The sequence below is a fragment of the Ascaphus truei genome, chromosome 2, assembly GCF_040206685.1.
Source record: "Ascaphus truei isolate aAscTru1 chromosome 2, aAscTru1.hap1, whole genome shotgun sequence".
NCBI classification, from domain to species: Eukaryota; Metazoa; Chordata; class Amphibia; order Anura; family Ascaphidae; genus Ascaphus; species Ascaphus truei.
Genome location: NC_134484.1, coordinates 470,333,225 through 470,405,313, shown reverse-complemented (window position 1 = coordinate 470,405,313; position 72,089 = coordinate 470,333,225). Strand labels below are relative to the sequence as shown.

At 46.8% G+C, this 72,089-nt stretch overlaps 1 protein-coding gene across 1 annotated transcript; it reads left to right on the top strand.

Annotated features, from left to right (window-relative positions):
* Nucleotides 1-23,237: 23,237 nt before the first annotated feature.
* LOC142488355 (uncharacterized) lies at nucleotides 23,238-70,562 on the top strand. The gene is made up of 4 exons (XM_075588775.1): nucleotides 23,238-23,633; nucleotides 34,367-34,464; nucleotides 54,955-55,071; nucleotides 68,135-70,562. Exons 2-4 carry the CDS (start codon nucleotides 34,446-34,448, stop codon nucleotides 69,484-69,486), a joined length of 1,488 nt encoding a protein of 495 aa, XP_075444890.1. The 5' UTR covers nucleotides 23,238-23,633; nucleotides 34,367-34,445; the 3' UTR covers nucleotides 69,487-70,562.
* Nucleotides 70,563-72,089: the final 1,527 nt, after the last annotated feature.

The window sequence follows — 72,089 nt, the reverse complement described above, 5'->3', positions numbered from 1 at the left end:
TTCTCCTGCACCCCCACCCTTCCCCTCCCCTCGACCCTTCCCCTCCCCTTCTCCTGCACCCCCACCCTTCCCCTGCAGCCCCACCCTTCCCCTCCCCTTCTCCTGCAGCCCCACCCTTCCCCTCCCCTCCTCCTGCACCCCCACCCTTCCCCTCCCCTCCTCCTGCACCCCCACCCTTCCCCTCCCCTCCTCCTGCACCCAAACCACCATTCCCCTCCCCTCCTCCTCCACCCCCACCCTTCCCCTCCCTTCCTCCTGCACCCCCACCCTTCCCCTCCCCTCCTCCTGCACCCCCACCCTTCCCCTCCTTCTGCACCCCCACCCTTCCCCTCCCCTTCTCCTGCACCCCCACCCTTCCCCTCCCTCGACCCTTCCCCTCCCCTTCTCCTGCACCCCCACCCTTCCCCTGCAGCCCCACCCTTCCCCTCCCCTCCTCCTGCACCCCCACCCTTCCCCTCCTCTCCTCCTGCGCCCAAACCACCATTCCCCTCCCCTCCTCCTCCACCCTACCCTTTCCCTCCCCTCTCCCTCCCCTCCTCCTGCACCCCCACCCTTCCCCTCCCCTCCTCCTGCACCCCCACCCTTCCCCTCCTTCTGCACCCCCACCCTTCCCCTCCTCCTGCACCCCACCCTTGCCCTCCCCTCCTCCTGCACCCCCACCCTTCCCCTCCCCTCCTCCTGCACCCCCACCCTTCCCCCCCCCTCCTCCTGCACCCCCACGCTTCCCCTCCCCTCCCCCTGCACCCCAACCCTTCCTCTCTCCTCCTCCTGCACCCCTGCCTCCTCTCTCCTCCTCCTGCACCCCCACCCTTCCCTCCCTCCTCTCTGCACCCCACCTTTCCTCTCTCCTCTTCCTACACCCCCCGTGAGGTACAGCGCACCCCCAGAGGGAACTAACAAAGCGCTGTGTGCTGCAGAGGTGACCTGGCATTGCACCAATATAATCTGGTTATATTCCCTGTCAGTACATTACTGTATATACACCGGCAGAGTGTGTGACCAGGCGAGACTATACACTGACACACTATGTAACCTGACCGGCTAGGCACCCAAGCTATACCGGCAGCACCTTTACTGTACATGTAAGTGTAACCCTGTCCCCTGGATCCCTCTATTCCCCTCCTCTTACCCCGATAGCGTTGCAGAGGGATAAAGGGGTGTCAGACAGGCGCCGGTCGGTGCAGGGAAACAGGCGGCTGGCGAGCCAGTCGCCGGAGCTCTGCCGAGGGTGCCGCCATTTTGTAAATGCGCAGAGAGAGGTTCGCAGTGCAAGCGGCGGCCATTAGAGGAACAGGCTCCGAGAAGGAACTACATGTCCCAGCAGTCCCAGGTTCTGCTAGTCACGGGGACAAGCACAGCCAATCGTGTGGCCGGATTCTCCTGCTCCCCAAGAGATACATTTTGCGCACAGAGGAACATGCCAGTCGGAGCTGGGACGTCAGTAGGGTAGGTGTAGGTGCAGGCCCCAGCTAGGCCCCGACTCCCCTCATTTTGTGGCTGCTGCAGCATCAGTGTGAGAGACACAGGAAGGAAGCGGCTGCATCCTGGCCTCAGGTGGTCTGGGACCAGACCACCCATCTGCTGTCAGACATTCTATATGGTGGTACACTCCACGTGGGACCCACCCACCGTAGAGGCGGAGACTTCGCGTCACTGAATCCGTGGATCCCATCTTGCGGCATCGACGCGCCCGGGTGCTTGTGCACCCAGCAGGTACCTCACCTCATCACATGCACCAACTCTACACTTGAGTGGGGCAGCGCTGTCTCACACTTTGGGGTGGGTTGACTTTTGTGGACACCAAGGTGGTTGGGTACCCATGGGCCCCCCAGTACTTTGGGGACTGTGATTCCAAGGAGGGGAACAGAGGGTTGGAGAGTACGGCCACCCATGGGCAAATTGGTGGGGCTGGTACCGTATATCTATTTTGTGTATGTAGCCCATGTTCCCCCCCCCCCCCTTTTGGGAGATTACACTGCTGCTACATGGAGAGGTGTGGTGCGTACCTGCTGGCTCACAGTAGATCTGAGACTCCCATATGATGGTAGGGGATGTCAGAACAGGCTTTTGGGGTATTAACTGATTCGTCAGCACCTCCATCTCTTGCAGACCCCAGGGATGAAGGGTGAAATCCCTGCAGGAGAAATTCTTTACTCTTCTCCCTGATAGATTTCAGTCTCAGGCAAGAAGCTATGGTAAACAACTTGAACACTTTATTAGCACACTTCAATGGTACAGCAACAGCAGAGCTTAGGGCCTTCACCCTCAGGATGTCCCTGGACCTTCACTCCCAGTCAAGGGCACCAGAATCAGTCCTAGCTCTTCCCTTACTCCCTGGCGGAGTAAGAGGAATAGTCTCCCACCGCTCCCCTAAGAGGGGGCCACAGATTGGCAGAGCCCTGCACAACTGTTATGGGTAGACCAGCCTCTCTCATGGTAGAGGCAACTGATTAACTTTAGGAAGTGCAGCCCCTTAAGGACAGGCAAAGCAAGAACCAGCCCCGTGCCCCTGATTGGACACAAGGCCTGGTTGCACCGCCTTCTCTGTGACTCACTGAGGCTGCATAGAAGTGGGATTTTTGTGGTATTTTGGTGCATCACCCCAACAGCTTCCAACAATGCAATATCACAATAATAATTGAATCCAATGTCCATGGATAAATATATGTAGAAATGAATGAAGACCACCCTGGGTGATAACAGGACTAGTTAGTGCCCCACAAGGCTATCCAACACTCAGTCTCCAGTAACATAAACTCACCCTCTGGGGTAGTAATTCAGAACAGTCCAGCAATGGAGGGTAAAAAACGATGGGCTATGCCCTTTACCTTCCTTATGTGGTATCCAGGCTAGAGGATTATCCGGCGTGCAGGCCTCCAGGGTAGATCCAGAACAGCATCAGTAAAGAGGGGCACAGCTCACAGCGAAAGCAGCAGCAAAACGCTAATAATGAGGGCAACTCCAGACGGGGTAAAAAAATACATACAAGGTGTTGAGAAAGTCCTAAGCGGACAAAACGCGTTGGTGCGTGGTCCTACTGGTGTACTGACCATTAAAGATTTATGTATATTGTTACCCCGTCATGAGTTGCCCTCATTATTAGCGATTTGCTGCTGCTTTCGCTGTGATCTGTGCCCCTCTTTACTGATGCTGTTCTGCATATAAGTGGGGAAAACCCATGATTACCCCTGGCAAGCCTGCTTTTACTAGGGCTTACTGCCAGGAGGAGGGCAGACTGGTAGCCCAAAACCAGCCAGGGCTACATGTACATAGTAAACCTACATAGTAATCCGTTATCTTATACCAAGTGTGTATTTCTTATACAGTATGTCCTGTAACTGGGTTATTCCACATAGTAGAATCCCATAGAGGTTGAGGCGCTACCCAGCATTGATTCATGTACACCCCAGGCTCCCAGCAGCGGAGGCTCAGGCCTCCTGTGAGCCACAGGTATTGCACCCCACACACTGTAGACACATATCTTCCAGGGGGTGTGGGAAAGTGCGCTACATAAGTATCTCAGGAAGCAGGGGGTCCCGGAGCTGACATTACTGTGGTTCAGCTACAGAGACCCCATGCTTTAAACCTGAGGGGAAATACATGTTTTATTCAGGGTACCACTCCGTTAAAAAAGAAACAGTTAATTCCCAATGTAAAATAAACCCCCATTATCTCCGTGTTCCTCTGATACCGGGAGAATTAACCCCTCCAGTGCCAGAGGCTCCCCCTCATTATCAGAGGCTCAGCCTCTCAGGCTCCTGTGTGTAAGGAAGCTCAGAACAGCACTGGGATAATGTGCACAGGTCACACAAGGGAGGGGAAGGAAGGAGGAGGAAAGCACTTACCCAATAACACAGGCTGAAGATCTCTGTGCAGCAGGGGATGGACAATGTGAGGGGGGACACAGGAAAAGGGACTTAGAGGCTTCAGAGCCTATTCCTCAGTGTGTCCCCCCCTCAGTGCCTGAGATGTGCACTTTATCCCCTCCTCACTGTGTGTGTACTTCCTATGGAGGGTGGGGGGAGCCCCTGTGATCTCTCAGTCCTTCCCTGTGGGAGTGACCTGGATCCCCTCCTCAGGATGTGGGACAGGCTGTGCTCAGGATTAGGTTGTATTGTATTGTATGTCTTTATTTATATAGCGCCAAAAGTGTACTCAGTGCTTCACAAAGAATACAGTACAGGGAATTATAATTATACAATAAGTGCAGCAAAATCAGACAATAGGAAAGGAAGAGCTTACAATCTAAGAGGTTACATGGGAAACTTACACAGAGACCGCAGGTGAGGGAGTAAGTGCTGTTACTTGGCTGGGAGTGGGACAGTCCTTCCTATCACACTCTGTGCTGTATGTGTGAGCAGGGACATGTGTGACTGAAGCAGTGTGTATCTTTGTGTTATCATTGCTGTGTCTAGTCTCAGGAGACAGTGAGGTCTGAGGAGGAGTGCAAAAGTGGTGCAATTCTGGGGCAAAACAAATTGCAGGAGATGAATCATACAAAAAATCCTATTGGTAATGTGGTATAATTTTTGCTTTGATACATATGATGCAAATGTATTGCCCCAGAATGGCACCACTTTTGCCCTGATACATATGTCCCACTGTGTGTGTGTCTACAAACTCTGGAAAATATAGGAGATAAAACAATGACAGGATTTCTCTGTGTAGCACTGTTTCCTCAACAAAGTGGGAGATACACAGCTTCTGCTACCTGGGTGTTGTGCGGATGCCTGTTAGTATCAGGAGAGCTGAGTTGGATCTGCGATGGTATGGAGATCAGGACAGGCTTAGGGTCTTTCTGTAGTTATTTGCATTGGTGTTAACACCTCTAGCCGTAGTGGGTTCCGGTCGGGGTCCCCTGGACACCATATCTAGTCCACCCCCCCTCCTCCGTGACACTCGGTATGAAAGTATACTATGTCAGCACAGTTGGTTCCACTAGGGCAGACCAGACTATAGCTCCCTGTCGGGAAAAATGGTCCCTGGTTATGGTAGCCAGTATCCCCTGGACACTATATATCTAATCCCCCTCTCCCTTAGCATTCTGTCTGAGGCGTACTTTCTTTGCTCTTACTGTACAAGCCTGCCCTGATCTCAGCAGCGCCTCCAATTGGAGATCAGGACAGGCTTAGGGTCTTTCTGTGGTTCTTCTCATTGGTGTTCAGCGCCTCCAGCCGTAGTGGGTTCCAGGGTTTCCAGAAATCAGCCCCCACTATTGCATATGTCTCCAACCTGCCCAAGGACTGATACATAGACAGGAGTGTGATAACAAGGGTCTTTATTGCATGGCAGGCATCCACTGCAGGTTTTCCTTATAGCGATGCAGAGTCTCAGAGGTCCCAGACCTCTGGATGGGGATGGCCCCTGATCTTACAGTGCCTCTGTGACTGAATCAGATGTTTCCCCAGCCAAAGACTGGGGGTGAGCATGCTCATCCCACCATGGGAGAGACTCACAGCTCTCTGCTTCCTCTATCCTCCAGAGCAGGAACAGGACTAAACTAAATTTGCCGCTCCCTCCTAGGAGCAACAAGAAGGGGCGGGCTCATGGTCTATACCTATACCAGATAGGCTTACACAGGCCATGAGTCACTACCTTATTTCTGTCACTCATAAGAGGGGCATGAAGGGGGTCAACAAGCCCACAGATGAATCACTTACCCCTTACAGCCTGCAGCTAGCATGACTTACATAACAGGGTGGGGAGAGATAGGCAGAAAAGACATAGCCTGTTACATCTGTATGGGCTCCAAGAAAACAAACATCACTTGCAACTAAACTAAACCTTTCCTGCTTTATGTATTTATTTATAACGTACACACTTATCTGTGTATACATGGGTGGTATTCCAATTTGTAGCAGGATCCCTTGTCAAGATAGAGAGGGTTTGGCCCGGGATTAAAGGGGTTACACCCCATTAGCCAACCCTCTACTCTCACCTGGGAAGCAAGGGGTTAACTGGACTGAGGTCCAGTAATGTGTGTTTTGCCTTGCTTCAGTTTCCAAAGGTTTATTCCCCTGTGTAAATGTATTGTGTTATCCTGGTGTTTGCACTCACACATACACTAGGGTTGATGCGGGAGGGAAGGGGTTAATGTTAAAATACTGATTATAGCCCTTTGTGTAATTTTCCCGCCTTTTCAGGCTCCATTTTGCAGCCGTCCATAGGTCACCATTGAGCCTCCATGCTTTCTAATGGCAGAAGTAGTGGTTTTGGACCTGTTTTCCAGCGACGACCAGCAGGTGGCGTCTGAGAGGAGGAGCGGCGGTTTCCCATTGTAAGTCAATGGGCTCATTGACTTCAATGGAGATTCCTCAATGCCGGCCTCGAGGAACAGGTTGGCAGCCATCCAAACCGCAGACCGCAAAAGCGGATACAATGTCTTTTAAAAGAGTTTAATCACTACGGTCAAGTTCAACAACAATTGGTGTGGGAATCTTGGGTTCTAGGGCCCCTGGGAATAAAGTTCTTTTTGTCCCTAACCCCTAGGAACCGCCACACACGATCCACACCGGGTCCGGGAATGAGGGACCCCCGTAAAGGGTCGAGCAGAGAAGGAGGGTCGCACCATTAAATCTAAAGGCGGCGGGCGCCATGCATTGTCAATGGCGGCGCCGGCCATTGATTCCAATGGGGAAAAGCCGCACGGCGAAAAAACGACTAAGTGTAAAATGTTGAAATGTGTAAGTCCATATCTCCGGTTCTGGAATGACCAGAGGGATGGGATTTGGGTGGCATATAGCCAAGGTTCCGGCTTTAATGCATGCCCCTTCCCAGCCCAACCAGACGGAGTGTGGACGAAGGTAAAGATTTGTGGATTTTCTCATAGACTTCAATGGCGGCGGTTCCTCCATTGAAAGTCTATGCCGGGAAACTCCATTGACTACAACGGCGGAGTTACTCCATTGAAACCCATGGCGGCGGAGCACGTTGTTTTCAATGGGGATTTAGTGAAACGCTGAGATTTCTTTTTAGCGGAGATTTTTATAATAAAATATGAAACGGTTTATGTGATATTTGTATAACTCTGGTTCCGAAGGTCGTAGCGGGCTGAAACTTGGACCCTACAGTGTACCACTTCCGGCATTAAGGTCTGGAAAGTTTGGACCCGCTGGACCTACCAGAACCGGGTATTTTAATATGTGTAGGTATTAAAATGTATATGGGGTTTTGGATCTGCTCTGAAAAATGCAGACTCCATCTGCTATGTTAAATAAGGCAGGAAGGGCATCCTGAAGAATTAACATAGCCCGGTGATCAAAAGCTAACTGTCCTGTTGTTTATGCTAAGGGCAAGAACAAAGGGGCTGAGTGTTTTTAAGTGTCGGTCTTCACACTTACAGGGAAGCCAAAATCTCCTTCAAAGAGATTTTTGCTAGACAGCTCGGCGCCTTGAGTGCAAGAGAATGGTTGAAATGGTATACTCAAATGTCTTCATGTGTCTTCATGATCTTCATGTATTGCTGTGATGTCTTCATCTGAAACTGAATTATGGAAGAAATGGCCCATCCTGTATCCTGATGGCTTTCTTGTCCAAACCTTTAAGTAAGTGTCCATATTTTGTCTGTTATTTGTATATCTCGTGTGTTCACCTTTTTCAAGGAATAAATTATATTTTATCATATCTAAGTCTCGTCCGGTTCAACCCAGTTATATCTTTGGTGGTGTATTATTCATAGATAGAAATGTCCCAGAGAAACTCCAAGATGAGACCGTTGCTGCCAAAATTGTGCACATATAATAATCTACCATATGTCCATGAAAATAATTCAATAAATGCACTCCCGTTCAGTCTCCCAATGTGTGGTACATAAAGTAAATAAAACTAATGATACTGTGTACCTGTGACTCGCCTCCGGCACGGGGCTAGAGTGTGGTAAGGGGGAAGTATGAACTCGGTGCAGCCGTGTCCCCAGCCAGGGAACTATATGCGGTCTTAAGACACCCTGATCCTCCGCCACTGCCCTCACAAAACCGGCGTCACACACAGCAATAAACCCCACAGCGGGGGTAGAGGGAGTACTCACGATCTTGACACGCCGCGTCCCAGCTTCGGAGCTCCAAAGCTGATTCACCAGCTGACGTCAGGCTCCACTGATCCGGAAGTGCTTTGAAGCGTGCTCCAGCCGAGGTATGTACAACAGGAAAAAAGGCTTTTCAGGAGGTTCACTGCAAACCGCGGGGGCACAAAAAATGGAAATCCTCACGCAAAGACTAAAAGGTTGTTTATTGAGTGCATTGGCACGGTAAAATACACTGCTACATGGAAACTCTGACGCGTTTCGTCCGCGAGCAGGGACTTTTTCAAAAAAGTCATGTTCAGTATTAGTGTATAGATCAGAGGAGCTGGACAGCCATTGGTTGATGTTTAACTAATTTCAGGAAGACCCCCTCCCCGTCTCTGCCCCCCTTGATCACTTTCTCCTCCCACCCGTGCAAGGGCTTCCGGAAAGTGCAACCCAGTGCCTGATACAATGTAGGAAAAGACACAGAGCTACAATTCCCAGAAGTCTTTGAGTAAAAGAAATAAAGGAGATGGTCACATCTAAGGTGTTTATCTGTTGCGCTTCTTTTTTAGATGTTCTAATTGATTGGAGAAAATTAGGTTGTTTCCCCTAAAGAGGCTGCAGGAGAACACATTAACTAGCATTTGTTTACTTCAGGACCCATAGATTCATTGCAATTATATTATTTGATTATTTTCTAATACAGTATTATTTCAATATCTGTTTTTTTCCTTATACAAACTGTAGGAGGGAGGTGCAGAAGTACACACAAGGAGACAGATTTGGGGAAATGTAAAACATGGCTTTATTCCAGCCTGTCCCTTTTAGGCCGCGGTCCCAGTGTGCACTGTAGCACGAGCACCTGGCGGGGAGGGGCGGCACGGGCACAGAGTTTCACCGCGATCTGCGGTCTGCGAGAAGATGGAAGAGTTTGCGATGGTGGGGGGCGTGGCTGGGGTTTTCCAGGGTCGTAGCCATGACCTTACGCGGCTGGTTCGCCCTCATTGGCTGAACCACCGGTGGGCGCGTGGCCACCCCTCCATCGCAACTTGTAAATACAATGTTGTTGTATTTACAAAAACTTGTCGTAGAGCGCGGCTGCTAAATGCGCGCCAAGGTAAGTACTGGGCTCGGTCTGATTGGGGGGTGGTGCTTGTATGCACAGCGCACGCCAAGGTGTGCGCTGTAGAACGTACTGGGGCCGCAGCCTAACAAGGCAAAATATTGAAACAGAAACAAAATAAACAAACACCTATCCCTGTGTAAGGGGTAACTCACTTCCCAGTTCCTCTCTACAAGACTGGGAGGAAAAGCCCCTTACCAATCTACCACCCCAGAGTCTCAAAAGGTACCTCAATGCAGGTGGCCTTTCATGTCAGTCTCCAGAGTCTTGATAGTTGTCTGCTTTGAGGGTCCAGCCTCTGGCAGGGTTCGGTGTCCAGGCATAGAGGTACAGTCCCCTTGTGTCTTGCTGTCAGCACATAGACCTCAGCCAATCAGTGCAAGGGCTGTAACGTTCCATCAGAAGAAGGACCAGACCACGCTGCCTCCCCCCTTCCCTTCCCCCTTCCCCTCCCCTTCCCCCCTCCCCTCTCCCCCTCCCCTCTCCCCCTCCCTCTCCCTACTCCTCCTGCACCCCCAGCCTCCTCTCTCATCCTCCTGCACCCACCTTAGTGACTGAGGATGAGTGGCTGGAGCTGGGTACCCGGTTCAGAGAAGCAGTGCGGTCCGATCCCGGCTTAGAGGGCAGGAGACTTTGGGTGTCCGAATCTGCCTCTGAGGGTGGGTCAGATCGGTATCTCTGGTACCGTGAGCTCTTGTACCGGGAGACAGCTCCTGGTGCTCCAGATAGGGTATGGACTGGTAGGAGACAGTTAATGGTACCCAGGGAGTATAGGCAGCAATTGTAGGTAGCCCACTCCATTCCACTAGTGGGACATTAGGGGGTTGCCCACACTAGATCCCGGCTATTGCAGTGTTTCTACTGGCCAGGGGCATCGCAGGCAGTGGCAGTTTTTGTCGCTCCTGTGATACCTACCAGCGGGTTGGCAAGTCAGGTGACCGTGTGAGGTTCCCCCTAAAACCACTACCGGTGATAGGTTAACCTTTCCAGAGGGTAGCTGTAGATATTGTGCGACCGCATCTGGTCCCTAGCTGGATGGGGAAGCGCTACATCCTCACGGTGGTCGACTTTGTAACCCGATACCCTAAGGCTGTGGCACTGTCCTCGATCGAAGCTAAGGTGACAGTAGTTCTGATAGGGATTTTCTCTAGGGTAGGGTTCCTTAGCGAGATTCTAACCGATCAAGGGACACAATTAATGTCTGAATTGCTCCACTGTCTATGGGAGGCGTGTGGGGTGACAACCCTCTGCACAACCCCTTACCATCCCCAGACAAACGGAGAGTGTGAGCGGCTCAATGGTACCCTGAAGTAGATTCTGTGAACCTATGCAGAAGCCGAACAGGGAGACTGGGAGATTCATTTACAGCATTTGCTGTTTGCCTACCGAGAGGTACCGCAAGAGTCCACAGTAGAGTAGGTAGGGATAGGTCCCCAGCTCGAGGCACGCCAGCGGTGCTAGACCAGTACAAGGACCTGTTCACGGATAAGCCGGGCAGGACCCATATCACTGATCACCTAGTCCTCACCGGGGATCAGAGACCTCTGCCTAAGAATGCCTATCGGGTATCAGCAGAGGTGAAGTGTAGCATAGAGGAGGAAGTAGAAGGGATGCTGGCCCTAGGGGTAATTGTACCATTTCATAGTCCTTGGGCTTCACCGGTAGTCCTGGTACCTAAGAAGGACGGGACCACTCGGTTCTGTGTGGACTACCGGCAGCTCGACACACAGATTGTGTCGGATGCCTATCCCATGCCCCGCATGGACGACCTGTTAGACAAGCTCGCGGGGCAAGGAAAAGTCAGCTTTCATCACTCCGAGTGGCTTATATGAATTTCTAGTTATGCCATTCGGGATGAAGAATGTCCCGGCTAACTTCCAAAGCCTGGTCAATAGGTTGCTGGAAGGGATGCAGGGTTTCACCAGGGCATACTTGGATGACATATCTGTATTAAGCAATTCCTGGGCATCCCATTTAGTGCATGTTGTAGTGGTGCTGAAAAGAATAGGAGAAGCAGGGCTGACACTCAAACCATCTAAGTGTCTAGTCGGGATGGCAGAGTTATTATTGTACCTCGGCACAGAGTAGGAGGGGGGCATCTCAAGCCGGAGCCGGCTAAGGTAGAGGCAATTCTCGGGTGACCAGTGCCCTGAACAAAGAAGCAGGTTATGGCTTTCTTAGGCACCGCTGGGAAGTGGGATAGGAAGCTGGTATAGGAAGTTTGTACCCAGTACAGTGACCTGGCCAAACCCCTGACTGACCTGACCCAGAAGAAACTCTCGGTTCTGGTTACCTGGTCTCCCGCTTGTGAGGAGGCATTCCAGGTTCTGAAGTCTGCCCTGGCTAGTGCTCCCATCCTGGCAGCACCTGACTACAGGAAGCGGTTCATGGTGCAGGCCAATGCCTCGGACTATAGTGTTGGTGCTGCACTAAGCCAGGTAGGCGAGGAGGGTGGAGAGCACCCAATTGTCTACCTGAGCCACAAGCTGTTGCCTCGAGAGGCAGCTTATGCCACCATCGAGAAAGAGTGCCTAGCAATCGTGTAGGCACTGAAGAAGCTCCAGCCCTACCTGTATGGTAGAGCTTTTATGGTGATCACTGATCACAATCCCCTCAGCTGGTTACAGAGGGTGTCGGGAGAGAATGGCAAACTGCTGCGCTGGAACCTTGCCCTGCAGGAATTTGATTTTACTATCCAGCACAAGAAGGGCAGTGAGCATGGCAATGCAGATGGACTCTCCTGACATGACATCCCCAGTGACCAGAAAACCTCCAGGATATCCAGGTCTGCGGAGCCACCTGATGGGGTGACTACCCCAGAGCCTTCGTTTTGAGCGGGGAGGTGTGACGGTAGGGGGTAACTAGGCTATATAATAAAGGTTAAGCCCTCTGGTTACCCCTGAAACTGTGAGGTCCCTGGTAGCTACATAAGCACCATAAGTCAGGGACCAGGGATAATACATGTGGAAAATAAAGTGATCCCTGCTTTTTTCTGTTTTCATGTTCCCTTGGCCCTAGAACTTTGAGATTTCTTGGGTGTCAGTTTTAGGGGGGATATTTGGGTGCAAATGCAATTATTTTGTTTGCAGGAGTTCGGGGGCCAAAGTTACCGGTAGTCCTTTAATTCTTACCGGCGAGCAGGCATGATTTGCCGGTACGCGGGGTGAATTACACCGGTGCAAACCTGTGTCCCCCAAACTCCTAGATTTTGAGCCCAAATATCCCAAATCCATTTCCCTTATGTATAAGGTTCCATAATGTGTATACTTTATTAAAGTGTACTTTATAATGTTTTAGACATTTACTATAAGGCTCAATACAGTCAGCCAAGGCATCAGCATAGACGCCGGCATGTCTGTATAGAGTCCGTAGTTCAAAGAGGAGAGGATGTCTAGGTGAGAAGACCATTTGGTGGGCGAGAAAGGGTGAATTGCCAAGTCCGGAGAACAAAGGGCACCCTGCGGGGACATGTTTTGTATCTGCCAGACTGGGTGGAGCCTGCCCAGCGGTTGGCAATAAGTTAGCTGGGGGAGTGTAACGAGTGCTCACCACAAACAGGACGGGACCGCAAGGCTGAGGTGGGGATGTTTTGAATACACCGACCAAGAACGCAACTGCGTCCAGATTGCAGAGTCGGAGTCATGTAACCGGGTCAGGGTAGGAGAGGTTAGAAGGGTCGTAATACTCGCCGCGGTCTGGGGTTGGAGAAGTCGGATGGTCGTGGTACTCGCCGTGGTCTGGGGTTGGAGAAGTTGGGCAGTCATAGTGCGTAGCCGGGGTCCAGGGATACAAAAGGTCGGAGTCCAAATACAAGCCGAGGGCAAGGGTAAGAAAAGGAAGAGGTCCAGGAACAAGCAAGGGTCAGGTACAATGAACAGTAGCAGGCAGGAAACAAGACATGGTAAACAGGTTGCTTGAGGCAAGCACAGATACAAAACTCTGGTTATGCTCAGCCAACTAGGAGGTGGGCTATCTGAGCATATAAGGGAGTGACAGCCAATAGCAGGGCGGCACCAGGCTGTGAGGGATGAATAATCAGACGTATTCTGACCACTGGTAGGTAGGTGCGGAGTGTGGCGCATGTGTGGGGTAATTAGAGATTGAATGAACCCCTTGTGTATCCCTGGTGATGCGGCGCCGGCGCGTAGGTGCGTGGGGAAGCTTCTCCGTGGCAACGTGAGATGCGTCATGGGGGGCCCAAGCGCGATCCTGGCAGGAGTAGCGCAGTGCTTGCGCGTTGCCTGTATGTCGGGTGTATCGCCCGAGGCGTCACGGGACACATCACGGGGGCAGGACCGAAGGCCAATCCTTACAGTACCCCCTCTTCAGGGGCGATCTCCGGGCGTCCCAGGGATGGCTTGGAGGGAAATCTGTGATGAAAGGCCTGAACGAGCCTTGGAGCATGAAGTTGGTCACAGGGGATCCACGAGCGCTCCTCAGGACTGAAGCCCCTCCAATGATTCAGGTATTTGAGTTTTCCTATGGATAATCTGGTGTCCAGGATGGTCTGAACCTCGAATTCCTGCTGGCCCTCAACCAGAAGAGGCTCAGGAGGAGAGTCGCAGCAGGGAACTGAGAATCCTGGATGAAGGACTTGAGTAGGGAGGTATGGAAGACCGAAGTAATCCTCATAGATGCAGGCAACCGCAGCCGGTATGCCACCGGATTGACCTTCTCAATAACGGGAAATGGGCCAATAAACCCGGGTCCCAATTTTGCAGTGGGAACCTTCAAACGAATATTCCTCGTGGACAGCCATACCTTTTGCCCTGGAGTGTACAGTAAGTTGGTGTCTCACGACGATGCCGGTCAGCCTGTTTCTTCTGCAGGGAGACTGCTTTTCTAAGATTTTGTTGAATCCTTCCCTAAGAGGCTTGCAGATGCAGAATCCTATTATTCGCTGCTTGTACCACAGATCTAGGTCCTGCGGTAGGGAGAGTCGAGGGGTGGAAGCCGAAGTTGGTGAAGAATGGTGAATCCTGAGTCGACTCATTACGGAGATTGTTGTGGATGAATTCGGCCCAAAGCAAGAGATCAGTCCAGTTGTCCTGGGTATCCAAAATGAAGCAGCGGATAAACTGTTCCAGTGATTGGTTTGTCCGCTCCGTCTGGCCATTAGTCTGAGGATGATAGCCAGAAGAGAAGTGAAGAGAAATCCCGAGCTGTTTGCAAAAGGCCCGCCAAAATGTAGAAATAAATTGAGATCCACGATCCGCTACAATAACTTGGGGAACCCCATGAAGACAGAAGACCTCCTTAACGAAAATTTTGGATAATTTGAGGGCGTTGGGTAGCCCCTTGAGGGGAATGAAATGGGCCTGCTTGGAAAACCGGTCAAGCACCATCAAAATGGTATTCCTGCCTTTGGATACGGGTAATTCCACAATGAAATCCATGGAAAGATGAGTCCATGGGTGCTCTGGAATCGGGAGAGATAGCAGTAACCCTGATGGCTTGTTACGGGGAGTCTTGTTTTGGGCACATGTCGGACATGCAGTGATAAATTCCTTTATGTCCTTATGTATCCCGGTCCACCAAAAGGTCCGTTCCAGGAGGTCGATAGATCTCCTTGTACCTGGGTGTCCCGAGCTTTTAGATGAGTGGCCCCATTACAGCACCTTTCTGCGATATGCTGGTGCGGTGTAAAGGCATCAATCTGAAACCTCGAGACCCTCCGGAATGTCAGACTGACCTTGTGTGATGTTTTCTAAAGCATCAAAAGTGTTGGTGAAGATTATACAAGATGGGGGAAGTATGGTTTCCTCTTGGTCCTCAGCCTTACCTTCCATGAAAAATTGGCGAGAGAGAGCGTCTGCCTTCACGTTTTTAGACCCTGGTAAATACGAAATAATGAAATTGAGGCTGTTTTCAGCTTCTCGAAAGAATGAATGGCTGCAGGAGGCCACAGTGCTGGGCCGGCTCCTTTCTGTGTCAATGCTATAATGGGTACAAAGAAAAACCTGGTGCCAAAAGTTCATTGGATAATCCTGTACTCCTCAGGGGATCAGCACACTTGCTTGACAGGCCATGTAGGGGAAAAAACACAAACAGACACAGATCATAGTGCAACACTGTAGGGTTAAAACAGGTCTACACTAATACACACACTGCACATATAACATAGAGACTCCTAGTGACTATAAAAATTATTTATTAAATAAAAAGAACTATGCCATAAAATGGTATGGAGAAATGAGAACACCGCTGGTCATCCAGATGGGAAAAATCAGAGCCCTACTTACAAGCAGCAAGGCAAATATAGGCAATGCAACAAAGAGTCCTCCAGGTGCTGCTGATGTCTTTGCAGAGATGTGATTCCTGCTGCACTGTGACTCTCGTGCTGACCCTCCCTCCAGGGGTTAACAGGAACAGTGGCATTGTTGGAGGCCTGCTCCAAGCAGCAAGGCAAATGCAGGCAATGCAACAAAGAGTCCTCCAGGTGCTGCTGATGTCTTTGCAGAGATGTGATTCCTGCTGCACTGTGACTCTCGTGCTGACACTCCCTCCAGGGGTTAACAGGAACAGTGGCAGTGTTGGAGGCCCGCTCGTGAGGCTCACAGCTCTACTCCATGTGAGGCTGCTCTACTCACTTCCTCCTCCGGTTACACAGGCTGTCTCAGAGAGTGCCCGTGCCCTTAAAGGGACAGTACAAGCGTCCTGTATGCCAAGAACTAACGGCTGCAATGGTGTTCAAATGTGACCAAGTGTCCCAAAAAGTCCAATACCAAGCTCAAAGTGACTGTGTCACCTGCCCTACGCGTTTCGTGGATGTTACTCCACTTCCTCAGGGGCTATAAAGACTGACACTGAATGACATATACATATACCCTAACCAATTAAAAATTAATTGCCCAATTAGGCTGTATAGCCTGCATGTCATTAATATCAAATCACTACGTCTCTAACAACATAATACACATATAATACATTAAACAACATTAAAAACATTAAAAACATTCAGATAACAACTGGTAACCGTATATCCCAAAATTAAGGCCAGATATAATATCATAATAGGCATTGATATATACCAAAATGCCAAATTGTGGCCAAAGGATAAGCAAACCTGCTTAAGCCACTTAATATGCTACTGCTGGTACAGAGTCAAATGGATAAGGTGTCATCCATTAAGTAATGGTTGCACTTAACTTAATGTTTGTTTGAGCCATCTCATCTACCTAAAAAGGAGCCCAGTTCAAAATCAATATTGAGCCCATATGGGGATAAAGTCTTAAGTTCATAGATCCAAAAGGCCTCCCTCCTATTGATGTGTTGAATGTTTTTGCCACCTCTCCAATTGGGTGTACACAATTCAATAGGTTGACAGATAAGGCCCTTTGGATTTTTGCCATGATGTACCAAAAAGTGGTGGGACACACTGTGTGATGTTAAACCCTTTTTAATGTTGTAGATATGTTCATATATACGTCTTTGAAACGTACGACCAGTGCGACCCACATATTGCAGGCCACAAGGACACTGCAACATATAAATGACAAACTCCGACTTACATGAAATATGTGACATGATTTTGTAGTTCTTGGCGGTGACATTAGATTTGAATTCTGTGCTACAACAGCTGTACTTATAGGCTATACATTTACTGCATGGTTTAAACCCATTTTAAACCTGATTGATGTGCATTTTTATTTCACCTTGGTTTAAGGGGTAACTATGTGCCAGTTTGTTCCTAAAGTTACCAGCTTTCTTAAAAACAATAGATGGCTGTGGTGTTAGTATCTGTGACAAAGTTGCATCCTGCAACAATATAGGCCAATGTTTGGCAAAAATATTCCTTATTTTGGGGGCCATAGCGTTATATTGTGTTATAAAGGAAATATTATTTTTCCCTTGGCTGTCCCCTTTGTCCTTATATTCCAGGAGTTTTTTCCTGTCCATATCTTGAACTAAAGAGATAGTATTCTCTAGTTCGTCTATGGGATAATTCCGATCCAGAAACTTATTTTTGAGTTCATCCGCCTGCTCTACAAAGGACTCCAACCTGGAGCAGTTGCGCCTAAGTCGGATGAATTGTCCTTTCGGAATGTTCCTAATCCATTGCGGATTGTGATGGCTGTTGGCCACAACATAATTGTTGGCCTGTACAGGCTTAAAAAATGTTTGTGTATGAATGTGGTCATCAACAATACTAATATTTAAATCCAAAAAGTTAATGGTGGTTTTATCATATTGGCATACAGTATCAGTTTCAAATTTCTGTTATTGTCATTAAGGTACAAAATGAATTGATCTAATAGATCCAGTTCCCCATCCCAAATGAAAATAACGTCATCTATGTAGCGCCGCCATAGCACGAGGTTTGCACCAAATGGGCAGTTGTTCCAAATGGCCTCCTTCTCTCATTGCCCCATAAAAAGGTTCGCATAACTTGGGGCAAACCTCGTGCCCATGGCGGTACCACATATCTGCAAATAATACTGTAAATTATAACAAAAATAATTGTGTGTTAATATGAATCTAATCCCATCCATCAAGAAGGCCTTAAGGGCAGAGGATAAGGTGTTGTCTTCCTCGAACTCCCTTCGGATGGCCTCACATCCCAGTTGATGGTCTATTATTGTATACAGGGATGTGACATCACCTGTTACCCATACATAACTAGACCTCCAATCAATCTCACGCAAGATTTGCAAGACTTGTGTAGTGTCCTTTAAATGTGAATCTAACTTAGCTACTAGTGGCTGTAAATAATAATCTATAAATTAAGATAAATTGGACGTGAGTGATTGTATTCCAGAAATAATAGGACGACCGGGGGGGTGTGTAAGATCTTTATGAATTTTAGGAATAAAGTAAAATAGAGGTATACGTGGGTGCAAATTATTCAAAAAGTCAAACTCATCCTGCGTGATGGCTTGATTGGCAAGTCCCGTATCTAAAAGGGTAACTAATTCAGAGTGATAGATGTCCGTTGGGTCACTGGCAAGGGGGAGGTAAGTAGTAGTGTCACCAAGAAGTCTTCCTGATTCTTGGACATAATAATTACTGTCCATCACTACTACTCCCCCACCCTTGTCGGCTGGTTTGATAACAATCAAATCGTTACTGGCCAGTGACTTTACAGCCAGTTTTTCCTCTTGATTGAGGTTGTCATGTTTGATTTTAAAGGTACGACTTGATTGTTCCAGATCTCTAGAAACCATCTCTACGAAGGTGTTCACAAAGTGGCCTTGGACAAATTTGGGATTAAAAGTGGACTGTTTTTTAAATGGAGTAGATTTATATACATTACTCACTACTACAGATTCAATCTGGTTACTGATGGCGTCTTTGGCGAAATATTTTTTTAAGGCCAACTTTCTGGCAAACTTCTGCACATCAATAAACAGATTGAAGCTGTTGGGCCCACATACAGGGGCGAATGTAAGGCCCTTACCCAAGACTCTCTTTTCCATATTGTTTAGGGAATATTTGCTAATGTTAAATATATATTGACACATTTCTCTGCTATCAGATCTTACGTTGCATCTCTTATTCCTACCTCCTCTTCTCCCCCTGAATCGTTTTTTCTTTTCTTGTGGATGTTCACATGAAGCATTGAATCTAAAGGAGGTTTTAAAACTTTTGTGATTTTCACCTCTGGAAATATATGATCCTTCTCCTTCCTCCACTCTAAAAAAGAGAATGCTGGTTTATTACTTTGGGAGGGGAGAGGTTGATATATACTTCCTTCTGCCTTTACTTCAATCTCATCTGTAGAGAGAACCTCAAACTGATTGTGGGTGGGGATAGGTTCCAACTGTGGTGTTATATCAGTGTTCTTCTTGATGGTATGGTTTGGTTTGCGTTGCAGAATGAACTGCTGTGTGTTATGAATGGGTAATGGGGAATTTGGTTTGGGAAGACTGGAAACTGTGGCATGAATACTAGGGCTGTTAACCGGAGCCTTTATATGATTTGACTCCTTTTTTTTGTTATAATTGTTATTGGAACGATAGTTTTTCTTAAAAGGTTTTCCCTTCGGATCCTTAGTATCCTGTTTCCAATTTCTATAACACCCTGTGTCATAATCCACCTTGTCACGTAGAAATTTTGTTTGTTTATTACTTACTAACTCTAGTTCCATTTTGTCAAGTCTTTTTTTGACTACTGGTTCCAGAGCTAGTAATTCATTATTGTCCTTAAATTGTTCCAATTTGACTTGAAGAGCAATAATTTGCTCATCCAATTCTGAAAGGGACTTCTTTTGTTGTTGTACCAACAATTGCATTAATTTAAATGAGCATTCATCTAGGGCTTTATTCCAATCCCTCATGAATACTTCATTTTTGGAGTCTGTAGTAGGAGGCTTGAATATTCTTAGGCCACGTGGTATGCGGTTAAATTCACCGTATTTACTAAGTGCTATGCTATGACTATGTTCCTGTTAACCCCTGGAGGGAGGGTCAGCACGAGAGTCACAGTGCAGCAGGAATCACATCTCTGCAAAGACATCAGCAGCACCTGGAGGACTCTTTGTTGCATTGCCTGTATTTGCCTTGCTGCTTGTAAGTAGGGCTCTGATTTTTCCCATCTGGATGACCAGCGGTGTTCTCATTTGTCCATACCATTTTATGGCATAGTTCTTTTTATTTAATAAATAGTTTTTATAGTCACTAGGAGTCTCTATGTTATATGTGCAGTGTGTGTATTAGTGTAGACCTGTTTTAACCCTACAGTGTTGCACTATGATCTGTGTCTGTTTGTGTTTTTTCCCCTACATGGCCTGTCAAGCAAGTGTGCTGATCCCCTGAGGAGTACAGGATTATCCAATGAACTTTTGGCGCCAGGTTTTTCTTTGTTTTCACTTTTTCTGTTAGTACTGACAGTATTACTAGGCAGCCTTTATATATATATATATATATATATTGTACTTGTCACACTGGTGTTTTAGTCTTTAGCGCTTGTTCACATTTTTTCTTTTTCACATAATGCTATAATGGGTGTTACTACTGAAAAGTTCTGTATGAACCTCCGATAGTAGTTGGCGAAGCCTAGGAACCGTTGTATGGCTTTTAGGGGTGTGGGAAGAGGCCAATCTATAACCGCTTTCACTTTGGCTGGGTCCATGGCCAGGCCTGTGTCAGAGATGATGTAGCCTAGAAAGGACGACGTGGTCTGGTGAAACTGACACCTCCAATTTTGCGAATAGGGGATTCTCCTGCAGATGTTGGAGTACCTGTTTGACATGGCCAGGATGCTCGTGTGCGGTCTTGAAGAAGATAAGTATATAATCTAAATAGACAATGACGTATTGATCAAGAAGATCCCTAAACACCTTGTTGACAAAGTCCTGGAATACCGTGGGGGCGTTACAAAGTCCAAACGGCATGACTAGGTATTCGTAATGTCCGTCCCGGGTGTTAAACGCTGTTTTCCACTCATCACCCTGTTGAATTCTTACTAAGTTGTAAGCTCCTCGTAGGTCTAGTTTGGTGAAAATGGTGGAACCCTGGAGTCTGTCAAAGTTCGGTAATAAGCGGTAAAGGGTACCGGTTTTTATTGTGATTTTATTAAGTCCCCGATTATCAATGCAAGGTCTGAGAGATCCATCTTTTTTCTTTACAAAGAAAAAACCTGCACCTGGAGGGGACGAGGACTTCTAGATAAAACCCTTTTGTAGATTTTCTTGGATGTATTCTTTCATGGCTTTGGTCTCAGGAAGTGATAAATCGGTAGGAACATCATCGCAGTGGTGATGAGCCGGGGGCCGGTTGGGTGGCAACACCTCGGATTGAGCTTTATTGAATACGTCCTGGAAGTTGGGTACTGAGACCCTCCATAGGCCTTTGGACGGCACAGAGCAGTTCTGCAGGCAGTGAGGACTCCATTGAAAAGGTTGTGCTTCTGTCCAGTCTATCCGAGGGTGATGTAATTGAAGCCATGGGAGTCGCAGGAGGACTTCGACGGTAGGAATATGGATAACGTCTAATGAGATCCTTTCGACATGAAGTTCTCCTGTGTGCAACTGAAAAGGAACAGTTTGAAGAGAAATAAAGGCGGGTTGTAAGGGACGGCCGTCAATAGCTTCCAGACCTATTGGGTGACTTTTGCGGATTTTATTTCTCTCTGCGAATCCCTGGTCAATGAATTCCCAGCTGACCCAGAGTCCAGAAAGGCCCGAGTGGAGGCCTTAAAGGTATCACCGGTAAGCGTGACGGGTATCAGAAGCCTGGTTGGCCTCTTGGGAGAGGAGGCAGATAGAGTTCCCAGAGTGATCATCCCGGCTCACACTGGAACTTTAGCGTTTCCCGAATTCTGGGGACAGGCGGTTCCCTGGTGTCCAACGTTACCGCAATAAAGACAGAGCATTACGTCTGCATTGTTTCTCACCGGGTGAAAGTTTGTTGCCTCCGAGCTGCATGGGTTCTTCCAGGTCTGAAAAAGGAGGGTTAAAGGCTCCTGTGTAATGGTTGTGGAGAGATTGCATACCTTGCTTAAGACGATTTATTTCGGCCTTTCTCACCTGTAACCTCAAATCCACTCAGATGCATAGCGCAATGAGTTCCTCTTGTTCCGTGGGCCGTTCCAATGCGGCAAGTTCATCCTTAAGGTTCTCGGACAGGCCTTGCCAGAATGCTGCCGCTAACGCCTCATCGTTCCAGCCGGTCTCTGCGGCTATGGACCGAAATTCGACTGCATACCGGGCCACAGGACGACTGCCTTGGGTTATATGAAAAAGAGATGAAGCAGCTATTACCTTGTGTGTCGAATACTCTGCGGAATTCTTTGGTGAAGTGGGCTATGTCGCAGGTGAGGTCCAGCTTTTGTTCCCAGATGGATGAAGCCCACCCCAAGGCGTCATCAATGAGCAGAGAGATGATATAGGCCATCTCGGATCGCTGTTACACAAAACGGGAAGGCATCAATTCGAACTGTATAAAACATTGATTGAGAAATCCACGGCAAACAGTTCACCGCCATAGTGGTTAGGTGCAGGAAGTCGGGGTTCGGAGGCTGCGTTCATGGGAGCGGTTGCGGGAGCAGGCACCGCTGATGGAACAGAATCAACAGGGGTACGTTTTGCCTGGTCTGTAAAAGTTTGCACAGTCAGTTGGAGTTGGTCCATACGCTGACTATTCTGGTCAAGGTACTTCTCCAATTTGGAAAACATGTCAGAGTGCAGGTTCAAGACTCTCATGTACTATTCATGTACAGTACCGTGTAATCATTATACCCTACCCCCTGTTACTCATGTACTGCGTAATCATTATACCCTACCCCCTGTTATTCATGTGCCGTGTAATCATTATACCCTACCCCCTGTTACTCATGTACTGTGTAATCATTATACCCTACCCCCTGTTATTCATGTACCGTGTAATCATTATACCCTACCCCGTTATTCATGTACTGTGTAATCATTATACCCTACCCCTGTTATTCATGCTTTGGCAATACTGAAATGTTCTTTCATGCCAATAAAGCTTATTTGATTTGTATTTGTAACCATGTATCTGTCATCATAACTCTGTGCCCAGGACATACTTGAAAACGAGAGGCAATTCTCACTGTATTACTGCCTGGTGAATCAGAGGATGATTCAGGGCACTGCGGATAATTGAATCAAAAGTTACATTTATTTGTCCGAGTAACAAAACGTTGTGTTACTGACAAATAAATTTTACTTTTGATTCAAAAATCCACAGTGCCCTGAATCATCCTCTGATACTCTGATTCTGGATTATTTTGACAGGTATTCCCTGAGCCAGGAGCACCAGTAACTGTATGAATTGACAAATGTAATTTTGGTGTGCAGCATAAAATGTATATTTGCATATTACTTCCTGGTAAAACATGTTATAAATAAATAAATATGCACAGACCATTGCAAGTGATGTTTGTTTTCTCTGAGCCTAGACATGGGATCCTGTAATAGTTTTATCTCCTATTTTTTCAGCCCGAAGGAATGTAGGGAGTTTGTAGACACACACACACAGTGGGACATATGTATCAGGGCAAAAGTGGTGACATTCTGGGGCAATACATCTTCACCATATGTATCAAAGCAAAAAATATCCCACATTAGCGATAAGATTTTTTTTCTTTAATACATCTGGTGCAGTTTGTTTGCCCCAGAATTGCACCACTTTTGCACAGGTACTCAGACCTCACTGTCTCCTGAGGCTACAGGCACAGCAATGATAACACAAAGATACACACTGCTTCAGTGACACATGTCCCTGCTCACACACACAGCACAGAGTGTGCTAGGAAGGGCTGTCCCACTCCCAGCCTGTAACCTGATCCTGAGCACAGACTGTCCCACATCCTGAGGAGGGGATCCAGGTCACTCCCACAGGGAAGGACTGAGAGATCACAGGGGCTCCCCCCACCCTCCATAGGAAGTACACACACAGTGAGGAGGGGATAAAGTGCACATCTCAGGCACTGAGGGGGGGACACACTGAGGAATAGGCTCTGAAGCCTCTAAGTCCCTTTTCCTGTGTCCCCCTCACATTACCCACCCCCTGCTGCACAGAGATCTTCAGCCTGTGTTATTGGGTAAGTGCTTTCCTCCTCCTCCCTTCCCCTCCCTTGTGTGACCTGTGCACATTATCCCAGTGCTGTTCTGAGCTTCCTTACACACAGGAGCCTGAGAGGCTGAGCCTCTGATAGTGAGGGGGGAGCCTCTGGCACTGGGGGGGTTAATCCCCCCCCCCCCGGTATCACAGGGACTGGGAGATAATGGGGGGTTATTTTGCATTAGAAATTAACATTAGGAATCATTGAATGTTTTTTTTTTTTAAAGTTAATATTTAGAAAGTTATATTCAGGAAACCGTTGGCGACTTTAACTCCTTCTCTACAACTGGAGCCAACATCAGATGTGTGTAATGTGCTGTGGTCCTCCAGCTGGGAGTCTCCCACCCATAGCGGGAGGACTGGCATGTACGTATGGGACCTGTGATAGAGAAGCCTTACAGATAAGGTGAGGTGCTCTGGCCGTGCAAGAGTTTCTATGTATGTATCTTATTTACATAGCACCAACAGTGTACGTATACATCTCGTTATTTGTGTAGCGCTTCACAGCATAATACACGTGACAAAGTAATAGAGATACAGATGTAGCAGAAATGCCTGCTCCCGCTGGCACATTGTAGCGCTTAGAGAGGCCCCGCGCAGCGCTTGCAGAGGCCCCGCGCAGCGCTCGCAGAGGCCCCGCGCAGCGCTCCCAGAGGCCCCGCGCAGCGCTCCCAGAGGCCCCGCGCAGCGCTCCCAGAGGCCCCGCGCTCTTCCTACAACATTTAAATGAAATGCCGGTGGAGCGCGCAAGGCCTCTATATATATATCCTTCATTTCTGGCGTCGTCATGGCAACGCAGGGTCACATGGCAAAGAGGCATCACATGGTGTTGTGACGTCAGGAAACGCCGGAGACAAGGTAAGGGGGTGGGGGGGAGAGCAGGCAGCGGTGCGCAAAGTGGGGTGGGGGCGCGCCCTCTGAAGGGGCTCTGGGTTGCAGAGGTCCCGCGCTCTTCACCAAGGCATTTAAATGAAATGCTGGGGGATCGCGTGAGGCCTCTGCAACTCTAAACTTACCGTCAGGATTCGTGTCCACGGCAACGCGGCTCCAGGGATCATGTGACATTACACGCGTGATATTTATTTCATGTCTTATTGGCCAGTTAGGCTGTATGAGCGAGTCTTTGACAAAACAATTGCTCTCCATACAATTGAGACATTTCATATAGTGCTTTTCTCCCAATGACACCCAAAAGCGCTTCACAGTTACAATGTATTACGCGGTCAGCAGCATTGTACATAGGGTTGTTTTTACAGCCAGTCCCTGGCCAGGTGAGCTTACAATCTGTGCTGCCTGAGGCACAGAGAGAGAAAGTGACTGGCTCGGGGTCACAAGGAGCGGACTCTGGGATATAAAAAAGGAAGGGTGCGCATCGGGAAGTGGTAAAGAACAGAACCCGTATGCGGCGCACGCACAAGACGACCTCTGCACTGTAGACACAAAATAATACAGCTTTATTTTTTATTCCAAACTCATGATTACAAATTCTGATCAAACACATTGATACCCTGACATCCAAAACCTATGCCAAACTAGGCGTACTTTACAGGAACAAATCCTCCCTAAGGCCTGGTCCCCGCTGTGGCGGACGCTGCAGGGACGAGAGCCCTCCCCTCAATGGCGCCGGGCCCGCTGCGAGGGGGGGCCGCAGCGCTGTGGTGCGAGTTGCTTGAGAGCAGGACTCGCTACGGAGCGCTAAGCCACGCCCCCTGGCGGTTCAGCCAATGAGGGCGAACCTGCCGGGTGACCATGCCAACCACCCCCCCCCCCCGGTCTTTTGGTCTGCAGACCGGGGAATTGGCTGCACGCGCCGCCAGTCTCGCGGGCGCGCGTGCAGCGGAGGTACTGCGGCCTCAGCCTAAGTCTGCTGGTCAGAAAGCGTATCGCGCAGCAGATGCTAATGCCAATGATAGATTATGGGGACATAGTATATGGCTCGGCACCTCAAACCCACCTTAGCAAACTTGACACCCTCTACAATTCAATATGCCGTTTTGTTCTCCAATGCAACTACAACACACATCACTGCGAAATGCTCAAAGAACTAGATTGGTCATCACTTGAGCCTAGGCGCAAAGTTCACCTTTCCTGTCTCGCCTTCAAATACTTTCTCGGCAAGCTACCCGTCTATCTGAACAAGCTCCTCACCCCTACCGCATGCAGCACCTATCTGAGATCTGACTCCAAAAGACTATTCATGGTCCCAAGGCTCAGCAAAGTATTCGGCCGCTTCTCCTTCTCTTACAGTGCACCCCAAAACTGGAACAACCTACCAGAGACTCACAGCCGCCAGTCTAAGTTCTTTCAGTACTAAAGATGTCTCACATTTTAATCTGGTCTGTAACTATTACATACGCCTATAATATATATTATCGCTAACTGTGCATGCAATATCCTGTATATAATGTATACCCTGGTCACTTATGTAACTATGTATTTGTAACCATGTATTATTTGTCATCATAACTCTGTGCCCAGGACATACTTGAAAACGAGAGGTGACTCTCACTGTATTACTACAGATTTTATAAATACATAAATAAATGCAGACTGCTTATTAATACAGGGTTGATGATGAGGCGCCAACTAGTGTCTAACATGTTAGTACAACTTTTAAAACTTAGGCTGAGTCCATAGAGACTGCAGCCGTGCAGGGGCGCGCTGAGGGAACGCGGGTGCTTTCCCTGGCCTTAGTTCGCGTGCCGTCCGGGGGCGTGTCGGGTGGGGCGGGCCAGTGACGTCACGGAGCTGGTTCGCCCTCATTGGGCGAACCACTCACGTGATCGGCCCTGCGCTCCCGTGAGCGCCAAAACTAAAATGTTCTTGTCGGCTACGCTTCCGCACGCCTGCAGAAGCGTGCGCGAGCCCCTGCTAAAGCCGCTCTCATTGCGGCTGCAGGGGCTCACTGCCGAGCTTGAGCGCGGGTTAGCACGGGTCAGCGCCTAAGCGCTGACCATGCCCGCAGCCTTACAAATACTAAAGGTATGAAGGGGGCGGGGGACGAGCCAACATACAGATATTAATTAGCCTGACGTTTTCGGTCTCTATACTGACTTTATCTAGAAAGGGAGCGAGCATTCCAAAGGGCACAGGAGAAAGGGAGAGGAGGGAGGGTGGCAGGGGATGGGTATGAGGCTGGGGGGGTTGACACCAGAAGCAGTAGAAGTTGCATTTGGCAGATGAGGACGAGAGCATGTAGGAATAAGGCAGGGACCAGGATTGGGCGAGATATCCCCAGAAACAAGGAGGAGAAGCATGGATAATAAGAGAATTTGTGAGGATGAATTGTAGGGGTGTGATTTAATACAGGGGATAGAGCTGTGTAGTGTCAGGGCGCAGGTAAGAAAGGAGTTCATGTGAACTGAGAAGGAAGGAGAGATGGAGATATATGAATAGCGTTAGAGACTGTGGCTGTGCATAGTGCATAATTTGATAAGAAGTGAGGTCATAGCAAATATATATAGCAGAGGTGGCATCACAGCAATAGTAACGTGCTGAGATGTGCAGTCTGGAGTAGATAATATCCTCCTTTCCAGCGTTGATCAAATCCAGGAATCGGGGCCAGTAGGTGTTGTCCACTTGTTCACTCCTTTTGAACTTCCTTTTAAACTCCAGTTTTATTGCTACTTAAAATATGCTACTTGGAGATGGACTGTATGTGTGTGTGTATATATATATATATATATATATATATATATATATATATATATATATATATATGAAAAACAAAACAGAGAGCGCACGCCCCATAGTGTAACACTGTAACATTTAATAATAGGGAAGGGTGGAAGGGGGGATTAAAAACACTCACAAAGTAAAGGTTAATTAAAAGCAGTATGTGATTTATAATCACCACCAAGGCAAGTCCACACCGCAGCAGGGAGTCCAAGATTCGCTGGAAATAGTCTCTCAAACAGCGCTGTCCCTCCGGTTCACTCGAAATCTTCCAAGTCCATCTGGTATCAGAGTTAGCCTTAATAACACTACAAGTGCTCCCCGGCCGTAAAGGAGCACACAGCGTGATGACGTAATGTCGTAAGATACGTCCCTGACGCGTTTCGTCGCAACAAATGCAACTTTATCAAAGGGAATGTCCCTGAACAAGAATAACAGTGTTTAAGTACTGGAGGGTCCCAAATGTGATTGGTGGATGGACTAAGTGATAGTCCCTCCCCTATAAACTTAGAGAATATATAGTTTGGTTAACCCAAAACAATGAATTAACTGTTGTTAATAATTAATATATATATATATTCTAAAAAGGTTAAATAAGGTTAAATAATTAATTGGATAAACGGACTCTCCAGTAGTAAAACAGTGCTATGTGATGTAAGGCATAGGATAATAGTATATACTGCTTAATGAGTATAACATAACTAAATATTTGATACAATATCACCCAGCATACAGCACTTCCACTGCAGCAAGGGATTCTGGGAAATGACATGCAAATGGACACACAGTGTCACCTTTTGCTTCAAAACCATTTTTAACATGGTTCCCTATAGGCTTAAGCTTGCTGCATGGTCACAGCTTTGAGCACAGCCAGGGTTAGGATGCATAGCCAGAAAACCCACCCACAGACAGCCGTTTCGACCTTTAATGGGTCTCATCAGTGTGGGGTTAGTTAACTGGCTATGCAATGAAGCAATGAGGATGGGGTTTACCATACACACATAAATACATATAAACTCTCTCTCTCACACACACACACAAAAGTAAGAATATATGGGCACCCCAGGTCTGAATCTCAGCAGCGCCTCCAAATGTATCCCCCTTTTCGACTAAGGGGACCCCGCGTGCTGCCATTACCTGTGGCTCACAGAAGGCCTTAGCCTCCGCCGCTGGGAGCCTTGGGTGATCTAGCGTTCTCCTTGGTGCAGCGCCTCCACCTGGGAAGGTTCCTAGCTCTGCAGGTTAACCCCTCACAGGACCAATTACAATTAAATAATACACACACCGGTATATAACAATTGGTTTACTGAACATATAATCTAAACAGCCCAATAATAGTACCAAGCCCACATACATTACCCACACATTATGACCCACACCTAGTCCACACCTCGGTGAGGTTCCCCCAAAGTTATGAGGTGCCCTGGGCACCTAACCACCCGTTGTCCACAGAGCCAAGCCCACCTCAAAGTGTGTGGAGTAGCGCTACCCACACACAGTGTGTGTGGCCGTTGGTACACTTGTGGATACCTTCCTGGTCTCCATCCAGACCAGGGTAGATGGAAGATGGTGGGTCCGCAGACCGTAACGTGATCCAATGACGCGGTCTACCGGATCCTCTCCTGTCCACAGGTGTCCGCCTCTGAGGGAGCTCCAGCTGGAGTGTGTCTTTATGAATGTCTATGAATTTCTCTGTGTCCTGCGCATGCGCATCAGCTCTAGTGCGCATGCACAACTAAGATGGCAGCCCCCGCTAGCCTGGTGCACCGCGGAGCTCCAGCGACCAGGTTGCCAGCCTACAGCCCGATCGCCGTGCTCCCTGCTTCCCGCCGGGTCCGCCCACATCTCTGGCAGCACCCACGCCTCCATAGCCGTCTTCCCACCCCACAAACCGGAAGGTAAGGGGACCTGGCTACATCTGTATATCTTTATCTATATAGCGCCATTAATGTACATAGTGCTTCACAGCAGTAACACACGCTACAATCATATAACTAACAAAGAATATAAATAACACATCAAGGGAATAAGTGCTTCAGACATAAAAGTAACATTTAGGAAAAGGAGTCCCTGCTCCAAAAAGCTTACAAGCTCTTCAGGGCAGGGATTTCTTTTCTCATTGTCTGATTTTGCAGCACTTATTGTATTATTATAATTCCCTGTACTGTATTCTTTGTGAAGCGCTGAGTACACTTTTGGCGCTGTATAAATAAAGACATACAATACAATCTAATTGTAATTGGTGTGTCCCTGTTCAGTGAAGGATTCTCTCCGAGTTTGCAGATGTGTGTATCTGACTTGTTTAGCAGAGTAAATGGTATGGATGTGCCTGGCTGTGTATGACAGATTTTTACAAATGTTTCCGGGGTGGTTGCTGGATTTCTGTGTCTCCTGTATAAACTCGTGTCTCCACAGAACAAGCAGGGAAGATCACAGCAAGCAGGGGGGGGGGAAGTGTGAGGACACAGCTAGCAGGGGGGAAGTGTGAGGACACAGCTAGCAGGGGGGAAGTGTGAGGACACAGCTAGCAGGGGGAAGGGACACAGAAGGGAGGGGATGGCACAGCTAGCAGGGGGGACACAGCTAGCAGAGGGGGGGGGCACAGCTAGCAGGGGGAAGGGACACAGAAGGGAGGGGATGGCACAGCTAGCAGGGAGGGGGGGGGCACAGCTAGCAGGGGGAAGGGACACAGAAGGGAGGGGATGGCACAGCTAGCAGGGGGGGCGGGGGGCACAGCTAGCAGGGAATATCTGGTTGTGTCTCCGGCTTAGAAGTGAGATCCCAGTAAATATGAGGCGTCCCCTCCCCAGGTACAGACAGGGCTGTGTTATCATGCAGGAGAAATGAGCAGCTGCTGAGGGGCTGATAAAGGAGGGGCAGAGGATAAACGGGGCAGTAACCCCCATAAGGGTAGTGGGACTGTCCTCTTCTCCTGCACAATAGGAAGCTTCAGACATTCATTAGCTGCTCACATCCCGGCCTCCTGAGACCTGCAGTCTGGGCAAATAGCCACTAATGTACTGGGCAGCAGGGGACTGGGACCAGTGAGGGAGGAATACAGGGAGTAATCACAGGCCGGCAGGACTCACTCACAAGCAGCAACAAGGTAATCATGAGATATTAGAATTATTTTTATATTTTGTATGAATATATATGGTTTGCTGTTTTTATAGAGTTTCAGTCTGGTTGTGACAAATCTATTATGTTACCAGTTGGGTTCAGTTGGAAATGTTATTTCTTCATTCAGTGCTGAAACTTTTGCCTTTGAGTTTTTATGCCTATTAGGTCAGTGACCTCAGTAGTGATATAAGTGATATAAGTGATATACCTGGAGTAACCGTTATTTGTGAGTTTGCAGTCTAGTCTTTATTATCATTTTGCATTGATGGCATTTGATTATTATATATTATCTGTATTCTTATATATTATCTGTGGAAACCCATAAAAACAGTGTTTGTGTATGAATATCTATCTTTATTTGTATAGTGCAAACAACCTGTACTACCTTACTCAAGAGATAATACAATAAAAGTAATTAATAAACAAGTGCAACAAATAAAATCAGATAAATAGGAAAGTAAATCTCTGCTCTGGAGAGATTACTCTAATGCCTGCCCTTACCCTCTCCCTTCCGGATTATTGTAACATACTGCTAACCGGCCTCCCTGCATCACAATTTTCTTCCTTGCAATTAATCCAAAACTCGGCTGCTAGAATAATTTCACTTTCTACCAAAACAGTGTCCGCTCATCTCCTCCTTAAATCCCTCTCCTCGCTTCCTATCAAATTTCTAATCGCCTCACGATGTTTTAATTTCTACCAAAGAATCTCTTGGACATAACACCCAAGTCGCCTCAATGGTGTCAGCCAAAGGGTGTTGCCATTTGCTGCTTTTACAGCTGCTAGGTTATTGGGTTGGGTAAAGTATTCAGATGCAGATTGAAGCATTTCCATCCTCACACATTACCTGCTCTCACAGCTTTACCTCTGCACACTCCCACTTTCCCAACACCAACTCCCTCACACATTACCTGCTCTCACAGCTCTACCTCTGCACACTCCCACTTCTTCCCCAACTCCCTCACACATTACCTGCTCTCACAGCTTTACCTCTGCACACTCCCACTTTCCCAACACCAACTCCCTCACACATTACCTGCTCTCACAGCTCTACCTCTGCACACTCCCACTTCTTCCCCAACTCCCTCACACATTACCTGCTCTCACAGCTCTACCTCCGCACACTCCCACTTACTGCTTCCCCAACACCAACTCCCTCACACATTATCTGCTCTCACAGCTCTACCTCCGCACACTCCCACTTACTGCTTCCCCAACGCCAACTTCCTCACACATTACCTGCTCTCACAGCTCTACCTCCGCACACTCCCACTTACTGCTTCCCCAACGCCAACTTCCTCACACATTACCTGCTCTCACAGCTCTACCTCCGCACACTCCCACTTACTGCTTCCCCAACCCCAACTCCCCCACACATTTGTACCAAATTAGACCTTTTTTGAAAACATCAAAACACCTAACACATAACACTACAAATCAGATATGTGAATCTCCTACAAGGGTGACATAAATAGAAAGGTGATAGAAATAAAGCAAAAAGTGTAGCACTCAAATACTGGTCTAGGGGTGAACATTTATTCATCGAACACAATAGACCTTTCCCAATTTTAACAAACAGTTGACTCTCACAGAGGTTTAAACCGCTTTTGGTCTCACCCTTGGACATGACATCAGTACATAATTATAGCTGAACCAGCTCCTCACCCCTTCCACACGCAGCACTTATTACCTGAGATCTGACTCCAAACAATTGTTCACAGACGACGGTTCAACAAAGTATCCGGCCGCTCCTCCCCTTACTGTGCACCTCACAACTGGAACAATCTACCAGAGACTCTCGTAGCCGCCACCAGTCTAAGTTCTTTCAAAACTAAAGCCGTCTCACATTGTAATCTGGTCTGTAACTGTTTCATACACCTAAAAGATAAAATATACTAAACTGTTCACGCAATGTCTTTATGCATAATGTATAATGTATAAACTGTTCACTTAATGTAACCATGTATTTGTCATAACTCTGTGCCCAGGACATACTTGAAAACGAGCTGTAACTCCCAATGTATTACTTCCTGGTAAAACGTTTGATAAATTAACAAACATTACATATAATATATCTTAGTGATTAATACACAAGTGTGAAATACAGGTGTACCTCCCTCAGATCATGGGGAGCAGCAAATCTTATTCCATTATTAATTAGCGCATTCCCTTAACAGCATGCCGCTTTGGCTGCATTCCAGAAACCGACAGGGAAGATTCCAACTAATATATGCAACATGTGCTGGTACAAACAGACCAAGAAGTCAACAGTGTTCCACCGAGTGTTCCACCGTGTGTTCCACCTCCTCTGTGTGTTCCACCTCCACCGTGTGTTCCACCTCCTCCGTGTGTTCCACCTCCTCTGTGTGTTCCACCTCCACCGTGTGTTCCACCTCCTCCGTGTGTTCCATCTTCTCCATGTGTTCTACCTCCTCTGTGTGTTCCACCTCCACCGTGTGTTCCACCTCCTCCGTGTGTTCCACCTCCACCATGTGTTCCACCGTGTGTTCCACCTCCTCTGTGTGTTCCACCTCCTCTGTGTGTTCCACCTTCACCGTGTGTTCCACCTCCTCCGTGTGTTCCACCTCCTCTGTGTGTTCCACCTCCACCGTGTGTTCCACCTCCTCCGTGTGTTCCATCTTCTCCATGTGTTCTACCTCCTCTGTGTGTTCCACCTCCACCGTGTGTTCCATCTTCTCCGTGTGTTCCACCTCCACCGTGTGTTCCACCTCCTCCGTGTGTTCCACCACCCCTGTGTGTTCCACCTCCACCGTGTGTTCCACCTCCACCGTGTGTTCCACCTCCACCGTGTGTTCCACCTCCACCGTGTGTTCCACCTCCTCCGTGTGTTCCACCTCCTCCGTGTGTTCCACCGTGTGTTCCACCGTGTGTTCCACCTCCTCCGTGTGTTCCACCGTGTGTTCCAAACCTTGGCTTTGTCTGCAGGGTGGAGCCAGAACATCCAGCACAGGGACACACAGTTACTCTGCAGCAGAACGTCTCTCTCTCTCCCTTTCTCTCTATGGGAGCTCCCTAGGGACATATATCTAAATATAAAATCTGACATTAAAAAAACCCCCAGAATTAATCAGATTTGTTTTCCATATTTGTATTTATATAATGTTTTCCCAGGAAGTAACACATTGAGAGTTACCTCTCGTTCTCACATATATCCTGGGCACAGAGTTATAATGACAGTTACACGGTTACGTTAAAATGTAATATTTGATATTTACATACATTTTATATACAGTTAAGAGATAATATATGTTATAGGCGTATGTAACAGTTACAGACCAGAACAACATGTAAGGCAGCTGAAGTCTTGAAATGAATTATACTTATTTGGAATAGAGCAGTGTGAATATATGAGCAGGATAATGCCGTCTGTTCTGTTTTTTTTTTTTTAATATGGCCAATATATCATTCTTATCAGTTATTTATAACGCGCCAACATATTTCTTAGCGCTGTACGATAGGGTTGGAGGACGAGAACAATAAAGCAATAAACATACAATATTACAGTAGGTAGTGCTGAAGCGGGACAGCTGAGACGGCGGACACAGGCAGCGGGAGCCCCAGATGTATCTGCTTTTTTATTCATACTATTGAACTCTACAGGACGTTACATTGACGCACTAAAGGGACATTGCTATTCTTATGGCTGTTGATCTCTGACTTTACACTGTGGTTTTTATAATGGATGGTTGGGTTGTGACATAATCCTGAACCATTTTGCACTGCTTTAAATTAAGTTCCTGTTTGAGGATGAGCCATATATTTGTTTTTGGTGCCTCTGTCTTCTCTCACTCTTGGGGTTGTCTTTTGTTAATATTAGGGTTGATAGCTTATACTGAATGCTGCATATTTGTCCACTGAAGGGATCATACTAATTACATTATTATTTTTTTTATACAGGCACAGCTGATATCCAACAAATTTAAATCAAGGAACCTCATATCTCAGCACCTCCAGAGGAGCGCTGCTCACTACCAGCATGGATCCACACGTGTTAAGTGAGTAAGGGAGATACAGTATTTTGCTGGCTTTGAAATCTGGAAGGAGGGAATATCTGGTTATTTTGCAGTTATGTGAGTCAAACGCCGAAACTAATAAAGTTATTTTCTTATAGAACCATTAGCAGGTAATATGTCTTGAAGTCATTTTCTGCCAGAAGGGCTAGTAATGTTTGTTTTCAACATGTATTCTATTATCCGTGTGAGTCGATGGTTCTCTTGGGTGCAATGGGTCAGTCCAGAGAATATGTGGAAACAAAAAGGAAAAAAACACAAATAGTGTAATATGATCAAACAATGGGAACTTTTCTTGTAGTTGTATAGAGTTAGATAAAGTGGAACCTCGCTCAAACCTGACAATTATAAGTATAAAGATGCGGTGTGCTACCTGGGAGATGCTAAGAGCAGCAAGAGGTACACAGGGGCACTGAGAAAAAGAAATCCCTTGCTGGTGCATTACAAGGCTAGTATAATGAATTGATTAAAATAAACAAATGTATTAGCATAAATATTAAAATAAGGCATTCAAGTTTAATTAAAATATAAAGAAAGAACTACTCTAATAAGTGTTCAAGAAAACGTATCACAATACGTCCTGGTAGTGTGGTTAAAGCTAGGTATTGCAACAAATGTACCTGTTTAACCACAGCAACTCCTGTTATGATACATATCAAATGTGTGTCTGGTCCTGTGTGTAGAACACTGCTATTTTCAACAAGGCTCCAGATCATGGCAGCTCGATGGGGCAGTAGTAAATCACCAGGTATGTATCTGCATGACCATTTATAGCCTCAATCATGTATATTTGGCACTGAGTGTATTGCTGTATATTTATACAAGGGAAAAACCACGTGCTAGTGTAGTGGTGTTTCCCCCACCCTCTGGGAGATTCCCCGACTACCAGGTATGTAGTGGTGCTGAGTACCTGTTGCTCACAGGAGGTCTGAGATCCCGCTGATGTTGTTGGGGAAACTGGACAGGCTTTAGGGGTGGTAGCTGGTTCCCTTCCTTCTTTGTCAGCGCCTCCATCTGCCGCAGGCTCCAAGAGAGCTGGAGGCAGTCCCTGCGGAAGAACTCTCGGATTCTCCCCCTGATAGACTGCACACTCAGGCAGGAGTATATTTTGTAACAAGAACAGTCTTTATTCTCCATGAAAGAGTGCAGCATACAGACAGCCACTGCATACTTAACACTGGTCTCCAGTCGTAGGATGGTCCCTGGACTCCAACCCCCAGGCACGGCCCCAGAGGTCGGTCCTGACTCTTCCCCACTCCCTGATGGAGCCGGGTGTATGGTCCTCACTCCCACTCCCCTAAGGGACCAGTCTCTCTCAAAGGGAGAGTCAACTAACTCAATTTAGGAAGTGCAACCCCTTATGTTCCTGGGGGGAGGGTTCAAGGTTTGAGCCCAGGATTGGGCAGAACACAGGCCTTGTCCCGCCTCTCAATAGCCACTGAAGGAAGCTGCTCACTTCTGGGGAAAACCCGGATTGGGCCTAACACGGCCTGTACCGTACCAGGACCTACATGTTAGGCAGGGTAGGGTAGTAGCCAAAACCAGATATGGCTACACTAGGATGCTAGGTTAGACCTACTTGTGCACTTACCTCTGATCATATCGCATTGACTGTGATGTAAGTCCTGCTGTATGGTTGGGTCCAATAACACCCGATCACCGCAGCACTTATGACTGCTGTATTAAGTCATGGGTGATAGCTGCCAATATGCATATTTGCAGCTATCATTAGATCTCTGAATGTTAGAATCCTGGCCGTATTGCTGAGAGGTAGCTCACTCCTGCTGCCCAGTGTGGGGGGTCGCTGCACTCAATCAACAGGGCAAGAGGCAGATGTAAATTGTCTCGGGGGATGTATACATCAAGTTAACAGTGCTCTTATGGGTGAGTAAGCCTGCATGTGGTGTCAAAGAACCGTTGTGGGAGTGTATACTGTATGACTGTGAGTTATTGCACAGTTACACTGTTGAAGTTTAGATGTTCCAGAGAAACAATGAATCCAGGATCAAGGAACTCATTCAACCATTAAAGGCAAGCGGAAAGATTCCCTTAGCATCCGATTGAATGGGGAGTCTGTCTATTGCGTTGGTTCGTGCGTTTTCACTGGATTATTACACCCTACTTTGAATGTAAAAGACGGAGAGTATCCAAATCAATAAGTTATATTTTACAGGAGATATGGGCTAAATGCCATAAGCAGAAAGAAGCCCTGTCTGAGTACCACGTTTAAGGTACACCAGTCGTAGTGATTAATGAAATAGATCTCGTGTTATGATCAATGCTGAACTCACATAGTAGTAGTGCAGGAGTACCCCTCTCGTGACCGGATCAGTGCCGGGTGACTGTGACTGTGGCACAGTGCATTATTGCCACGAGTGCTGTATCAGAGCGGGACCCCTGGCTATGTGAGTTTGGGAGATCAAAGGTGCAGCCGGTATGCCAGAACCCGACGTACGTTTCGGCGTATAGAGTCACGCCTTCTTCCGGGCTGGGCGTTTAGGCATCAAAGACCGCCGCTTTACCTTATTTGGTTGCCTAGGCAACCCATTGACGCTTATAGCAAACGGCTGCCTTGCCATATAATTACATGCATAGAATGCCTGTCAAACATGGTGCAATAAATCAATTCATTGTTATAGTAATATTAAAATGTTAGTTTTACCATATGGGTTTACTTCAAGTTAGCATTCATGGCCTTCAGTCCAAGTTAAGTATTTAGAACAATGTGGAGATATATGGAAAGGGAAATGTGATGGGAATATAGCGAAAGCTTATTAACATTTACAGGAAGGGGGTGTACATAAACCCTTAATAATCCCATTAGGAGATAAAGTATGTAATGTGTAGATCCATATTTTTTTATTTTTGTAATAGCAATTTGTCCCAGTCACCTTTTCGGATACTTTGGGGAATTTTGATCAATGCCCTGGAAAGTAATACATTTAACATTGCCACTATGTCTGTTCCTCACATGGCGTGAGACAGGGTTATCCAAGGCGTTGCGTATTCATCCCAGATGTTCAAGGATTCGTTTCCTAAACTCTACGGGTTTTAACCACTTATTTTTGTCCGCATATACACGCTGCGAGGCATATAACCCCTACTGATTTGCAGTTTATAGAATGCTTGAGGTGATACGTTGTTGTATTATTCCAGTTGCTGAACACTTTGCTAGGGGTTACGAACTCACAGGCTTTACATGTGTGGCATTCGGTGGTTTGCTTGCCAAGCCACATGCTAGCAGTATTTTTTTTTGGAGACGTGGCTTCTAACCAGTAGATCTTTGAGATTTTCAGATCTCCTCCAGACAATGCTGGGGCGGGTTCTGAGTATTGTGTTTAGAGGCAAGAGAAAGATGCACCCGCTCTACCTAATGTGACCAAAACGGTCATAGAAACAGGCCGGTGCAATAGGGCAAGGAGATAGATATCAAACACAGAGAAGAACACTGTATGAATTAACGACACTAACATACAGATAAGGCCCTGTATATAATGCACTCAAGGTCTGTGGGAGAGAGTACCCTACCGAGTGAGTAATTGCAGTACAAAATAGATAGTCTGGACCAAGTAGTAAGGGTAAATTATTGTTTATTAAAATACTTTATTAGGAATAAACTATTAAAATATAATGGAACCAGTCTAATGTTGTGAGTATAGGAACTGAAAGTGTTCTGTGCTGATGCCCCGTAGGGGGTCTATATTTAGCAAGATATACTAAATAAGTGACACCTGCACAATGATAACCGTGCAAGTGAGAAGTCCAAGTAAGACTAAAAACATCAGCACAATGAAGGACCAGAGGCACAGGTACCCAATGCCTAGTGTAACGTGGCTAAAAGAGCTGCTTCTGATAGGTCATGACGTCACTGGATGGCCTGTAAATCGTAGCACTCACAGAAAGCACTGGTGTGTTGTTAAATAAATGTCACCTAACATGTAATGCCTCTCAGAAATATATAACACTGTAAAAGTAATATCAATTGAGGGCAACAATGTAGTGAGGTGAATAACGGTGTGAGGTAAATGTAAGCCCACACATTGATTAAAGACACACAAGTGCACACTTGCAGTGTTTGCCACAGTGATAAGTGGACAAACACGTAAATGGAGTAGCTGGATTCGCTGAGTTGGCAGTAGAGAGCCCCGCAGAAACTAACCCTGAGCGCCAGTAACTACACACAGGGGCGGAGGTGAAAAACAGAGGGCGTCATGACGTCACGTACCGCGACTCTCACTACGGATGCCAGCAGCTTCTAGCAGACCTGATCGGAACACCGACGGAGTCTCCTAAGCTGCGCACTCACCACGATTGCCATACAGGATCGTGTTCCCACAGGGCAAGCTCAGATAAGTCGGTTGAGGGTCCTCTCTCCCTCTTTTCTTTCCTCTCCCCAACCCTCTCCCCCCCACTGTGCCGTAGGGGTATGTTATTGAGGGTCAGTTTGGGGGAGTACACGATCCTGCTGCACTGTTATATCCCCGCAGGATCAGCATATATTGGTGTGTAGGGACCTCATATTTTCAACTCCGCCCCTGTGTGTAGTTACTGGCGCCCAGGGTTAGTTTCTGCGGGGCTCTCTACTGCCAACTCAGCGAATCCAGCTACTCCATTTACGTGTTTGTCCACTTATCACTGTGGCAAACACTGCAAGTGTGCACTTGTGTGTCTTTAATCAGTGTGTGGGCTTACATTTACCTCACACCGTTATTCACCACACTACATTGTTGCCCTCAATTGATATTACTTTTACAGTATTATATATTTCTGAGAGGCATTACATGTTAGGTGACATTTATTTAACAACACAACAGTGCTTTCTGTGAGTGCTACGATTTACAGGCTATCCAGTGACGTCATGACCTATCAGAAGCAGCTCTTTTAGCCACGTTACACTAGGCATTGGGTACCTGTGCTTCTGGTCTTTCATTGTGCTGATGTTTTTAGTCTTACTTGGACTTCTCACTTGCACGGTTATTATTGTGCAGGTGTCACTTATTTAGTACTGCACCGACACACTTTATTCGAGCAAATACCCAGTATGTACCTGGCAGATACCTGGAATGCGCCGCTCCTCACCTCTGACAAGCCCCGTTGCGTTTGCCTTCCCAGCCTGGGTTCATGCCTGGCTGACGGGCGGCTGATCTGTTAAATGATAATGATTAGGATTTAATAGGCTGCAATGCTTCGCGTGTCTACCAGATGGCATAAATTCATGAATTGTAATGCAGTATATATATATATATATATATATATATATATATATATATATATATATATATATATATATATATATATATATATATATATATATATATACTGTGCAGTATTGCAGCCAGCGGGAATAAAATGCTTCAATCCCTGCCTGGAAAATAACTCAATGCACTCGGGCAGAAAACAGTCACAAACCTCAATATACCCGGGTATACCCGAATTCGTGGGACTAGCCGAGCTCGAATAAAGTGTGTCGCCAGTGTATATCTTGCTAAATATAGACCCCCTACGGGGCATCAGCACGGAACACTTTCAGTTCCTATACTCACAACATTAGACTGGTTCCATTATATTTTAATAATTTATTCCTAATAAAGTATTTTAATTAACAATAATTTACCCTTACTACTTGGTCCAGACTATCTCTTTTGTACTGCAATTACTCACTCAGTAGGGTACTCTCTCCCACAGACCTCGAGTGCATTATATACAGGGCCTTATCTGTATATTAGTGTCTTTACTTCATACAGGCATACCCCAGTTTAAGGACACTCACTTTAAGTACTCGCGAGTAAGGACATATCGCCTAATAGGTAAACAGCAGATCACGCATGCGCCTGTCAGCACGTCCTGAACAGCAATGCCGGCTCCCTACCTGTACCGAAGCTGTGCGCAAGCGGGGAGACTATAGAGCCTGTTACACATGCGTTATTTACATCAGTTATGCACGGATATGACAATTGCAGTACAGTACATGCATCGATAAGTGGGAAAAAGGAAGTGCTTCACTTTAAGTACATTTTCGCTTTACATACATGCTCTGGACCCATTGCGTACGTTAATGCGGGGTATGCCTGTACAATGTTCTTCTCTGTTTGATATTGTGTTTAGATCTTCACTGTTGGTGAGAATGCACCAATGTATATTAACCATAGTTTATATCCCTCCATTGTGCGTTATTAGTGGTAATGCATCTAATCTCATTATTTACGTCTTCCTTTGGTCTATTGGCTAATAGGGTGGCCCTAGGGGCTTTCAGAGCCCTGTGGTATGCTGTTTTGATTGGTCTTACTATAGCCTCTTTCTGCAAAGTTGCCTTTCATTTTTTCAGCTTGGGCCTTGAAATCAAGTATATCAGGGCAATTTCTCCTGATCCGCAGGAATTGCCCGATGGGAATTCTACGTTTCAGGGACTCAGGGTTTGGGGCTGTTTGCTTTAAGGTAGCTACTAGTTGCCGTGGGTTTCTTATAAGAGGATGTTATCAATTGACCATCTAATGACTTACTTATAGTCAGATCAAGGACGTTGATTGTGATCTCACTGATTTCTGACGTTAACCTCAAATTATGGTCATTGGCATTATTGAGTGCCAAGAATTTGATTAGTGTCTCCCGGCTACCTTTCCATAGGAGGAGGATATCAACTATACCATGTTGGCTATATCGATGCATGGCCTTGGAAACTATGCTAACCTCCTCCCACCACCCCAGATATAGGTTTGCACACGTAGGAGTACACATGGTGCCCATTGCTGTTCCCTGTATCTGCAAATAGAATTTTCTGCCAAAAAGAAAATAGTTGTGATGTAGTGTAAATTCTAGGAGTTTGCATATGAATTGATTATGAGTATCATAATGTAGGCTCCAAGAAGACAGAACATTTTTGACCACAATTAGGCCCACAACATGTTGGATGCTGGTGAATAAGGATTCTACGTCAAAACTGACTAGCAGGGGGCCTGGGTCAATGATGATGTCATCTAGACGTGTCCAGAAAATCCTTGGTATCTCTGACCTATGACGAGAGTGCTGTCACAACATTTCGTAGAACTTTGTCAACATAGACACTCGCTTTCTCTGTTAATTATCCCATTCCGGAGACTATCGTTCTTCCTGGGGGTCTCTCAGCATTTTTATGTATCTTTGGGATACTATAGAATGTTGCAATCGTGGGGGTACGAACCATCATATATTCTAGTTCTTTTTTTTTTATATAACTTTCTTATCAAGTTCTAGTTTTAGAATAGTGGCAAGTTTTTTGGAGAAAATCTCTGTGGGGTCCTTGTCCAAGAGGCGGTAACAGTGACGATCATTTAATAATCTCAGGTTTTCTGCCACATATTGTTTTGTATGTTGTAGCACAGTATTCCCACCTTTTGTCCGCCGGTTTAATGGTTACCTGGTCCATTTCTATTAGCACTTTTAGAGCCTGTATTTCCTGTGGATTCATGTTGGAGTCTCTTCTTACAGTATGAAGAGACTCCAGATCTTTGGTAACCAGGTTGACAAATGTGGAGATATTGGCACTTGAGTTTAGATATGGTGTAAAGCGACTGACTATTTTTTTTAAAGATGTATGTAGTCCTTCTCCAAGTAGGTCTAACCTAGCAACCTAGCACGTGGTTTTCCCTGGTTTAAATATACAGCAATACACTCAGTGCCAAAGATACATGATTCAGGCTATCACTGGTCATGCAGATACATACCTGGTGATTTACTACTGCCCCATCGAGCTGCCATGATCTGGAGCCTTGATGAAAATAGCAGTGCTCTACACACAGGACCAGACACACATTTGATATGTATCATAACAGGAGTTGCTGTGGTTAAACAGGTACATTTGTTACAATACCTAGCTTTAACCACACTACCAGGACGTTTTGTGATACTTTTTCTTGAACACTTATTAGAGTAGTTCTTTCTTTATATTTTAATTACACTTGAATGCCTTATTTTAATATTATGCTGATACATTTGTTTATTTTAATCAATTCATTATACTAGCCCTGTAATGCACCGTCAAGGGATTTCTTTTCCTCAGTGCCCCTGTGTACCTCTTGCAGGTGTATAGAGTTCAAACACACTTCTCTTCTCGAGTTTTATGCTCCTCTCACTGATCTTGTGTATTTTCTGCTGTCAATCAGGGGAATCCTTTTCTTCTCCAATACCAAAGTTATTGGAAAGGAGAACAAACCATGCAGTCTGCCTGGCCCACAGCTTACTAGTGTAGCCCTTTTTCTGACACCTTCCTAAGGGACTACTGGTACTGTACTCAACCTGCGGCTCCAGGAGATCTGAGCCTCCGCTAGCTGGGAGCCTGGGGTAATACTTACACATTTACATAGCGCAGCGCCTCCACTTACCCAGGATCCCCGTGACGTGAGATTCCCCTGGGCAAGAAATACAACAACACACATACACTGTATAGATAATAACTAATACTTTACTAACGTGCACATAGAACATAACACAACATAACCTGCACAGAATGACGGGTGTCCCTCTCTGGAGGAAACACTAGCTACTGCGACGTCTCGCAGGACAATTCCCCAACACCAGGTGATCCCACCCAGTGTCCGAAGAACCCCACCCAATGTCCCGCACTCTTGCAGAGATCGTGGGTGACTGCGCAGTCACTATTAACTAAGGGCCCGGTGGTGCACGTATGATTGTATGATACCTGCCGAGCCCTCCGGTGCTCGGGTCAGCAACTCTTCACAAAGGATCAGTCGGGCGATGCCTCCTTCTGATCCTCCAATCGAACTCCTTGCACGTGGACCGTCAGGGCGGTCCCACTCTGGAGTAGTCTCTGCGGACCCCAACGTGGGTCCGAACCGCTTCACAGGAACAGCAGCAGCCGCTGAGTCCCTATCTATCTAAGTGACACACGCTATACTATAGGCCGTCCCTATAGTACAGCAACCTTGATGGCTTTGGGGAAAACTCCTAGGGGCCTACAGGGGTTAATAACCTGCCCCACTCCCCTCGCTCGTCCCAGTCCTAACTGTAACTAGCACTAGCCTCGCAGCAACAACATGCAGCAACAACATGCAGCAATAACACACCGCACACGCTGCACACACTCTCCCACCTAAGGGCAGCCTCCCTATCTCGGGCCGTCCCTTCTCAATTACCCACTACCCTAACAGGGATTGGGGCCTGCCTGGGACTTGGGGATCCTCACCTGGTGCAGGAGCCACTCGCTCCCTGCACCCTTCCTTCCCCTTCCTGCTCCCAGTTCCAACTGCCGTTGCACAGTGCGCGAAATGTATCTTATTCTGGCTGTCTGGGAATCCTCCAGCCCTATTGGCTCCTATCAGGCACCTGGTGCCTGCCTCCCTAGGCCTCCTGGGAGTTGTAGTCCCGTGGGACCTGTCTGTGCATTGGGGCCGCGTGCGCCCTTGCCCTGCGCAAGCGCGAACACCTAATGGCCGCCGCAACCTTTTCCCCTGCTTCCCTACCCTCGCGCGACTTCTCCCTGGCTCTAGTGTACCTTCTGCGCATGCGCGATCCCGCGCACGCTCGCGCAATGTGTAATGGCGGCCCCCGCTAGCCGGGTGCGCCGCCGGAGCTCCAGAGATGCCGAGTGCTCCCTGCACTGGCCCCCACCCTCGCGAAGTGCCGGTGGGTCCGTCGCTGCCTCTGGCGGCACCCGCGACCAATCGGCACTCGCGGAGGGGGGTCAGTGAGCGCAAATCAAGACCGGGGCTACATTCTCCCCCTTGTAGAATCCCAACGACCTCGCTTGGGTAGCAACCATACAGAGAGTTATATAATGAAAAATGCATGGCAAACGGTACATCACATACAACATGCATTTGTTCACCGATACCCAATATACTCGCATGGATACCCGAGGCCAGCTGAGTCTCAGAGTGGAGTGCCCCTAACTGATTGGGTAAGGGTATCCCACCTTGACTCCTGTGAGTCTTTTGGAACTCAATATCAGTCTTTACCGCCAAACCACCGCCTCCCCCTCGTAGAAAAAATAGTAAGGGGTCCTGGGTATTGACCCTTGCCGGATCCTCCGGTTTCGTCTCGCGGGAGACAGGGAGGTTCAGTCTCTTGCCTCAGTCCACCACATGGCGAACAAAACGCTCCATCGTGCGCATGGAAGAGGCCACAACTACCAGAGTGGTCTCAGCACAGTCTATGTCCGCTCCAGCAATCCCTTTAATGGTGACATCTTCTGCGGACAGCACAACCTCTTCGTGCAGGCCTGTGTCTTGAGAAGGCCAAGCTTGGAGATTCCTCGCGCAGGAGTAAGTGTCGCTCCTGGCCGCTGTACCGGATACCTTGATGAGGTCAAATCTGCTCCCTGGTCTGCAGAGATCTTCTGGGGGATACACCTCCACCAGGACGCGATGACGGGTTGAGCCCATCGCCCGGGTGACCCTACCTTTGGAGCCACCAGGCCCTACGATCACCGGGGAGCTCACCCCCGACACCCCTGGGGCAGTACACTTGCCCCTGTCGTCGTTGGCAGGTACTGATCCCAAGCCTGGGACCGCTGGTACCATCGTAGAAGGCCAGACTGGCCACTGCAGGGCACACAGGCCCATATCAGGATCCCCAGCATCTGGATACACCTCCTCTAGGGCACACGGACCCCCAGCAGGCTCTGTATCCACTGAGATAGTTGGCTCGGTGACTTCACTAGAGGGGTCCGCCGGCAGGCGCATCACCCCGCGTGGTGGGTCGCTGGAATCACCAAACAAGGATGGGGGTATAGACACCTTACCCTGGGATTCCAGAATCTGCGGTTCTGGTCTCGGTGGTTCCTGCTCGGGAACCGGGTCTGGAACCGACATCTGGGGTTCCAACATCTGTAGCTCTGCCTTCGGCGGCTCCGGCTCAGGACCTGAATCTAGAATGTCCATCTGGACACACGGCCCCTCCACCACCTCCATCGCTGACGTGGGAGAACTAGTAGCGGCTTCACCCGCCTCGGTAGAACCATCAGGCGCCTCTTTCTCCGCTGATTCCGTAGCCTGGGGTATGATAGGCTTTAAGAACCAGGCACCGCAGCAGTGACATTGGGGCTCCCACGCCAGTGCACCTCTAGAACAGTCACAGGTGGTGCTAAAACACTGGGTAAACGTTTCTCCGTCCACCTCGGTTGTCTTGAAGCCTAGCGGTAACTGGGACAGGACGGCTCCCTGAGCACGGACTTCTTGCAGGCAGGGGCACACTAGCACAACGTCCTCTACTCCTGGCGCTTGCCAGGGCACATACACATTAGGGTGTAACCCCTGGCAGTCTACCTCATTCTCGGGGGATGAATAATCCGTGTCCGCAACAGTGTCCTCCTCCTCGGACGGTGCTGTAGCCTGCGGCAGCTTGGGACACAGGAACCGTGCCCCACAGCAGGCACACTGGGGTCCCCAGGTCAATTCACAACCTGGGAAATCACATTTAGAACAGGGACCTTGGAGACACTTCTTCCCTTCCACTTGTGTCACGAACACCCCACGCGGTAGCTGATAAGCCTCAAAGTCCTCACTACCAGATATAGTCACGTCCCTTTGTAAGCAAGGACACAAAATAACGGTTACATTCACTCCTCTTGTTTGCCAGGCTCTATACAACTGAGGGTGTATTTTACTGCAGCCGTCACCTTTCTCATCATGGTGAACAGACATGGCTGATCGCTGTTCACTGTGCTCACTCACAGTGTGGGGGCGGGGCTCGGTTTTCCCGCCAGTCTTGGACAGAGGCTTGCAACATTCTTCTGTGCAGGCTGGCAGTCAGCCGCACATGTGCCATTTTGATTTGGAGGAAGCCGCCATTTTAGGTGGGACTCACTGTTAGCATCCCTTGCTGCAGGAGCCTCCATTTTGATTACAGACCTGTCAACTACACTAGGGCTATCAATACAGGAGGAAACTGCCAAGTCCGGGTAAATAAAGGGGCATCCATCGGTCGGACCCCCGGGCAGATTCAAGAATTGGGGTCCGTCTTCCTCGCTTATGGCCTGGCCCACATGCATCAGTACGGTACTCCATTGCAAGGTGACATCATACCTTCGCCCTCTGACCCACGTACAAGCTAGCCCAGGGAGTTTTCGAACCTGCGTCTGGACATCTAGCAGAGATACGCCAGCAGGGACTGCCCCCACGGCAACCATGCGGTTGGGAGGCACGTTAACCTTCAAGGCCCATGCATAGACCACCTGCTTTGAGAGCGCCCACATGGTGAAACAAAAATAGCACAATTTAGAAAAAAAATTACAGGGCACCCCAGGTCTGATAACTCAGCAGTGCCTCCAAATGTAGCCCTTTTTCTGACACCTTCCTAAGGGACTACTGGTACTGTACTCAACCTGCGGCTCCAGGAGATCTGAGCCTCCGCTAGCTGGGAGCCTGGGGTAATACTTACACATTTACATAGCGCAGCGCCTCCACTTACCCAGGATCCCCGTGACGTGAGATTCCCCTGGGCAAGAAATACAACAACACACATACACTGTATAGATAATAACTAATACTTTACTAACGTGCACATAGAACATAACACAACATAACCTGCACAGAATGACGGGTGTCCCTCTCTGGAGGAAACACTAGCTACTGCGACGTCTCGCAGGACACTTCCCCAACACCAGGTGATCCCACCCAGTGTCCGAAGAACCCCACCCAATGTCCCGCACTCTTGCAGAGATCGTGGGTGACTGCGCAGTCACTATTAACTAAGGGCCCGGTGGTGCACGTATGATTGTATGATACCTGCCGAGCCCTCCGGTGCTCGGGTCAGCAACTCTTCACAAAGGATCAGTCGGGCGATGCCTCCTTCTGATCCTCCAACCGGACTCCTTGCACGTGGACCATCAGGGCGGTCCCACTCTGGAGTAGTCTCTGCGGACCCCAACGTGGGTCCGAACCGCTTCACAGGAACAGCAGCAGCCGCTGAGTCCCTATCTATCTAAGTGACACACGCTATACTATAGGCCGTCCCTATAGTACAGCAACCTTGATGGCTTTGGGGAAAACTCCTAGGGGCCTACAGGGGTTAATAACCTGCCCCACTCCCCTCGCTCGTCCCAGTCCTAACTGTAACTAGATAAACGTAGAGATTGACGCTCATACAAGTGTATAGACTCACAAACTGTATTACAGCATATAGGTAGATAGGAACTTCCATAAATAATTCCAGCAATTATATAATACTAGGTTAAGGGGGGACATGAACATGGGACCTAGCGGTCAGTCAGCGCGACTACCGCAGATATGGTTTACCCTGCTTACCCCCCTTACCATATACACTTCCCTAAATAGGGACCAAGGTAACATAGAATGAGGGCTACTGCCCATTACCTTTCCATTGAGTGTATGGGAATACGAAATCCATCCAGACGAAGTTCCACTGCGTGCAATCCTGATCAGGGAAATTCAGAATGTAGAGAAGCAAGGAGCACAGCTGAAGTAGAAATCTGCAGGGAGAGTCCTGTAGAAAAAATGAATAAGGGGCACAACTCCGTGCTAAAACTGAGGGTGGTTTATTGGATAATTGCACAGGGACAGAAACACAGCCCACACACCGACATGTTTCGTCCCACGGGACTTTATCAAGGTGTACCACATCACTATACCTCCTTACCTTTAATACACCCATTTCGCGCCAAAATCGCCCAACCGAGTACACTGCGCATGCGCGCCGGCGACGCGTCGCATCTCCGTGACATCGCCTCCCCTCTGGCACTAGTCCTGGAGTCAGAGACCACGTCACTGGGATGCGTCCGTTTCCACCCTGGAACGCATGCCAGCTGCGCTCCTATTGGGCGGAGGCGGAAGAGGGATGAGAATTACATTTTTTTACATTTTTTTACACTCAACAACTTTATTAGTATAAAAAAAGACAAACATATTTTGCCCATAGCTAAACTTTGCAAACAGACACATTGCTAGTTTAGTTTAGGGTTACATTAAAAACAAATGCTAATCACATTGAATAACCTTTGATAAAATAAAAATAAAAAGAGAGAAGATATTTTAAACAGTCACAAAACTCCATTTAGACTACAATCATTTTAGAAGATTATATTCTAATCTAAGTAGATAAGTTTATACAAAAATACTATAATATGAATATTTGTATCAAGCACTAACTTTATCCATACACTTGAATTATGTAGTCAGAGTATAGACTGAATCTATGTGATTGGCTGTATCATTGGATTTTACATGGGGGAATAGAAACACTTTATCATTAAAAGAGTTGATTATTGAGAATTTTTTCAGATGTGTATATATTGATTTTCTCTTATTCATAACCCATATATTGATGGCACAGAAGGACATAGAACAATTTTATTGTCAAAAAGTATACTTATATTCTAATATTCTAAACAATTAATAAATGAATAGTGGCATCATAAAGGACCCTCCTCCACTATAGAAAGTGGGAAAGGTCCCAATCGATATTCATACCGTGAGGCACCCTGGTTCTTAATGTGAAGATCCAGAATGCCTCACGTTGATCGAGCTTTTTGACTCTATCACCCCCTCTGGGTGACATCTGGATGGACTCAATACCTTGAAATTTAAAGTTTTTTAGTCCACCTTTGCTGCAGTTGGTGAAGTGTTTAGGGACAGGATGGTCCAAGTTCCCTTTGGAGATCAATCGGATATGCTCCATTATTCGCACTTTAAGGTTCCTAATGGTTCTTCCAACATATTGGCTGCCGCACCCGCAAGTGATGAGGTAGACAATATATGTGGATTTGCAGTTGATAAATGATCTAGTGGCATGAGATTTTCCAGTTTGACTGGATAAACATTTGTTTGATTTATTGATATAGCCACAGATTTTGCAATTCCCACAAGGGAAAGAACCATTAGGAACTGTATTACAATGTGTCGTTTGTGAGGAGAAGAGACTTGGGGTCAGGGAATTCGCAACCGTCTTGGCCTTCCTGTAAACAATATTAGGACCTCCAGTAACATATTGTTTTAATGTAGGGTCCAGGGAGAGTACCGACCAATGTTTTTTAAGGATATATCTGACTTGTTCAGCTTGAGAGCTAAATGAGGTAATAAACAGGGGTGTATCATTAAATCTTAAGCCTCTTTTAGAGCGGTGGAATAGTTCTGATCTATTAGTAGATGAGACCTCCTCAATTGCCCTATTTAAATCATCTGGTTTGTAGCCCCGTTGCACAAAACGATCAAACATTTCTTTTACACGTTCATTATAGTCTTCCTCATTGGAACAATTGCGCCGTAGGCGAATGAATTGGCCCTTCGGGATACCTTTCAGGAGGGGCCCTGGATGACAGCTGTTGGCACGTAGGAAAGTATTCCGTGAATTAGATTTGCGATAAATGTCGGATTGAATAGATAAATTCATATCAATGTATAAGTATAAATCTAAATAGTGAATGTGATGGTGATTATATGTGTACGTGAAATTAAGGTTGTAAGTATTAATATTTAAAGTGTTAATAAAAGATAAAAGTGAAGTGACATCACCCTCCCAAATGAAAATGAGATCGTCGATAAAACGTTTGTAAAAGAAAATGTGCTCCCTAAATTTGTTCCCATCTCCAAACACGTGGACAGACTCCCACCACCCCATGAAGAGGTTGGCGTAACTGGGAGCGAAGCTCGTTCCCATGGCTGTACCACGTGTTTGGAGATAGTGAACCCCATCAAACAAAAAATAATTGTGCGTTAATAAAAAGTGAATAGAATCTAATAAAAATGTTGTCTGTGCTGGTGACATATCTGTGCGGGAAAGAAAATGACCAACAGCTGATAATCCATGCTCATGTGTAATCATTGTGTACAAGGACGTCACGTCCAGAGTAACCCAGATCATATTAGGTTTCCATACAATGTGATCAATATATGTCAGGAGGTCTCCACTATCAAGTATGAAAGAGGGTAGAGACTTCACAATCGGTTGTAGAAACCGGTCGACATAGCGTGAGACACCATCTCCCAAAGATCCAATACTGTTGCAGTGTTTCACCATCTCCCGAAGATTCATAAAACTCTGATCCACCCTCCGGGGAGGCCTATAATATCCAGTATTGGATCTTTGGGAGATGGTGTCTCACGCTATGTCGACCGGTTTCTACAACCGATTGTGAAGTCTCTACCCTCTTTCATACTTGATAGTGGAGACCTCCTGACATATATTGATCACATTGTATGGAAACCTAATATGATCTGGGTTACTCTGGACGTGACGTCCTTGTACACAATGATTACACATGAGCATGGATTATCAGCTGTTGGTCATTTTCTTTCCCGCACAGATATGTCACCAGCACAGACAACATTTTTATTAGATTCTATTCACTTTTTATTAACGCACAATTATTTTTTGTTTGATGGGGTTCACTATCTCCAAACACGTGGTACAGCCATGGGAACGAGCTTCGCTCCCAGTTACGCCAACCTCTTCATGGGGTGGTGGGAGTCTGTCCACGTGTTTGGAGATGGGAACAAATTTAGGGAGCACATTTTCTTTTACAAACGTTTTATCGACGATCTCATTTTCATTTGGGAGGGTGATGTCACTTCACTTTTATCTTTTATTAACACTTTAAATATTAATACTTACAACCTTAATTTCACGTACACATATAATCACCATCACATTCACTATTTAGATTTATACTTATACATTGATATGAATTTATCTATTCAATCCGACATTTATCGCAAATCTAATTCACGGAATACTTTCCTACGTGCCAACAGCTGTCATCCAGGGCCCCTCCTGAAAGGTATCCCGAAGGGCCAATTCATTCGCCTACGGCGCAATTGTTCCAATGAGGAAGACTATAATGAACGTGTAAAAGAAATGTTTGATCGTTTTGTGCAACGGGGCTACAAACCAGATGATTTAAATAGGGCAATTGAGGAGGTCTCATCTACTAATAGATCAGAACTATTCCACCGCTCTAAAAGAGGCTTAAGATTTAATGATACACCCCTGTTTATTACCTCATTTAGCTCTCAAGCTGAACAAGTCAGATATATCCTTAAAAAACATTGGTCGGTACTCTCCCTGGACCCTACATTAAAACAATATGTTACTGGAGGTCCTAATATTGTTTACAGGAAGGCCAAGACGGTTGCGAATTCCCTGACCCCAAGTCTCTTCTCCTCACAAACGACACATTGTAATACAGTTCCTAATGGTTCTTTCCCTTGTGGGAATTGCAAAATCTGTGGCTATATCAATAAATCAAACAAATGTTTATCCAGTCAAACTGGAAAATCTCATGCCACTAGATCATTTATCAACTGCAAATCCACATATATTGTCTACCTCATCACTTGCGGGTGCGGCAGCCAATATGTTGGAAGAACCATTAGGAACCTTAAAGTGCGAATAATGGAGCATATCCGATTGATCTCCAAAGGGAACTTGGACCATCCTGTCCCTAAACACTTCACCAACTGCAGCAAAGGTGGACTAAAAAACTTTAAATTTCAAGGTATTGAGTCCATCCAGATGTCACCCAGAGGGGGTGATAGAGTCAAAAAGCTCGATCAACGTGAGGCATTCTGGATCTTCACATTAAGAACCAGGGTGCCTCACGGTATGAATATCGATTGGGACCTTTCCCACTTTCTATAGTGGAGGAGGGTCCTTTATGATGCCACTATTCATTTATTAATTGTTTAGAATATTAGAATATAAGTATACTTTTTGACAATAAAATTGTTCTATGTCCTTCTGTGCCATCAATATATGGGTTATGAATAAGAGAAAATCAATATATACACATCTGAAAAAATTCTCAATAATCAACTCTTTTAATGATAAAGTGTTTCTATTCCCCCATGTAAAATCCAATGATACAGCCAATCACATAGATTCAGTCTATACTCTGACTACATAATTCAAGTGTATGGATAAAGTTAGTGCTTGATACAAATATTCATATTATAGTATTTTTGTATAAACTTATCTACTTAGATTAGAATATAATCTTCTAAAATGATTGTAGTCTAAATGGAGTTTTGTGACTGTTTAAAATATCTTCTCTCTTTTTATTTTTATTTTATCAAAGGTTATTCAATGTGATTAGCATTTGTTTTTAATGTGACCCTAAACTAAACTAGCAATGTGTCTGTTTGCAAAGTTTAGCTATGGGCAAAATATGTTTGTCTTTTTTTATACTAATAAAGTTGTTGAGTGTAAAAAAATGTAATTCTCATCCCTCTTCCGCCTCCGCCCAATAGGAGCGCAGCTGGCATGCGTTCCAGGGTGGAAACGGACGCATCCCAGTGACGTGGTCTCTGACTCCAGGACTAGTGCCAGAGGGGAGGCGATGTCACGGAGATGCGACGCGTCGCCGGCGCGCATGCGCAGTGTACTCGGTTGGGCGATTTTGGCGCGAAATGGGTGTATTAAAGGTAAGGAGGTATAGTGATGTGGTACACCTTGATAAAGTCCCGTGGGACGAAACATGTCGGTGTGTGGGCTGTGTTTCTGTCCCTGTGCAATTATCCAATAAACCACCCTCAGTTTTAGCACGGAGTTGTGCCCCTTATTCATTTTTTCTACAGGACTCTCCCTGCAGATTTCTACTTCAGCTGTGCTCCTTGCTTCTCTACATTCTAACTGTAACTAGCACTAGCCTCGCAGCAACAACCTGTAGCAACAACATGCAGCAATAACACACCGCACACGCTGCACACGCTGCACACACTCTCCCACCTAAGGGCAGCCTCCCTATCTCGGGCCGTCCCTTCTCAATTACCCACTACCCTAACAGGGATTGGGGCCTGCCTGGGACTTGGGGATCCTCACCTGGTGCAGGAGCCACTCGCTCCCTGCACCCTTCCTTCCCCTTCCTGCTCCCAGTTCCAACTGCCGTTGCACAGCGCGCGAAATGTATCTTATTCTGGCTGTCTGGGAATCCTCCAGCCCTATTGGCTCCTATCAGGCACCTGGTGCCTGCCTCCCTAGGCCTCCTGGGAGTTGTAGTCCCGTGGGACCTGTCTGTGCATTGGGGCCGCGTGCGCCCTTGCCCTGCACATGCGCGAACACCTAATGGCCGCCGCAACCTTTTCCCCTGCTTCCCTACCCTCGCGCGACTTCTCCCTGGCTCTAGTGTACCTTCTGCGCATGCGCGATCCTGCGCACGCTCGCGCAATGTGTCATGGCGGCCCACGCTAGCCGGGTGCGCCGCCGGAGCTCAAGGGATGCCGAGCGCTCCCTGCACTGGCCCCCACCCTCGCGAAGTGCCGGCGGGTCCGTCGCTGCCTCCGACGGCACCCGCGACCACTCGGCACTCGCGGAGGGGGGTCAGTGAGTGCAAATCAAGACCGGGGCTACACTAGTATAATTATTACAGACATATACTCACATTTGGTATGTCTTTGATAAAGGTTTCAGTGAAAGAATGGATGTCCCTCCGGGTGAAATGTTCCTCAGGTTGAAGCACGATGGAAGAGTATTATGAAAGGGGAATTTTATTGACTCCCGACGTTTAAAGACACAAACAAAAGCAGAAACAAGAACAGAATACATATGCAGGTCACTGGACCTGACAGAAAAGGCTTTTGGGCTCTTGATATGGTGAATATAATACTTTATATCAAGGCAGGAAAACAGATCCTGGCTCCTGAAGGGCTGAACTGCGGAGTTCTTATGTCAGCGTCTCTAGTCGGTCTCCGGGAGATGACGTAGCCGCAACCGTCAGGTGAGTCCGACCTCACTCCTGCCTCTATTGATTCAACCTTGCAGTGGAGAGACCCTGATCGGTATATTCACCATATCAGAAGCCCAAAGCCCTTTCTATCAGGTCCGGTGACCTGCATATGTATTCTGTTTTTGTTTTTCACGTTAGGAGTCAATACAATTCACCTTTTATAATACTCTTCCATCGTGCTTCAACCTGAGGAACATTTCATCCAGAGGGACGGTCATTATTTCACAGACGCCTTTATAAAAGACGTGAGTGTATGGCCCTACTGATTATACTACTAAGCTGTGGACCAGGCAGGCTGTGCGATATGTTCTCCTTTCTTTTCCCTTTCGAGTAACTTTTTGGTATTGGAGAAGAAAAGGATTTCCCTGATTTTTACAGCAGAAATTACACAAGATCAGTGAGAGGAGCATAAAACTCAAGCGAAGAGAAGTGAGTATGAACTCTGTAGAACTACAAGAAAAGTTTCCGATGTTTGATTGTATTACACTATTTGTGTTTTTTTCATCCCACCCACATATTCCTTGGACTGACCCATTGTGCCCAAGAGAACCATCGACACACACTGACAATTTAGAGAAAACCCTTGTTTTTTTAGGCTGCAACCACCTGTTTCCACCTTGAGACACCACATCACTATACCTGACTTTCCTTATCATTATCACAGTTTAATGAAGAGGGTCCTGTTAAGTTTGTAGTGCTGATTGTATGCTTTTTTTCCTGTTCAAATATATTACATTATACCAATATCAGGAGGTGACAACCCACTCCCAGCGTTACATGATGGATTTTCCTTTCCTCATTGCCAGGTTTCCCAGTGGTTGTGCCGGAGGAGAGGTTAGAGATTAAGTCAGAGAGAGAAGAGGCCGACACTGAGGATAATCTGACCCCAATAAAGAGTGAAATAGATTCATTTCCTGTTGGGGGTAAGTACCCATACAGTACATCCTCACTTTATATTTATTCAATTTTTTTTAAACAAAATGTCATGACGTTTCTGCAATATTAGAGAAAATAACATTAAAGCACTGATATAATTATAAGCTACATGTTCTAATGAAAACGAGCAGACATGATTTGTGTACATTTATATTGAGAATGTTGTTGTTTGCTAGCACCAAAAACGACAAAATGTTTTCAGCACTTAAAAAACACCCCCAGCACTCAAAGGGTTAATAATCAAGTACAATCAATGACTTCTCCTCTCCCATTAGGAGTCAGTATAAAGTATTTCTGTACAGTCAGACTGTATCACAAGAACAGCTTCTCCGCTCTGCTTTACGTGATGGGTTTTCCTTTTCGTGTTGGCAGTTTTTCCAAGTGCTTGTACCGGAGAAGTTATTTAAGTCAGAGAAAGAGGATTCAAACACTGAGGAACATCTGACTACAATAGAGAGAAATAGTTAACTTTGCCGTCGATGGTGATTAGCATAACATCCTTTTGCGTAGAGAGAGGTTATCTCGTTACAAGTAGTATGGTCACCTTTATGGAATATTTCCGGGTTAATTGCCTCTCGTAGGAAGTCCCCAGGCCTGTTGGGTGTTCTGGAACAAGCCACATGCAGCAGGTAGTGGAGCATTATGGCTCTCTGTCAAAACGAGTATAACAGTTGGAAATGTAGCGTTATGGGTCTCTAACTATCAATGGATGGGATGGAGCGCATTCTGGAAAAAACAATACAATTCTGCCTGTGCTCCTAGACCATAAATGCGAAGATAATTCAGAAGCGGCTCTTATTTTTTTTGTAGCAAGAGTCGCTGTCCCCAGCGCTGTGGCCAACAAAGCAAATCGCTGCGGCTCTAGGGAACAGTGTCTGCCGCAATGGTTATGAGGGGGTGCGGGAAAGGGGGGTGGGGGGGCGTTCAAACGTCCGGATTGGACTATCCACTTGATGAGTTCATCATTAAAGATGGGTGAAATATTTTGGCGGATTTGGATCCACCTCGGATCGGCCGGTTCCTTTGGCCCAGAGATTTCCACCGATCAGTCCCAAAAAGGACGATCCCTAATGGTGGCTTAAAATATCCCCAGTTTTTTATTTAAAAAAATAATAGGTTTGAAGCGATAGAGATAGCTACTTGCAGGACTAATATTCTTTCCAGGGAGTGTGATTTTATGAAAATCCAGAAACTGAATGTTTCAAGTTCCTCTATTACGTCGTACTAATATTGTACCAAATACTAAACTGAGACATTGAAATGATAAATAATGTATTGTTGGGTGAGAGGGTGGTCACATATAGATTTGTTTTAGAAATAATATACACCAACGGTACTACGGAGTATAGCATAGTATTACCAGTACAACCACACTTTTGTAAGAATGTTTTAGCTGTGTCTTTTAACTTATTATTTTATTATTATCTTTTATTCGTAAAACTCCAACATATTCCGCAGTGCGGCACAATCGGGGTATGTACAGTATGTATGTTTTTATTTATATAGCGCCATTAATGTACATAGAATAGTAACATTTAGGAAAAGGAGTCCCTGCTCCGAAGAGCTTACAATCTAATTGGTTGGTAGGAAGAATGCACAGAGACAGTAGGAGGGCATTCTGGTAAGTGTGTCTGTAAGGGGCCTGTCACGCAGACCAGACTAAACCCCAATACTGAGGTGGAGAGCGAGTAACCACGCACCCGCAGTAGTGACAGCGTGCCCGGAGTGTGGATTTGGTAGCGTGGTCAAGGCCAGGGGTACCAGGGTAGGTAGTGTACTTGCCAGATCCGGGCGTAGAGAAGGTGCCGTAGTGGGGTCCGAAGCCAGAGGTCGAGGGTAACAGAGTTCCGGGTAGTAGAGGTCCAAGTGCCGAGTTCGAGTGGGTCTGAGAGGTAAGCGTGGTCGAGAGGAAGCCGAGGTCGTAGAGCCAGAGAGGGTAGGAAGACAAGCTGGTTCGGTAACAAAGCTGAAACAGAGAGAGTTAGGCACAGTATCCAACAGGCGATGATTCTCCAGGAAGCGCAAGGATATGTGAAGGTAAAAGAATATATTGATAGTGCAATATTGTATGTGATACTTATGAATAAGGCTGTTCTAATATAAATGTACTCACAAGCGTGAGAGGATTAAGGGCACATAAAGGTATCTTTGGGTAATCTAGATGTCACACAGCGGTCAGGAGTTCAGTTTCAGCCCCCATGTAGACTCCAAAAGACCTTAAATAAGAAGACTGGACATAGTGCAGACTGTATACAAAAGGATTTTAAAAGGTAAGTGGAAAATGTTACACTCACATGGTTTCAAAAGGTTAAAAGCATTTAGACCACACGTAGTGGATCTCAGCAGCCGGATAGGTAGTAGCGATGGTTCCCCTCCTCTGTGGCGTGCGTGTCACGGGTAGCGTTCCACCGGCACCGGAAGTGATGTCGTCTGCTTCCAGGGGTTCCGGCCAATGCTGAAGGTACCTCTCGCAGTGGATTTCAGCAGCCGGATAGGTGATGGCTCTGATTCTCCCCCTCTGTGGCGTGCGTGTCGCGAGTTGCGTTCCGACTGCACCGGAAGTGATGTCATCTACTTCCAGGGGTTCCGGTCGATGTTGACAGCGTCACTCTACGCGTTTCACCTATTCGGTTTCTTCAGGAGCCTGAAGAAACCGAATAGGTGAAACGCGTAGAGTGACGCTTTCAACATCGACCGGAACCCCTAGAAGTAGATGACATCACTTCCGGTGCAGTCGGAACGCAACTCGCGACACGCACGCCACAGAGGGGGAGAATCAGAGCCATCACCTATCCGGCTGCTGAAATCCACTGCGAGAGGTACCTTCAGCATTGGCCGGAACCCCTGGAAGCAGACGACATCACTTCCGGTGCCGGTGGAACGCTACCCGTGACACGCACGCCACAGAGGAGGGGAACCATCGCTACTACCTATCCGGCTGCTGAGATCCACTACGTGTGGTCTAAATGCTTTTAACCTTTTGAAACCATGTGAGTGTAACATTTTCCACTTACCTTTTAAAATCCTTTTGTATACAGTCTGCACTATGTCCAGTCTTCTTATTTAAGGTCTTTTGGAGTCTACATGGGGGCTGAAACTGAACTCCTGACCGCTGTGTGACATCTAGATTACCCAAAGATACCTTTATGTGCCCTTAATCCTCTCACGCTTGTGAGTACATTTATATTAGAACAGCCTTATTCATAAGTATCACATACAATATTGCACTATCAATATATTCTTTTACCTTCACATATCCTTGCGCTTCCTGGAGAATCATCGCCAGTATCTACCAAGAGGACAGACAGAGAAATCCTCACCGGGTTATAGCAGCATCAGTATATGTGTCTGTATAAGTATCACCTTTTGATTATCTTATCACTGTTTTACATTATATTTTTTCTTATTAGAAGTGTTTATATAAGTATCACTAATATCACTATTTTTAGCAAGATTTGATTTATTTATTTAGAGCGCCACTATTTGATAAGTTTCCTTTTCACAGTATCCAACAGCACTAGGCAGACGAACTATGCAGAGCGAGGTTGGAGAGGAATCACAGGGGTAATAAAGTGAGGAGGGCCAATGGGAGGAAGGGGCAGAGCAGAGGCGCGCCCAGGAACCCTTTGTGATAGGGCAGGGGTTAATGGCCTGGTTTGCTGCAGGTGAATGGTGGGAGGACGTGAGCCTGAGAGCTGAGATGGCCGGGGGGCGGAGCTACACGGCCAGTGCAGTGCATAAATTAAGTTGAGAGGCGCGCGCCCTGTAAGAGGAGCGGGCGCGTGTCTAGCTTCGGCGGCGTGCGTGAGAGCCGCAGGGGGGGTGGAGGAATGGCCTGTGATGCCACGCAGGGGCAGAGGAGTACGCAGCCAGCGGTACAGGTAAGGAAGGGCAGCGCCGAGGGTGTTGTGTGCCCTGATTCCTGACAGTACCGCCCCCCCTCGAGGATCGGCCTCAGGACGATCTATCCAAGGTTTGTGGGGAAACTTGAGATGAAAGCGTCTGAGCAACACTGGAGCATGAATCTGATCCAAAGGAACCCAGGTTCGTTCTTCCGGACCATACCCCTTCCAATGAATCAGGAACTGTAAACGACCTCTGGAAAAATGGGAATCCAGGACGGCCTGGACCTCAAACTCAGGTTGTCCCTGTATGGAGATGGGTTTAGGCCTTGGGTCTTTGGACGGGAAGCGGGTGCTCTGGGTGTAGGGTTTGAGCAAAGAAACATGGAAAGCCGTGGGTATCCTCATGGTCGGAGGAAGTCATAAACGGTAAGTGACTGGGTTAATGCGCTCGAGAATCTCGAAGGGTCCCAGGAATTTCGGAGCCAATTTCGGGGTAGGAGTTTTCAGGTGGATGTTTTTGGCAGAGAGCCACACCTTACTCCCTGGCTTGTATTCAGGTGCATCCTGACGATGCCGATCAGCTTGAAGTTTGTACCTTTGGGAAGCGCCAGTGAGTGCAGATTGAATTCTCCTCCAGGAGTGTTGAAGGACGGATACTCGCGTATCGGCTGCTGGTACCCCTGAAGAACTACTGGAGATGGGAAGACGAGCGGGGTGAAAACCATAATTTGCAAAAAATGGAGATTCTTGGGTAGATTCATTTTTGTGTGAATTGATCGTGAACTCTGCCCAGGGTAGTAAATCGGTCCAATCGTCGAGGGCCTCAGATACAAAACATCTCAAGTATTGTTCTAGATTTTGGTTCATCCTCTGTCTGCCCGTTGGTTTGCGGGTGGTAACCGGAGGAGAAGGAGAGGGCGATACCGAGTGACTTGGAGAAGGCCCGCCAGAATTTGGAAATAAATTGAGAACCCCTGTCGGACACAATGGACATGGGAATACCGTGGAGTCTAGAGACATCTTTGGAGAAAATGTCCGCTAGAACCGGAGAAGAAGGAAGAGCCTTGAGCGGGATGAAGTGCGCCTGTTTCGTGAACCGATCCACAACGACGAGTATGGTGGTCATTCCCTTGGAGGGTGGGAGTTCAACTATGAAATCCATGGAGATGTGTGTCCATGGACGTTCGGGGATGGGTAACGGAAGTAGAAGACCCGGAGGCTTGTGACGAGGGGTCTTATTTTGAGCGCAAATTGAGCAGGCACTGAACTCCTGAACCTCTCTACCCATTTTGGGCCACCAGAAGGTTCTTCCGATGAGATCCAGGGTTTTCTTAAAACCGGGGTGGCCCGCAGTCCTTGAAGAATGGCCCCACTCCAGAATCTTCTGCCGGAATTGTGGCGGTGCGTACAAAGTACCCTCCGGAACCTCTACGCCTCTGGGAATCTGAGATTGAGCTTTGATGATCTTGTCCAGGATGTCAAATGAGTTTGCAGAAATGATAAATTTGGACGGTAGAATGGTTTCAGGGATCTCTTCTGACCTCTCCTGTGGGGAGAATTGCAGGGACAGGGCATCGGCCTTAACATTCTTGGGTGGGTATATAGGATAGAACGTAATTGAACCTTGAGAAGAATAGTGCCCACCGGGCCTGACGCGACCCCAACCGGCGGGCTCCTTCAATATATAACAAGTTTTTATGATCCGTAAGGATGGAAATGGGTACCCGAGTGCCCTCGAAAAGGTGTCTCCATTCTAGAAGGGCCATCTTGATGGCCAATAGCTCTCTGTTACCGACATCATAGTTTTTCTCGGCCGGAGAAAATTTCTTTGAAAAAAACCCGCATGGGTGTAATTTATCTTGAGGTCCCGTTCTTTGGGAGAGTACTGCACCGGCTCCAGACTCCTAAGCGTCCACCTCGAGTATGAAAGGGAGAGAGGTGTCCGGATGACAAAGGATAGGTGCGGAGACGAAGGTACGTTTGAGGGTCTCGAAAGCAGTGGAAACCTTGGGCGACCAAATGGAGGGGTCGGCTCCTTTTTTGGTGAGATCAGTAATGGGGGCCACTATGGAGGAGAAATCCTGAATGAACTACCTGTAATAATTGGAGAATCCGAGAAAGCGCTGAATAGCCTTTAGCGTACTGGGCTGGGGCCATTTCAGTATGGCCTTCAGTTTCTCCGGATCCATGCTGAAGCCCTTGTCGGAGATAATGTAACCTAGGAAGGCTGTGGACCTCTGGTGGAAAAGACATTTCTCAAGTTTGGCATAGAGATGATTGAGGCGAAGATGGGCAAGCACGAGCCTAGTGTGTAATACATGTTCTTGAAGGGTCTTGGAAAATATAAGTATGTCATCTAAGTAGATGATCACGAAAACGTTAAGTACGTCCCGGAAGACCTCATTCATAAAGTCCTGGAAAACAGCTGGGGCATTCCAAAGGCCAAAGGGCATAACCAGGTACTCATAGTGCCCGCTGCGGGTGTTAAATGTGGTCTTCCACTCTTCCCCCTCACGAATGCGGATGAGGTTGTAAGCCCCCCTAAGATCAAGCTTAGAAAAAATGGTGGACCCTTGTAGTCTGTAAAACAACAAGATGAGAGGGGGCGGGTAGCGATTTTTGACTGTAATGCGGTTAAGACCTTTGTAATCAATACAAGGTCTGAGCGTACCATCTTTCTTTTTCACGAAGAAGAACCCCGCACCGGCAGGGGAGGTAGAGTGTCGTATAAAACCTTTCTGGAGATTCTCCTGAATCTAATCCGCCATGGCGGTGGTCTCAGGGACAGACAGAGGGTAAGTTTTGGATTTGGGCAAGATCGCCCCTGGAACCAGAACGATGAGGCAGTCGTACGGGCGATGCGGAGGTAAGAGGTCGGAGACGTCCCGGAAGACCGCGTATGCCTCCGGAAGAGAAGAGGGAAGAGTGGGAAGTAACTCCAAGCCGGCAAGAAGGATAGCGGAACTGCCTTGTTCCAAGGGGGATTGCCACTGGATGGGTACCCGATCCGTCCAGTCAATGCGCGGGTTGTGCCTCTGTAGCCAGGGCAGGCCGAGGATAACTTGGACCATGGGGGAGTGGAAGACATCAAACGTGAGGCGTTCGCAATGACCGTCCTTCGTGGACAAGGTAAATAGAGGGGTCTCCAGCGAGATGAAGGCCGGCTGTAGAGGGCGTCCGTCAATGGCCTCTAAGCCTATGGGTGACCTCTTCTCGATCATGGGAATATTGTTCAAGGTAGCGAACTTCTGGTCTATGAAATTCCCTCCTGATCCCGAGTCGAGGAAGGCCGAGGTGGAAACCTGGAAATCTGTACCTTCCAGGGTAATCGGTAACATAATCCTCTTTGGGAATTCTTCCTTGGAAAGGGGGCGAGAAGTGATCGTACCCAGGGAGAGCCCCACATTACTCACTGGGTTTCCCGGCCTCAGCGGACAAGCGCGTACCTGATGTTCTGAGGATCCACAGTAAAAGCAGAGACCCTTATTCCTACGACGAGTCCTCTCCGCACCCCGAAGTTGCTGCCTGCTTTCTGCATGGGTTCGGAAGTATCTAGAGGTGGTAGGATAGCCGGAGGACTCCTGAAAGACATGGAAGGATCCGGAAAGGATACAGGAGTGACAAACCGGGGACGCTGGCGTTCGTGTCGTCTCTGTTGCAGGCGCTGGTCCACCCGAATACAAAGGGAAATCAAGTCCTCCAGGGACTCTGGCTGAGGTTGAGTCGCAAGTTCATCCTTCACAGGCTCGGACAACCCCTGCCAGAATACAGCAGTCAGAGCCTCCTCGTTCCACCGAATCTCCGCCGCGATGGTCCGAAATTCTAAAGCGTATTTCGCTACGGACCTATGACCCTGGGCCAGGTACATCAGAGCAGAGGCTGCAGTATCCGAGCGAGACACCTGTTGGAATTCCCTCTTGAAGCGGGGGTAATCCGTGGTAAACTCAGGCCGTACGTCCCAGATGGGAGAGGCCCAGGCCAGGGCGCTTCCTGTCAAAAGAGAAAAAAATGTAGCCCACCTTGGAGCGATCAGGGGTGAAGTGACTAGGAGTCAGTTCAAATTGGAACTCAAACTGGGTCAGGAACCCTCGACAAGCCTGGGGGTCTCCTGAGTATGGTTTAGGTGCGGGAATCTTTGGTTCCGAGGCGGTAGCCCCTTCATGACTGGGCGGGGTTAGGCGCGGGGTGCGTGGTACTCTGGGGGCAATCTCCTAGAGTGTAAGGTTAGAGAGTTGCTGCGTGAGAGTGGCTACTTGGTCTCCAAGAGTCTGACAGTGTTGTGCCAGAGCCGTCAGTATTTGGTTCATGTCCAGGGGGGGTCTGCGTCGGTTGGGCTCTGCATAATGTCACGCTGTTCTGCCCGCAGACCAGACTAACCCCCAATACTGAGGTGGAGAGTGAGTAACCACGCACCCGCAGTAGTGAGAGCGTGCCCGGAGTGTGGATTTGGTAGTGTGGTCAAGGCCAGGGGTACCAGGGTAGGTAGTGTACTTGCCAGTTCCGGGCGTAGGGATGGTGCCGTAGTAGGGTCCGAAGCCAGAGGTCGAGGGTAACAGAGTTCCGGGTAGTAGAGGTCCAAGTGCCGAGTTCGAGGGGGTCCGAGAGGTAAGCATGGTCGAGAGGAAGCCGAGGTCGTAGAGCCAGAGAGGGTAGGAAGACAAGCCGGTTCGGTAACAAAGCTGAAACAGGGATAGAGCTAGGCACCGTATCCAACAGCACTAGGCAGACGAACAATGCAGAGCGAGGTTGGAGAGGAATCACAGGGGTAATAAAGTGAGAAGAGCCAATGGGTGGAAGGGGCAGAGCAGAGGCTCGCCCAGGAACCCTTTGTGATAGGGCAGGGGTTAATGGCCTGGTTTGCTGCAGGTGAATGGTGGGAGGACGTGAGCCTGAGAGCTGAGATGGCCGGGGGGCGGAGCTACACGGCCGGTGCAGTGCATAAATTAAGTTGAGAGGAGCGGGCGCGTGTCCAGTGTCGGCGGCGTGCGTGAGGGGGGGCGGAGGAGACCGCAGCCTGCGGTACAGGTAAGGAAGGGACGCGCCGAGGGCGGCGTGTGCCCTGATTCCTGACAGGGCCAAGGTTTATGTATGAGGTGTTAATTGTCAGCCTTGGAGCTACGCATATGCAGGTGTGTTTTGAGGTGGGTCTTAAATTCTGGATAGAGAGGGTGCTAGTCAGATATTGAGGTGAAGGGCATTCCAGAGGTGTTGGGGCAATCAGTGAGAAGGGTTTAAGGCGGGAGAGGGCTTTAGATACAAAAAGGGGTAGAGAGAAGACATCCTTGAGCAGAACGCAAGAGTCGGGATGGTGTATACCGAGAAATTAGGGCTGAGATGTAGGGATGGCCAGAAGAGTGTAAGTGAGGTGGAGAATTGAGTGTGAGATCCGGGTTTCAATAGGAAGCCAGGAGAGGGAGTTCAGGAGGGGAGACGCTGGGACAGATTTCAGAAATAATAGAGTGATTCAAGCAGCAGCATTTAGAATAGATTGTAGGGGAGTCCGGTGAGAGGCAGGAAAGAAGAGGTATAGAATTATGTATATTTCATAAACCGTTACATACAAATGGGGACAGACGTGCCCAAAATGATACAAAGAGCAAAAGGGGGACCTGCTCGTGTGCGCATACAATCTAGGGGAATGACCGACAATCTTGAAACAAGACGGTAAAGTGGCTGCTTATTGTAGGATGGAGTATATCTTGGGTTGAAATATGGCACAGCCTGAGAGCTGATTACATTAAGGTTTGGGAGGGGAATGTTACATCGAGTATAGATTGGTCCAGCCGTACAGCAGGTCCCGTTGGGGAGGGGGGGAGTTGGATGCTAGAGGTATGACAGATCGGCTTTTCCTTGAAAGATGAGTTTTCAGGGAGTTTTTAAACATTTGTAAACTGGGAAGAGTCTGATGGTATGTCGTAGGGAATTCCAGAGAAAGGGGGAAGCACAAGAAGTCTTGTAGGCGGGAGTGAGAGGAGGTAATGAGGTAGGAGGAGAGGCGGATGTCGTGGCCGAATAAAGGGGGCTTTGAGGTACCGAATATATTGGGGGGTGAGGGTTGAGATGTAAGTCTGAGCTAGGGTTTTACAATTTATTCTAGGGGATATAGGAAGCCAGTGTAAGGATTTGCATAGTGAAGCAGCAGAAGTGGACCAGTGAGTGAGAAAGATGAACCTGGCAGCAGCATTTTGGATGGATTAGATTTGGGATAGGTGGACAAGGGGAATCCCAACTAAGAGAAGGTTGCCGTTATCAAGACGGGAAGAAATGAGCGAGTGAATTAGGATTTTAGTTGCATCATGAATTAGAAAATACTGTATCTGGGCGATATTTCGAAGGTGGAGATGGCAGGACTTCGTGAGCAAGTGAATGTGAGGAATGAAGGAGAGATTATAGTTAAAAATGACCCCTAGACAGTGGGCTTAAGGTGTCGATGAGTTTATGGTTTTATTGATAGTGAGGGAGAGTGGGGATGTAGCTGTTGCAGTGGAATGGGGAAAGCGTAGTTGTTCTTTTTTAGACATGTTAAACTTCAGGAAATGGTGAGACATTCAGGAGAAGATTGCAAAGAGACTGTTGGAGACAGCACAGGAGAGAAGGGGAGAGGTCAGGGGAGGAGAGAGAAATGTATGTGTCATTGGCATATAGATGATACTGAAAGCCAAAAGATTCTATTAGTTCAGCAAGAGAAGAGGTGTACAGTGAGAAGAGCAGATGGCCAAGGACAGAGCCTTGTGGCACCCCAACAGAACAAGGGGCTGAAGATGAGGAGACACCAGAGAAGGAAACACTGAAGGAACGGTTGGAAAGGTAGAATGTGAACCAGGAGAAGGCTATGTCACGGAAGCCAGTGAAGTGGAGAATGTTCAGAAGGGGGTGATTAACAGGGTCGAAGACAGCAGAGAGATCGAGGAGAATTAATAGGAAGAAGTGATTTAGCGGTGAGTAGATAATTGGCCATTTCTGTTAGTGCTGTCACAGTGGAGTGTAGAGGATGGAAATAAGATTGCAAGGAGTTGGAGGAAAGTGAGTCAAGCAGTTGTATGCAAATAGCTCAGGTAGCTTGGAGGCAAAGGGAGAAGATAAATAGGGCATAGTTAGAGAAGAAGATTGGGTCAAGTGAGGGTTTCTTTGCATGGATGTAACAAATGCATGTTCGAAAGAAGATGGGAATGTGCCAGAGGCGAGATTGAGGTTAAAAAGGTGAGTTAGGATGGGTCTGCCAGAGAGGGTGCAGAGGAGATGTGATGGAATAGGATAAAGGGGACAGGTAATCGTAGACCTCGTACTCAGTCACAGGGGAAAAATGAGCTGAGAGTGGATGTAGGCATGCAAGGGGAGGTAGGTGTTGCCTGTGAAGCTTGACATGAAGAGATATCATGTCTACTTGACTTAATCTTGTCTGAAGTAGGTGGTGTGGTCTTGAGCCATGAGAGTAGAAGGATGTGCAAGTGTAGTTGGGCGGAGAAGGGAGTTTAATGCGGCGAATAGGCTTTGAGGGCTTATCAATGTCGGTGTGCTGTATGGTGTCTTCCAATGCTAGGGGTATGTATGCATATTTTTATTTATACAGCATCACCAATGTATGTAGCACTTTCCATAATTATCTGAAAGTATTAAGGGCATAGAAGTATAATAAATAAACTCAAACAGTGACAATACCCGAGATTTGCTTTCTTCTCATGAGAAAGGGTGCAGAGTGAAGAACACTACAGACCCATTGGGAATCTCCTTGGAAGAATTTGTTCTGTGAGATAATTCTGATTGGGTATTTGACCTGTTTTCCGCACTTGTATTGTCACTGTATGAGTTTATTTATTATACCTCCTATCCAGTTTGCGCGTAATACTTTTCACATACATCCTGTCATCTTGGAACGGGTTTGGAGACAATTTGTATTAGCAGCATCTGGGAGTGGAGCCTTACCCTATTCAGTTTTATATATTTTCACAGTGTTACTAGTTTGTGGAATATATTATATATATTTTTATCAGTGTGTAGTTTGGTTTGAATTAGCAAGAGAGTACAGGGAGATAATAAACACAGTTTCACAAGTGCATTAAATAGAAAGTTAAGCAATGGGGACTAGAATCCCTGCCCTACTGAGTTTACCATCTAAATGGCATAATGGGAGACTTGCCGAATACAATAGGAGCAAGTGCAATATAAAATATTTTGAGGGAGCAAGAAAGTGAATTAGAAGTGCAAGGACTAGCCACGAGTTTTTAGATGTGACCGTACAGACAAGACAAAATGGAGCAGAGAGGAGATAGCCCTCAGCAGAGCTAGAAGGGATGTAGCAAGAGTTAGAGCGGGGATGTAAGGAGATAGAAGTATTTAGAGCCTTAAATGAGAGGAGGAGAACCTTATAAGTAATACACAGTTTGATTAGGAGACATGGAAATTATCTCAGGAGAAGAGGGGCAGGGACAGACCAAAAAGAGAGTGAGATCTCTAGTAGCGGCATTTTTAACAGATTGTACTGTATTGATTTGGGACAGAGGAAGGCCAGAGAGAAGAAAGTAGTAGGGGGATGAGGATATGCACGAGTGTTTTAGGAAAGGGTAGATTTTGGAAATGTTGCAGAGCGAAAATCTGCAAGATTTAGCAACAGTCAAAATGTTAGAGGAGAAGGCAAGGGAGGAGTCAAATATTACTCCAAGGCAGCGCGCTTTGGAATTTGAATGAATAGTATTTTCATTGACTGTGACATAAATGTGACACAAAATGGAGCAATTTAGCCTTGTCTCAGTGGGTCCTGTGACTGAAGACTGCCTGTACATGGGCATCGATTTTTGCACTTCAGATTTTGGTCTGACTGGTTTGATATCATTAAGTCACTAATATGATAGACCAGAGGTTCCTTAACTTTACTTCTCATGGACAATTTGGAGGATGTACGTGTACATTTAGACCATCAACAAAGTAATAAATACAAATTATATGTGTATTAAAATGAATTCACTGTGTGAATTGTCAGAGCCAAATTTCGATTCATTGGGGACCACCACCAAAGTCATTGGAGGCCACTGGATATCCAGCAGCCACAATTTTAAAGCCATGGGTATGGAGTAAAGAAAACATTGTGTTAATTATATAGTGATAAAGTAAATTCTGCAAAGTATTTTTTATTCGTAATTTGCTTTCAGTAATTTAATTTACAGACTGATAACATTTGAGTTCTGTATTTTTTGTTTACTTTTGTTAGAGAACTGCCTGCACGAGGAACAGAACTGGAGCTCTGATATGTCCATGAGCTGGCTGGCTCCCTGCAGCCCAGAAGTGCCAAAAACGATTGAGTCCTGCCACATATTGGACATGTACAAGGACCCAGTGCCACGTGATGGTGAATTTACAGGCCTTGTACAGAACGCAGAACAGATTGACTCTACGTACGTGTCAAGCAAAATACGTGAAAGAGATGCAAGAAGAAACAATGGTGCCCAGCTTTCTGTCTGTTGTGAGTGTGGTAAAAGCTTCTCCTTGGATACGGACCTTGCCACACACCTCTGTGCTCATACGAGAGAGCAACCCTTTACGTGTACAAACAGTGAGAAAAGATTTTCACTGAAGGGGAAACTCCTTCAACACCAGATAATTCACACAGCAGAGAATTCTTTTAATTGTACAGAGTGTGGGGAACAGTTAAGTACTAAGAGTAGGCTCCTCAATCATCAGATAATTCATACAGGGGAGAAACCTTTCACATGTGCAGAGTGTGGGAAAAGCTTTTCTTATAAGAGCCACCTCTTAAATCACCAGAGGATTCACACAGGGGAGAAACCTTTCACATGTGCAGTTTGTGGGAAAAGCTTTTCTCAGAAGAATGACCTGCTCTCACATAAGAGAATTCACACAGGGGATAAACCTTTCACATGTACAGAGTGTGGGAAAAGTTTTTCATGGAAGACCAACCTCCTCACACATGAGAGGATTCACACAGGGGAGAAACCTTTCACATGTACAGAGTGTGGAAAAAGCTTTTCACAGAAGAGCAGCTTCCTCAAACACCAAAGTATTCACACAGGCGACAAGCCTTTCACATGTACCGAGTGTGGAAAAAGTTTTTCATGGAAGAGCAGTTTCCTCGAACACCGTAGGATTCACACAGGGGAGAAATCTTTCACATGTACAGAGTGTGGGAAAATCTTTTCTTCGAATAGTGACCTCCTCGTACACCACAGGATTCACACAGGTGAAAAACCTTTCACTTGTGCAGAATGTGGGAAAAGCTTTTCTCGAAAGAATGAACTCCTCTCACACGAGCGGATTCACACAGGGGAAAAACCTTTCACATGTACAGAGTGTGGGAAAAGCTTTTCAGGGAAGAGCAACCTCCTCGGACATGAGAGGATTCACACAGGGGAGAAACCTTTCACATGTACAGAGTGTGGGAAAAGCTTTTCATGGAAGAGCAATCTGCTAACACACAAGAGGATTCACACAGGGGAGAAACCTTTCACATGTACAGAGTGTGGGACAACATTTTCTAATAGAAGCCACCTCCTCAGACACAAGAGAATTCATGCAGATGATAAACTATTTGCATGTTCAGAGTAGGGTGTGGGGGCAGTTGTGGACCTGGAGGGTAGTTATGACCCTGGGAGGATAAAGCCGTTATTAAAGGGGGAGATAGTTATGGAAGGAGGGAATAGTTATGGACCCAGAGGGAGATAATTTATGACCTTGGGAGGGGGTAGTTATGGACATGGGGTGATAGTTATGGATCTAGGGGAAGGGGGATAATGAAGTATGGACCTGGGGGGTAGTTATGGGCCTGGGGAAGGGTAGTACAAGGAAGTATGTGCTTGGGTTATAGGTAAGGGTCATGGGGTAGGGAGGGCAAAACAAGTGGGTGGGGCATCAAGTATGCCTACCTGCTGCCTTGGAGGATTGAGGTGTACCTTCCACCTGCTTACAGCAGGCTGCCTCTAACAGGAACATCTGCAGACTGCCTCCAGCAGACCCCCTGTTACAACACCCTCCAGCAGGCCCTTTCTGCTCTGACAGGCACTTCTGCAGATCTGGCACTACATGTTAGGGTTGCCGGCACAGGTCCCAGGTTCCTTGACTCAACAGACCCAGGACAGGATTCCTGACTGTCCCCTCCTTTCAGCGGCCCTGCTTTTTCAATCTAAGCCTAAGGTATAAGAGAGTATGCCTTACATTTGTCTATACTGTACTGGCCTAAAAATGAAGACTGCCATATGGATAACTCTGGGATTCTTGGTCTTGCTGCAGAGATAAATGGTATGAGCCATTTCCATTCCTCCAAACTACATAACCCCCTCTTTGCATTGAAAGACATCTCCCTCTGTACTCATATACACAATAAAACCAACAAAACATTTTCTCAAACATTTAAAAAATGTGATCTTTCAACGCCTAACACTTTTCAATTTATTCTCATTTATATCTACTAATACTCCAGTGACTGATTATATTAATTAATATTAATTAATATATCCTCCCCTTTTTATTCTATTATCTTCCCAGATAATAATAACCTACGGGAGACTCTATGAAACTTATATGGCCTCTTCCAAGTGAGTGTTAACACCATTCCCTATAAGACCATGACCATATACTGAAACCCAAAGATAAAGAAAGCAAAAATAAAAATGTTGCTGAATTTGGCAATTGTCTCATGTCATTATATATTGTTTCCTTTTATAGTCTCAATTGATCAATCGCTGGACACCTGGAATAGATTAAGGTGGAATGTTAGTTTTTAGCAGTTAATTATACTTTTACTTCTTATTATTGAAACATGACAGCCCCTTTTTTATGGAGTTTGCAACCCCTTGTATGGGTCCTTCATACTTTCCTACAGTCCCCTTGGAACGGCCGGTTTGATATATTTTAATAATTTTATAATTATACTTTACTCTTAAACTTTTCCTTCCATAACTTTTTTTTCTTGTAATTCTGGAGGTGACATCTGTGTTCTTCTCTGGCTTAATCTTAAAGAATTGCTACTTCCTTTCACTTCAAATGTAATATATTGTTTTGCAGCATTTTCAGTACATTTAAAAGTTAACTTGTATTTGCCTTTTAATTTCCTTTTTAAAATTGATATAGGACACGAGTTATACAACAGTCTATATACCAAATAATAATGTTTGAATTCAAATATGCTATTATCATTTTATTAATTTTGATTATACCTAAATTATATTATTCTTTCTGAATTTTAATTGTATGAGCTCTCTAATAATGAATTACAGACCCTCCTGTCATTTTGTTTATGAAAACATACAACAAATCAGGGAACAGAACATTAGGGAGAAGGAGTGGCTCTGGCACTGATTTTGAAGCAGGGAAACCTGGTTCAATACCCAGTGTCGGCTCCTTGTAAACCTTGGGCAAGTCACCTTATCTCCCTGTGCCTCAGGCACCAAAAAACATAGATTGTAAGCTCTACAGGGCAGGGACCGTGTCTGCAAAATGTCTCTGTGAAGCGCTATGTAAAACTAGCAGCGCGAGAACAAACATTTATTATTACTATTCTTAGCATGTACAGCTCAACCCCAATAAAGCGCGATCCGCTACAACGCGGATCCGCTTATAACGCGGTCTGAGCGTGGCTCCCGTTTTAGAACATCTACCTTTCTTAATTCCCCCAGCACCACCATGCAACTCTACGCGACCCAGCTCCTCTGACAACACGTGACTCACCCGGAAGCAGCGCCGCGTGAATGAGGTCGGCTGTGGTTGGATTTTTTTTTCTATTCTATCCAATTCTTTATTGCTAATGGACAAAATCGACATTAAAGAATATTAAGAATTATCTTGTCTTTTTAATTTTTTTCACCACCTCTTCCCTGTTTGCTTTTAGCTTCCAAACTGTTCCAACTCTGGCATTTAAATTATTCACAACCAGCCATTTCTGTATTGATTAAGCAAGTATATTTAGCTCTTACTCCTGGAATTTGTACATTACTGTATTTACTGGAAAGTAGGCTGCCTCGAACCTTGTCTCCAAATCGCATCCTCAAAAAAGTTTAAAAAATAAATGAAGTCTAGCATTCTAACTGCAGAATATATTAAAAGAATTACTTTATTTTCCTGTGTTCACTTTTTCCTTGTCAGACAGATCAAAGTGCTTTCCCAGACAGCAGATAACACTTCAGTTTCAACCTGCTTTCGGGCTACAAACCAGC

Bases quoted from the DNA above. Each gene is read 5' to 3' on its own strand.
- LOC142488355 (XM_075588775.1), top strand. The intron at 55,072-68,134 runs GTAAGTACCCAT...TACTTTTGTTAG, and splicing joins AGATTCATTTCCTGTTGGGG to AGAACTGCCTGCACGAGGAA.